The sequence below is a fragment of the Vombatus ursinus genome, unplaced genomic scaffold (assembly GCF_900497805.2).
Source record: "Vombatus ursinus unplaced genomic scaffold, bare-nosed wombat genome assembly UNPS02014308.1, whole genome shotgun sequence".
In the NCBI taxonomy this organism is placed as follows: domain Eukaryota; kingdom Metazoa; phylum Chordata; class Mammalia; order Diprotodontia; family Vombatidae; genus Vombatus; species Vombatus ursinus.
This window is the reverse complement of record NW_020954086.1, coordinates 414,076-479,298: the sequence shown is the minus strand read 5'-3', so window position 1 is coordinate 479,298 and position 65,223 is coordinate 414,076. Positions and strand designations below refer to the sequence as shown.

General features: G+C 49.3%; 1 protein-coding gene and 1 pseudogene across 2 annotated transcripts; both read left to right on the top strand.

The window, feature by feature from the left end:
• Window positions 1-15,012: 15,012 nt before the first annotated feature.
• Window positions 15,013-29,998, top strand: LOC114042220 (annotated as a pseudogene).
• A 9,940-nt stretch (window positions 29,999-39,938) lies between these two features.
• LOC114042216 (zinc finger protein 595-like) lies at window positions 39,939-55,452 on the top strand. 2 transcript variants are annotated; one of them, XM_027860877.1, is made up of 5 exons: window positions 39,939-39,990; window positions 42,302-42,397; window positions 42,907-43,033; window positions 49,788-49,955; window positions 52,114-55,452. In XM_027860877.1, the coding sequence occupies exons 2-5, from the start codon at window positions 42,314-42,316 to the stop codon at window positions 54,756-54,758; spliced, it is 3,024 nt and encodes a 1,007-aa protein (XP_027716678.1). In that variant the 5' UTR covers window positions 39,939-39,990; window positions 42,302-42,313; the 3' UTR covers window positions 54,759-55,452. The 2 variants fall into 2 exon arrangements, with proteins under 2 accessions (XP_027716678.1, XP_027716679.1); XM_027860878.1 differs by lacking the exon at window positions 39,939-39,990 and adding an exon at window positions 42,734-42,739 and having other exon boundaries at window positions 42,309-42,362; window positions 42,887-43,033.
• The last annotated feature ends 9,771 nt before the right edge of the window (window positions 55,453-65,223 follow it).

Below are 65,223 nucleotides of genomic sequence, written 5' to 3'. Positions count from 1 at the left end.
CCAGAGGCCTCTGTCCTGGGGTGGGCCATGTTCGTGACAGGCTCCGTCATGAGTGGGGCTTCCGAGGATGGGGAGGGAGGGAGATGTTCCAGAAGAGCTCCATCCTGCCCTCCTCCAGGACCCCTCCATCCTTCATGCCCTTCTCCTTCCTGTGTCTTCCTCGCTCCTCCCTTCAGTGCCATTCCTCACACGTTCAACAGACTTACATGCAAGTTGCTCTGTTCATGAAACCTGTTTTCCTATTGCGTTAAAGTAGATTTCAGGGATATTTTGCCCTGAGGACTGCTTTAGCTGCATCCTAAAATTTTCTATGTATTTTGTCATTTTATCTTGCCTTTATATCATTATAGTTTCTATGATTTGTTCTTTGACCCATTCATTATTCTAGATGTTATTACTTAGTCTGCATCTCTGTCTCTAACTCTTCCTTATGTTCCCTTGTAGCTATCTTTATTTCTGTATAGTCCATAAAGGATTGTTTAATATTTCTCATGTATTTATAATTTCCCTGTGTACTACTACTTGATCAGTTCTTGTAAAGGTACCATATGATACTGGGAAATAATGTATGTCATTTAATGTACCCATTCACAAGATGCCCAAGATCTGTCAAATAAAAGTTTCCAACAGTCTCTCTGGTTCTTTATTTTCCATTTTACCTCTTAGATTTATCCAGCTCTGAAAAAGATACATGAATATTTCCTAGCATTATCATGTCAGTCAGCAAGCATTATTATCTGTGTATTTTTGCATTCAATTAGCTTCACTTTTGTAAATGTAAATGCTCTATCATTTGGTGCCTCTATGCTTAATAATGACACTGTTTCATTAAACCTTTAAGTATAATGTAGCTGACCTGCTTCTTTTGACAGTGTGAATTTTTATTCTGGCCTAGTTAGTACAATTCCAGCTTCTGGTTTTCTGGAATAGCCTGACCCATGCTAATTTTTGTTCCAGCCTCTCATTTTCATGCTGTATGGGCTTTTATTTTTTAAAAAGATGTTTCTTGTCATACATCATCCCCATTTTTGAAAATGACACCCACTGGATCTCCTCCAAAAACCTTGCAGTATACCATTCTCAGAGGTTTCATTTTAGAATCCTTGTACTTGCACTTCTCACCATAAAGTTCTGAGAGTACAACCCAAGGATTCAAAGGTGATTGAAGATCAGAAAGGGCTTCTGGGTAAGCATTTTGTTTTAAGCATGCGTGCATTGCCTCTCTTCCTTACATATACATGAGTGTGTGTGTGTGTGTGTGAGAGAGAGAGACAGAGACAGAGAGCACGTGTGTGTGTGTGTGTGTGTGTGTGTGTGTGTGTGTAAAATAGAAGTATTTCTTTGTTTTTTTGGTGAGGCAATCGGGGTTAAATGACTTGCCAGGGTCACCCAGCTAGTGAGTATCATGTATGTGAGGCTGGAAAAACAGAAGTATTTCAGATACGTTGCCTGTGGCTTTCTTCAGCCGGGGGTTTTTGTTTCTGCCAAAAGCAGGGCTTCTTTTCTCCACGTTCCTTTCTGGTAACTCACTGCCTGATCCAGTTTTTCCAGCCACTTCCTTAATGAAGCATATGTTGACACAGGATTGATGTACTGTATGTGTGTGGAAGGGTGAGCTACATGGGGGATAATACTTGAACAACTGTGCCAAAAAATAAAGGCAACAAAAGACAAGGAAACTATTTATGAAATAAATTCCCAACCTGAAATTCAATATTTTTTTTTAAAATGAAAAAAAAAAAGATGTTTCTTGTGCGTAACAAATTATGAAGTATTGCCTTTTTCATTTTACTGGATTTAAATAGATTTCAATAGTAGATTTAAATTTACTCAGTTTATGGTTATTATTAGTTTATGTTTTCCTCCATTTCTTTCTTTTGCTTAATTTTGCCCCTTCCTCTTTGAAGTCAGCATTTGGCCCATGAGTCCTTTCCCCCTCCCCAACCTCTCTGCCTGGCCTATTTCAAGTTCCTTGAATTCACTAAATCCCTGAGTCCCCCACCACCCCTTCAACTTCTTAACTTGAATAGTTGGTCCTAAAGTAAGTAAGTGTTTACTTCTCTAATTTGTGCTAAAGTTAGATATTAGATCGTTAAGTGTCTGATTGCCCTTTGTGTTTTACTTCTTTGAGGGAAGCTCTGATTTCCGATCTAACTTCAAAAATCCTTTCTTTACAGGTGCCATTTCTCTTCTGAGTCTTTCAGAGTTTCTTCCTGTTGTTCCATGATCTCAGAGGATTTCACAGAATTTATTGTTTTCCCCTCTTTTTTCTCCTTGATGTTTTTGGCTTGCTTCCCTCCAAGGCACAATGTTTACTATGCCATGGCCTTTTCAGAAATGCTTGTTCATTTCTCCTCCTTTATGAGTCATATTGTTGGACTGTAGTTACTCTGCCTTACTCTTTCTGTCCTTTTGTCTTTTTTTATTATTTTTCCCCAAATGAATGTAAGAAGACCACTGTGGCTTGAAGGGAGGCAGAACAGACACCTTTAGCCTCTTCTCCTCCCACCCTTCCCCAGGGGAGACTTTAATTCCTACCAGGAATAGAAGCAGAAGCCACCACTCTACTTTGCTCAGAGAGAGGAGCACTGGGCTAGAATTGTATCTATCTGCTCCCTTAAGTATTGTTTGTGTAGGGGATACGATCAGGTTCTAATTCTGATTGCTTTGTCATTTTGGGTGGGAGACCCCAAGTTCTGTATCCAAGGTCTGACCCCTTTTCAGGCTAATACAATTCCACAATGAACACACATAGGGAATAGCAAAGAAGTCCATTTATCCAAATCAAAGTCAACCAGAAATCAGAGAAGGTATACCTTGGAGAGTATCTACCAGGCAACAGAGTGAAGGAGCTCTGCTATTAGGAGTGAGATACTCAGCTCAACCAAGCCAGAGGGCCCCGGATCTCACCCAAGGGGAAACTCCGAGAAGTCTCTAGAGTGGTGAACATTCTGGAGGCTACTGGCTCTTCTCAGGGCGACTTTTCCTTCAGCACCTGCAGTGGAGCCGGCCTCTTCCATCTTCTCTCTCGCAGCCGGAAGCCAGGAGCGCCCAGCAAGACCGGACTGGAAGCTTACTGAGGCTCGTTGCCCTGCAGAGTCCCCAAGGGGCCTGGCCTGGAACTGAAGCTCTCCCCTCTCACCAGCTCCGTCCTTCCCTACACACAGGTCAGGGCGTTCATCTCCACCAATAACGAGAGAGTTCCAATGGGCTTTGGGAAGGGATGTACGGGGATTGACCTTCTGTCTGCCCCTGCTGCCCCCTCTTCCCACTGAGGATGCAGGAAAAGCAAAATCACCCATTATAGACAGGTACACTCAAGCGAGCCACAATTCCTTCCCTGGCTGCCTCAGTCTGCACCTGGAACCCCTCTTCCTTCTGTCTGGAAGTGAGCAACAGGTTTCATCAAGAGGCCTCTGGATTGTGGCTGGCCATTGAATTGATCAGCATCTCCAAGTCCTTCCGAGTTGTTTGTCTTTACATGTAGTTGTTATGGGGTTCCTGGATCTGCTCACTTCACTATGCATCAGTTCATGTAAGTCTTTCCAGGTTTTTCTGAACCATCATCGTTTCTTACAGCACAATAATATTCCATCACAATATATACCTCAACTTGTTTAGTCATTTCCCAGTTGATGGGCATCCCCTCAGATTTCAATTCTATGCCACCACAGAAAGATCTTTGTCCATTGGAGGCCTTTTGTCTTTGGGGTATAGACCTAGCGGCAGTATATCTGGGTCAAAGCGTATGCACAGTTCGATAGCATTTTGGGCATGGTTCCAAATTGCTCTCCCCAAGGGCTGGACCAGTTCACAACTCCACTAACAGTGCAATAAATTAGCACCTGCTGTCCCACAACCCCTCCAGCCTTTGTCATTTTCCTTTTCTATAAACGTTGCCAATTTGGTCAGTGTGTAGCAGAACCTTGGAGTTAATTTATTTCAAATTTCTCTAATTATTAGTGCCTTTGATAATTTTCCTCATGACTATTAATCAATAGCTTGGATTTCTTCCTTTGACACGCTCCTGGTGGGTTTGTATGAGGCATTCCTTTGCACCCTCTCTGCTGTCTGGGCCTATTTTCTCCTGCACAGTCCTCCAAAGTTGGGGGTGGAGGAAGAGTCCTCTGTGCCTCAGATCTGAGGATGGACAGTTAGACTGAGCTTCCCGCAGCTCTAGGTACTTTGTCTCTCTGCAAAGAAGACTTTGCCTGGTGTGGGAGCATTTCTGTCTTCTCTTCTTGCTCTGGTTTTAATTTGGCACATTTCTTGGTCCTCTGAGGTTTGGGGATAGGACAATTGTTCTGAGAACACCTGAGCTGGTATCTCATGAGCCTTCCAGCCCTGCTCAAGCCACCTCTGTCCATCATCTCTAAAAGAATAGCAGTAGAGACTCTGTTAGGTGCCCTGTTGGAGTCTAGATGGATGAGACACAGAGCACTTCCCGGATCCTGCAGGTCAGTAACCATGCCCCAAAGGGAAATAAGATGAGCTGGACCTGACTGGGTGTTGAAAGCATGAGATTTATTGATGCTTTTAAAAATATGTCCTAGCCACTGGGAGGCAGAAAGATGTGGGGGATAGAGGGCTGAACTGGGACTTAATAGGTCAGTCAATAGGCATCTATTATGTATGGGGCACTGTGCCGTATGCTGATGATACAAAGACAAGTGTAAGACTGCCAGTGAGGCACTAACATTCTATCAGGAAGACCTGGGTTCCGGTCCTGACGCTGACACATGGTAGTTATATGAGCATGGGCGAGTCATGTAACTTCCCATTGCTTTCTGTCCCTTATTCTCCCTCAGCCCCCATTTCCATCCATTGCCAAAGCTTTTTGTTTCTAACCCCACAGCATCTCCTGAATGTGTCCCCTTCACTCTTCTCTGTGGCCCCGCCCTCATCACCTCACATTTGGACTGCTGCACTAACCTCCTAATTGGTCTCCCTGACTCCCTCCCCACTCCATCCATCTTCCACGTGGCTGCCAAGTGACTTTCCTTAAGCACAGGTCTGATCGTGGCATTACCCTAGTCCAGTGAGATGAAACTCCAGTAGAAACAGGAGCCATGAATAATCTGTACATAAGGATCCCTGCAGGCTGCTCAACTTAGTTTTGAAAGATAGTATTATCTATGCTTTGTTTTATTTTTATTTATCTTGTTCAATATTTCCCAGTTACATTAGCCGCTCACAGTGATGTTGTAGGCCAAATACACCTACAGCTGCATATCTGGGAACTCTGCCTCAGTCAGTAAACCTCAGTGGCCCCCTATTGCCTCTAGGTCACAATATAAACCCTGTTTGGTTATAAAGCCTTCCAACCTGCCCCAGTGCACTGTTCCAGCCTTCCCCACAGCCCCCAGTCCAGCCACGCTGATCTTCTTCCTGTTCCTCACACTCGGTCTCCCACACTCCTGCTTCGGCACTTGCCAGGACCCTAGTGGGGATGCTCTTCCTCCTCACTTCCACTTTCTACCTCTCTTCCTTCAAGGTGTAGCTTGAGTCAGTATTAAGCACCTACTGTGTGCCGGGCAGCTAGGCAGCACCAGGGTTAGAGCTTGGTATTAGGAAGACAAGAGTCCAAATCCTGACTTGAGATTTTACTAGCGGTGGGACCCAAGGTAATTCACTTTTTGTCTCAGTTTCTTCACTGGTGAGATGAGGAGGTTGAACTCAAGGGCCTCTAAAGTTCCTTCTGGCTCCAGAACTATGATCTATGTATTTGTAGCACAGGTTGTTCCATACAGTCAATCAACAGGCATTTATTAAGGGCCTGGGCAGGTGCTGGAGAACAAAGACAAAGAATAAAAGGATCGTTGCCCCCAAGCACCTTCACTTCTCTAGGGAGGCAATGTGGACAGCAAATATAGAAGAAATACTACCAGGGAATTAGGGAGGGAGGGCGCTGGCAGCTGGGGGAAGATTAGGAAATGCTTCACATAGAATGTCCCCCTTGATCTCCTGGAATAGCCTGCCTGCCTCCAGCTCCTCCCCCCTCCAATCCATCCTCCATGTATTCCAGTGGCTTTCCCAAAGCGCAGCTCTGACCGTGTCACCACCCTGCTCAATAAACTCCAGTGACTCCCTATTGCTTCCACGAACAAACACAAAATGCCGTTGGGCGTTCAAAGCCCTTCCTGACCTGGCCCCTCCTACCTTGCTCCAGGACTCAGTATTCTTCACTCACAAACTGGCTGTCCCAAGGACAAAACCCTCCACCTCCTGGCTCTGGGCATTCTCTCTGGCTGTCCAAAGGATTCATGATAAACCATGCTATCAGCCTCCACAGAAGAACTGATATTATCTGATTACAGACTGAAGCATACTATTTTTCTCTTTCTTCCTTTCTTGTTCAAGTCTTCTTGTACAAAATGACTAATCTGGACATGTTTTACATGATTGCACATATATGACCTATATCAGATCGATTACCATCCCAGGGAGGAGGGAACAGAATTTGGAACTCAAAACTTTAAGAAAAACCCCAACTATTAAAAATTGTTTTAACATGTAATCGGGGAAATAAAATATTATTTTAAAAAAAGAAGTAAAAAATATGATCAATTCAACATGTTACGTTCAAAGCTGTCCTGCTTGCCTGAGTTTCCTTCTGGCTGTCTTTTTGTTGCCTTCTTCACGTTAAAAAAAATGCTTTTATGACCTTCTCTTTTTTCCCTTTTTGTTGGCAACCCCATTGATACCCGTGCCTTAATGGGAGACTCTCCTTATTCTCCAGCGATACCTAGCCTGGGTCTAAGCCTTTGTCCTGCACTTCACGTCCCACACCTTCTTCCTCTCCCATTGACAAAATAAGCAGACTTTCTTTCTCTAATGAGGCTGTGGGCCCAGGGCAACTGTGAGAGCCGATGGTTTTGGCCCGTGTCAGGCTTGGGTAAAAGAATAAACCCTGTGTTTGCTTATTCTTTGCATATTATGCAAGTTCCTGATCTGGGTTTCAGTTTGAGCAATGGGTTTGTGGGCTTGCCTCTTCGGGGTCACACAGCTAGCAAAAGTCAGAAATGGGATCCTTCTTACGCTGAATTCTGCTCTGGGGCAAATCTTTATTTTTTTAAATTCTGAGGTTAAACACCAATAAGATGAGCATTTCCATATATGAAATAGAACAGAAAAAAGTGTGGGTCTACAAAACACTTGTGAATTTCTAGCATGTGCCATTTGATTTCCCTTTTAAGTATATGACCAATTGTTCTATTACGACCGTTATGGTCTGGGTGAACTAGCCTTCTTAATGTTCCTCATACATGACACTCATCTCCACCCTCCAGACCTTTGCTCCGGTTGTCCCCCCTCCTTGCCTTCATCTTAGGATCCTAAGTTCTCCTTCAAGGCTCTGCTCAACTGCCTTTCCCAACGCCCCCAGCTGATAGCACCTCCCCACCAAAGTCATCTCGTATCTTCATTCTGTATCCACCAATCTATGGACAAGTTGTCTCCCCAACAGAGGCCTAGACTCAGCTCCTCAAGGGCAGGGACTGTTTGGCTGTTGCCTTTGTATCCTTAGTGCTTGTACAGTGCCTGGTCACAGTAGATCACTAAATGCAGGTTGACTGACTGAGTGAATTCTGGATTTTACTTGGTTTTTAGAAAACAGTGGAGGTGTCCTAGGCACACTGGGGGGACTTGCAGCCAAGTATCTGAGATGAGAAGAACGATGCTCTAGCCTATTTCTGGGCTTGCTGCTGGTGACCCGCTAAAATCTACGGGCACCCACTTGTAAGCAAAAAGAGGCAAAAGACAGTCCCTGCCCTCAAGGAGCTCACAATCTAATGGGAGAGATGACACATAAACAAATATGTACAAAGCAAGCTATAGACAGGATAAATAGGGAATAACTAAAGGAGGGAAGGCACTGGGATTAGGAGGGTGGAGGAAGGCTTCCTATAGGAGGTGGGATTGTAGTTGGGACTTAAAAGGAAGCCAGGGAGGTCAGTAGTCAGAGGGCAGGAGATAGAGCAGTCTAGGCACGAGGGATGATGGCCAGGTAAATGCTCAGAGCTGAGAAATGGAGGGTCTTGTTCCTGGGACAGCCGGGAGACCAGTCACTGTGTTGGGGAGTCAGATGTAAGAAGATGGAAAATCAAGGAGGTGGCAGGCTATGAAGGGCTTTGAGACTCAGGTTAAACGACTTGTCTGAGGTCCCAGGGTCAGTAAGGGTCTGAGGTAAAAAAACAAATCTGGGCCTTTCCAGCTCCAAGCCCACATTGTGTCAACATTCCAAGCATAGGAAACAGTCTGTGCTAAGCCAGAGAAACACGAGGATAGAATGTCACATGGTAAGAAATTCAGAGGGATTAGGTTGGCTGAGATGTTAGACAGATCAACCAATAAACATTTATGAAGCATCTACTGTGTGCCAGGCATTATGCTAAGTGCTAGAGATACAAAGAGGCAAAGGACAGTCCCTGCCCTCAAGGAGTTCGCAATCTAGTGGGAGCGCATGAGGGGTAGCCATCTGTGATCAGGCCAGAAATCTAGGTTGGAGGCATACATCCTCGTTACAAAGAAAAGGCCAGCAACATTGGGCATTTTTTAAGCACTGAAAACTTCTTTAAAAAAAAGAAAAAAAAACTAAAAAAAGATCTGGTAGCTAAATTAGGAAGGGATTCAAATTCTAGAAGAGGGTATATTTTACCCCAGAGACGATAGGGAGCCACTGAAGCTTCTTGGGCAGGGGCATTTCATGGTCAGATTTGTACTTTAGGAATCTCAGTCTGCAGCTTTATGGAAGATAGACTGGAGAGAGGGCCTGGACACAGAGAGATCAGTGCTATGAAAAAGTAAAGATCCCCAGATACCCATCGTTAGATGGGGAGTTCCTTGAGAGCAGGGACTGGTTTGGGCTTTTCTTTGTATCCCTGGCACCTGGCACACAGTAGGTGCTTAATAAATGGGTGTTGACTTGTTGGCATTCTTTAGCACGTCTTCACATGTTGTCACAAGTGACAACATTCCAGGGTAATCCAAATCCTTTATTTGGAAGTTATGTAATAAGCTACATATTGTTTTCTAGGTCCTATTATTACTGTTTCACTGGGGTGGGGGGCGGGGAGAAAGCCTCTAGAAATTACTTTGTATTTAACTCCGTACTGTTGCTTTTCCCAAATTTAAGCTCCGTGAGGACAGGGGCTGTCTTGCTTTGTACTCCTACACCTAACACTAAAGTTTGTGTGATGTTCAGTCATTCAGTTGTGTCCAACTCTGTTACCCCACTGTCCAAGGTATTTTCTTGGCAAAGATACTGGAGTGGTGAGCTATTTCCTTCTCCAGCACATCCCCATTTTATAGATGAGGAACTGAGGCAAATAGGGGTTAAGTGACTTGCCCAGGTTCACACAGCCAATAAATGTCTGAGGCCACATTTGAACCCCAGGCCCTGTGCTCTATCCACTGTGCCACTTAGTTGTATGCAGCTGGTGATTAATAAACATATATCCAATTAAATTGCTTAGCTAGTTTGTTTTGCTGGATTTTTTTTTCTATTTTCTTAAACCTGCACCAGATAGTTTTGCTAATTATTTCTTTCTGATATAGTTTGATGGCTGAGATGTTACACCCCACCCCACCCCCGCTCTCACCTTTTTTTGTTACTTGAGATTTGAGAGCTCCCCCAAATGCGTGACGTGTTCTTGTTGAAGCCATGCTGGCTTTTGACCATGGCTATTTTCTTCTCTAGGTATTCATTAATAATTATGGTAATCAATAACCTATTAAGAGGTTCTAGAATTTTTCTAGGAATCAAAGTCAAGCACACTGGCCTATAGATGCCATTCACTTCCCCTTTTTGGATTCGATTTTTTTTGTTTGTTTTTGTTTTTGCTAGGCAATGGGGTCAAGTGACTTGCCCAGGGTCACACAGCTAGTGTCTAGTGTCTGAGGCCAGATTTGAACTCAGGTCCTCCTGACCCTAGGGTTGGTGCTCTATCTACTGTGCCACCCAGCTGCCCCCACTTCCCCTTTTCGAAAATCTGGGCACATACCCTTCTCCTCTCCCAGATACCCCTCCTATCATCCTAGAGCTGTCAGAGGTGAATAGCAGTGGCTCAGTAATCACATACAATTCCTTTGGGTATGGGGACTTGGACGCTGCCAGGTCTCCCTCAAAGGACGTCCACCATTTTTGTTCAATCTTTTCCAATCTGAAGATCCTTCTCTTTGGCAGAGGAAATGGAAACAAAATAGAAGCTGAGTAGCTCACTTTATCGACTTTGTCCATTATCACTCTTCCAGCCCTCACCCTTTCTTTGATGCTCACAATTTTCCCTATGTAGCTTTTACAAAGTCTTTTTGTTGTTCTCAGCTTTCCTCACAAGCCTTATCTTATTTTGAGCTTTAGGACTTCTGTTGCTGTTCGCTGTTTCAGTCATACCCAACTCTCTGTGACCCCATTTAGGGTTTTCTTGGCAAAGATATTTACGCGGTTTGCCATTTCCTTCTCCTACAACTTCTAGTGTTCTTCTCTTAGGATGGTGCTACGTTGGCTTTTCTTTGCTTGCTTTTCCTTTGTTAATTGTTTTTTAGTCCATTTTCTGCACTTGCCTTCTTTTTTAAACATCTAAGTCAACATTTATTAAGTGTCTGCTGTATACCAGGCACTGTGAAAAGTGCTGGGGATACAAAGAAAGGCAAAAACGAGAAAGGCTGTTCCGCCATCCTGGTTTCCCTCCTTTGAACATTGGGTTGATTGGTGTCCTTCCTATCCTTGGTCTCCCACAATGGAACCTCATACTACAATTGACCCAGGGCAGAGCCTTACAGCAGGTCTGGACACTTTGCCTCCTTCAATGGAGCCTAAGGTAGCATTGCCTTTTGAGCGTGTCTTTTTTCGTGGGCTAAGAGGATTCATAAGTATGATGACTTGGATCCAGGTTAATTTCATTTTCGATTCTTTTCAGCCAGGGACGTGAGACGTGAGAACCTGGAGCCAAGCAAGATCAAGAAGGAGGAGCATGACCTGAGAACTTAGTGGAATGGCTAAGACAGGATGTTCTCCAGGGTTGTGCATCTGAGGAGGGTTCTGTCCCAGAGATCTGGTTATGGAAACAAATGGGAATTTTTGCCAAGGAAAGGCTTTGGTCACAAGGTAGCTTCCAGTCCACTGAGTGTCCTCCAGAAAATACCCTCTACCAAGCAAGGCAGCCATGAATGGAACAACTTCATGAGAAGTGCGAGTAGCAACATCTACAGGACCGAGAGAGCATGGAATTACAACGGATGTGGGAATCTCTCTTATCACCACATCCCCTTTTATCAAAATAAGAGACCACATAAGACAAAAAAGTCCTATGATTGTGAGGAACGTAGCAAGGCCTGAACAAGGCACACAAACCTTATTCTGCATCACAGAGTTCACACTGGAGAAAAACCATACTGAATGCAAAGAATGTGGGAAGGCCTTCAGCTGCAGACCCTCTCTCACACACCATGGGAGAGTTCACACACAAGAGAAGCTTTATAAATGTAAGGAGTGTGGGAAGATTTTAACTGGAGCTCATCTCTTACTCAACATCAGAGAGTTCACACTGGAGAGAAACCTTATAAATATAAGGTATGTGGGAAGGCATTTATCAAGTTGGCTGCCTCCCTTCCACCTTCCCTTCCTGCATCAGGTAAAAGGGAGGAAGTATCCCTGCCTTCTCTTACTTTGACTCCCCAGGTCCCTGAGGGGTGGGGGAAGTGTAGTCCCCCTCCCCATTCCAGGGCAGCTGTAAGCACATGCCAGCTAACACCTACAGGCTGTCTAAACTAGCTTGAGCCTAGGTTTCCACGCCCCAGCTGCCTCTTCTGCTTTGCATTTCTTTGTCTGATCGTAGGTGATTGGACAGGAATCCTGAGATGGCCATCTCCAGCCCTGGAGGCTACTTTGTGAGTTTGAGGGCTCCGGAAAAACTGGGTCTTCAGTGGGACAATCTACATCTCCTACAGCTGGAGAAGACAACCACCAGCTGCAAGATGAGCCCGACCCTGGCCTCGATGTAGCCACAGAGGGAAGTCTTTAGACAAAGGAGAGCTGAGGGGAAACACAAAATCGAAATCACCCACAAACCTTTCACCAATGAACTCGGTATGTGTGGGGGAAGTAGAAACACAGCCACTTGTCAAGAGGTAAATTTGGTCTCATCAATATCACTGTATGCAATGTTCCTAAGCACTCAAATAGAGTTCTAGAAGTGTATTCCTAGTTCTATGACTGAATCCAAACTTCACAGAACAAATCCCCTTAATAAAAGGATTTGTTCTGTAAAACTTGGACTGTCAAAAGGCTGTACCCAAGGACCTAGAAGGCCACATGCGGCCTCAAGGCTGCAGCTTCCCCACCCCTGTACTAGTCAAAAGAAACACAGAACAGCTCAGGAAGAAGAAGGAAGACCAAGCATTACATGTGGAATAGATATACTTATGAAAAAATTCAGGAAGTGAAAAGGGAAAAAGAAAGGAGAACATGTTAGTGAAGAGAGATGAGAAAGAGAAGCAATCTTGGCACGAAGTATCTTACAGACTGACTCCAGAGGGAGAAATGACCTCCTCCATCTGTCCTTGACCTCATCTTCTCTAGCAAATTGCCCCCACTATCATTTCCACGCTTGCTCTCATCTTCTATTTCTCCCAATCTACTGGCTCCTTCCCTGCTGCCTACAAACATGCTCACGAATCCTCCATCTTGAAAAAATTCCTCATGCGATTCAACCATCCCTGCTCCGATCCCACACTTCCCCTCCTGTTCCTGGCTAAACCGACGGAGAGAGCCACCTATAATCCAGGCCTCCGCTTCCCTCTTTTCCCTGTCTTCCATGTAACCCGGCTCCCAAGCTCATCATTCAACTCCCCCAAATCACCATGACCTCTCGTCTTTTCTCAATCCTGATCCTTCCTGACTAGTCCTCAGCATTCGGCACTGTCAATCAAGAAGCATTTATTAAGCATCTGCTGTGTGCCAAGCGCTGTGTCCTGGACAGGGCCTTCATGCTCCATGAGAACCAGTGACATCACGGGGGTGAAGCCTCGACTTCAGTGTGAACTGGGTTCAAGTGAGGCAGAGCATTAAAGGTCATCAGCCTCACTCTCCCCTCCAGAGTCATCAGAATCCAGCGGCAAGCCAAGAGTCAAGACAACTGGTGAAGGCCCAGGATGCAGTGGGGGTCTTGGCCTTTCTAAATTAAAATCTTTCCTAGGCCTCAGTCTGCCTGAGGCAACACCCATTCAGTGTCTAAGGGCTAGGTAAGAATTGAAACTCCCAGTTAGTGAGAGTGCCAGATGCAGATCTAGCAAAGGAAACTGAGGAGGAGGAGCACCAGGAGAAACCGGGGTCACAATAACCTAGAGGGTAGAAGGCATCCAGGAGAAGAGGCGATCCACAGTGTTAACGATGCAAAGAAGCCACACCACTCTGCCCTGGACCCTCTCCTCTTCTGTCTCTACACTGCCTCACTGGGTGATCTTATCAGCTTCCATGGACTCAATCTTCAGCTCAATGTTGAGGCGTCCCAGACCTACCTGTATTCTTCATCTCTCTCCTGACCTGAAGTCTCCCATCCCCAACTGCCTCTCAGACGTCTTGAACTGGATACCCTGTAAATAACTCCAACTCACCCCGTCCAAAACAGAGCTTGTTACTCACCTTCCCTGGCACTGGAGAGGGCACTGCCAATCTCCTAGGCAACCAACCCGGGAGTTGTCCTTGCCTCCTCATTCTCCCCGCTCCCCCCATCCCATATCCAAGCAGTTAAGTCCTGGGATTGCTACCTTGGTGACATCTCTTGAGTACACCTCCTTTTCTCCTGTCTGCCCGCCTCAAGTCTCTCCCGGATCCAATCCAGCCTCCAGTCAGTGGCCAAAGTGATTTTCCTAGATACGTACACATCCCTCCCTACTCAATGAACTGCAGTGGCTGCCTATCGTCTTCTGGATCACATAGAAAATGCTCCGGCATTTAAAGTCTTTCATAACCGGGTTCCTTCCTACTGGCCTACTCTGTCCTCGTAGCCCCGGGACTCTCCATCTCTTGACGCCCCGCACGTTCCTGGCCAGCCTCCACGCCTGGGCTGCTCTCCCTCTTCTCCGTCTCCCGCAGGAAGCCCCTTCCCCACTGATGCTAGTGACTTCTCTCAAGGTGGTCTCCACCCCCCACCCCCCACCCCCCATATGGAGCTCATTGGCAGAGTCTCCTCACTGGAGCTCCTGGGCAGCCCGGCCCACAGGAGCGTCCAGGGGGCACGCCGGCCTCCTCGAGGGCTAGAGCTGGGCAGGGCAGAAAGGGGACGAAGCCGAGGGCAGAGGCGGCCCCGAAACCATTAGTAAAGACGACCCGTCAGCGGCATGTCCACGGGACATGTGTCCAGGACACGCGTGCACGCACACACACACACATACACACCCACTCGGGTGTGTCCTGGAGGAGCACCCCGAGCTCAAGGAAGGATGGAGGTCTGGAGGGGAGAGGGCTGGGGATCCGTGGCCTGAAGGGGGAGGGGCTGGGTGGGGTGCGGGGCCTGGGGGGGAGGGGCTGGGGTACTGCACGTCGGGAGGTCGCGCTGCGTGAATGCCAGCTGCACATGGAGCATCTACACTGGGGGGAACGGTTCCGTGACGGTTCTCGTGGCTATCTGGGCTCTGAAAGCATTAGAAAGGCGGCGCACGGGCTTCGGGGAGGGTCCTAGAGGCCGGGCCCTTCATTGCTCCGTTCCTTCAAGCCCCCAAGAACAACGAGCAGGAGAGCGTCCCCCCTCCTCCCGCTGGGCGGCCAAGGCTGTGCCGCTGTCTCGGGAGGTAGCGAGCTCCCCGTCCCGGCACCCGCATGAGCAGAGCCAGGGACTCCGGGCACGCACAGCTCCACGCCCGGAGGAGGCAGGGCGGCGCACGCGCATTGCGCAGGCCCGGTCCAACGCAGCCCCAGGGCCGTAGCCTCCCGCTGCGCCTGCGCACTGAACGGCCGGCGGAAATTCCCAGAAGTCTCTGCGCTCGCTCCGCCCCTGTCCACAGCCCGCGGGCGGCTCCGGATGCGCAGGCGCAGATGGAGGGGCGAGCGAACGAGGAAGCGCCAGGAGCGGAGGGGGAGCGAGAGGTGAGTGGGAGAGGTGTGTGTGACGTCACGGGTCTGGAGGGAGGGGGGTGGGGGGGTGATCGGGTGTCCACAGAGGGGGCCGAAATCGGGAGGCATTGGGTGTGAGTGTGTGTGTGTGTGTGTGTGTGTGTGTGTGTGTGTGTGAGTCACCGTGGGTTGTGTAAAGGTGTGTGTGTGTGTGTGTGTGAGAGAGACTGGGCGCCTGGGTGGGGGGGGTCCTGTCCCCAGGCTGCGCCTGTCACTGGGGCGGGGGACAGGGGCCTCTGGGAGCACCATGGGCCTGGGTTCAAGTCCTGCCTCTGACTCCACCCCCTCTTGCTGAGTCTGTGACTGGTCATCCAGGGGCCGCAGCCGCGCTGGCAGAGGGAGTTTCCTCCCCTGGGAGTTCCCTGTCCTACAGACCCCCGCCCCTCCCCCAAGACGACCGAGCTGTCCTGGGGTCTTGGGGGAGGGAGGCTTCTGGACTTGGGGCATGTGTCCCCTGACATCCCTGAGGGGTGGGGAAGGTCACTCCCTGTTTCAGCAAATGCTTCCACCCCTCAGCCCGGGCCGCCCAGGGGCGCTGGGTGTCCTCGGGGAGCCCCTGGACCCTGTGCAGCAGAGCTCTTTAACCGCATGTGTGTGTGCGCGTGGTTGTGCACGTGTGTGCACTGGGTGTGAGTGTGCGGTGTGTGCATTGTGCATGTGCACGTGTGTAAGTGTGCATTGTGCGTGTGCATTGTGCGTGCGCACGTGTGTAAGTGTGCATCGTGCACGCGCGCGTGTGTAAGTGTGCATTGTGCTGCACACGTGTGTAAGCGTGCATCGTGCGTGTGCACGTGTGCAAGTGTGCATTGTGCTGCGCACGTGTGTAAGTGTGCATTGTGCTGCGCATGTGTGTAAGCGTGCATCGTGCATGTGCATTGTGCGTGCGCAGACGTGCGTGTGTGGTGGAGCCCTTGGGCAGCCAGGACCCTTTCTGTGAATGCCGCGTGGCCGAGCCCCTGGGCCGGGGTCTCCGCAGCCCCCCGGAGTTCCCATTGGGGAGGTCCCCCCTCGGTCCCACTGAGCCGCCCCTGCTCCCCAGACCAGCCGACTCTCCCCTTCTGCTGGCAGAGGCAGCAGGGGGACCCCGGGAATAGAGAGGACCCCCTTCTCCCACCGGCTGTCAGTCCTCCCCAGGCCGGGCTCCCCCCCCATGCCCCCACCCCCCCCCCAGCTCCACAGTCAGCTGGCTGGCTCCCCCTCCTGCTGTCCCTCCCAGACCCTCCTTGGGGACCAGCCTTTGAAACCTCTCCTGGGAGCATCTCCTCATGGGCCGATGCGGCCCCTCCCAGACCCCTGGAGCCCCCCTGCTCGGGACGCCCGTCCATCTTTCACATTCAGGCTCTCCTTGGCCACGGGCACAGGCCTCCTCCATCCCTTCCCTGGCTCTCCTCTCAGGCCGCATTATCTGTCCTCGGGCTTCCCCTTGCCCACACTGTTCCAAGGCCGCCACCATGGTGCGATGCCGAGGTCTCATGGCCTTTCCTCTGCCCTCCTCCTCCTCGGCAGGTCTTGATGTCAACAGTTAGGTGGTGCGGGGGACAGAGTGCTGGGCCTAGAATTAGGAAGGCACGAGTTCAAATCCAGCCTCAGAGGGTACGAGTCTTCCTGCCTCAGTTTCCTCATCTGTAAAATGGGGATAATGACAGCGCATCTCTTCCAGGGTTGTTGTGAGGTTCAAATGACATAACGTGTGTAGTGCTCAGCGCAGTGCCTGGCGCCCAGCAGACGCTTCCTTCCTGTTGGCCTCCCCTCTTCTACCTCCTCTTGGATGCCTGGCTTTTCTCTCCTGTTCTTCACCCCATGAGCAGCCTCAAATGCCCTCTTAACGGAACTCTTCTTCCAGTGTCCCTCCGCCCTCTTCGGTCTGTCTCCCCCAAGGACGCCAAAATCATCTTCCAGGGACGGAAGGTACTCCCTGCCCAGTAACCTTCAGTGGCTCCTTGTGGTCTCTGGGAGGACACACAGACTCAGAGCCTGGATCCAGCCCCAAGGTTCTGGGCCACGCCTGCTGCTTGTCGTTCTCTGCAACATTCACCTCTTGCCTTATGCCTTTGCCCTGGCCGTCCTCCGAGCCTGCAAGGCTCTCTCTCCTCCCCTCGGCCTCTTGGGATCCTCAGCTCCTTCCAGGCGCAGCCTCAGCATCACCTCCTCCAGGAAGCCCTCCCCCAGCCCAGCAAGCACATCACACTTACAGGGAAAGTGCCTATCTCTACTCATGCTGTGTCCCCCCTTGGCAGGCAGGGACTGTGTCTCTCCTGTCTTTGTGCCCCGGGCACCCTGCCCCTGGTGGGGACTTAATAGAGGGTGCCAAATTGGACTGAATGGGGGTCTCTCTCCTCCACCTGCGTCCTCCAGTTAGTACGTCTGCCCCATGAGTCCCTGATCTGTGTCTCCCGCCTCGGTCTCTCCTGAGGAGCCTGGCACTGAGCGATGCCAGGGCTGCTTCTGTAATGTGTGTGTGTGTACCTGTTAGTATGTATGTGCATGTGTGTGTTCACACATTTTTGTGTGTGTGTGTGTATGTGTGTGTCTGTGTCTGTACATTTGTGTGTGTGTGTTTCTGTGTGTGTATAGGGCCTGGGAGGTGGGTCACTACCCCACAGGCAGCTGGTCCTCGCCAGGCCGGCAGGGGCTGAAAGGCCAGTTCTTTCCCTGACACAGCCTCTTCTCTCCCCCCTCAGGTCTCAGGTCTCATGGCTCTGAATCTCCTTCTTCCCCTTGAGGGAAGCCCGGAGGAGCATGGCGGGTCCCCCGGGGTCCCCTTGGCCCCAGACCAGGTGAGTCAGGGGCTCCTCCTGCTCCAGGACTGTCCTCCAGGCTCCCAGACCGCTCCTTGCTGCTCCCGAGTCCTCAGGGGCTTCTTGGGGTTGGCGGTCAGTCATGAGAATCACCATAGACAAGGCTGGCCAGCCCCTGGGCTGCAGGCCTGCTCAGAGGCCTCCTTCCCTGAGGCCATCTGGTCCAGCCTCAAAGAAGAGGGTCCCAGCAGAGCCTGCACATCACCCCTGCCTCCCCAGCTTGCTGTAGGGTGTAAGGCCCCGCCCCCCCCAGATCCATTTCCTCCCCATCGGGGGCCCTTCTCCCCGGGGCTCCCAGGGCCGTGTCTGGGCTGAGAGGAGCGTAGGTGGACAGCTGGAAGGGTCCTCGGAGGTGGTCTGGTTCAAGCCCCTGGTTTTCAGAGTGAGGAAGCCAAGGCACAAAGCCTTGCCCACAGAGGCCCACCTCCTGTTGCCTCCCCCGGGGTCCAGTGCCCCCTGGGCCAGCAGGCATATGTTTGGTGTTGCAGGAAGCGGTGTCGTTCAGGGACGTGGCCGTGGACTTTACCGAGGAGGAATGGGGGTGCCTGAGCCCTGCTCAGTGGCAGCTGTACAAGGAGGTGATGCTGGAGAACTACAGGAACCTGGTGTCCCTGGGTAAGGTCGCCTCCCCTGGGCCCAGGGCTGAGGAGGTGTCTCTTCTGGTCTGGGGCTCCAGGATGGTGCGGCCTCTGGCCCTCTGGGGGAAGGGAGGCCTGGCTCTTCCCTGGCTGTTGGTGCTGGTGAGGCAGTTGGGGAGATCCTGCTGTGTTCCCAGAGTTGGAAGGGCCCCCAGAGGCCACTGATTCCTGCCCATCCCTGAAGGGAATCCCCATGAAAGCCTGTGGTCCTTCCACCCATCCTCGTGTGGCCTGGTCTCCTGGCGGCCGTCCTCTGGGTGGGCACGCCCCTCTTCTCAATGTCCTTCTTAAGCCACGTCCCCCAAGACTGACCCCAGTCCTCCAGGTGAGGTCTGCTGAGGGCAGTGTGTCCAGGGAGACCGTCCCCTCTCCCTCCTGGAAGCACCCCCCTCTTAATGTAGCCCAAGGTCTCATGAACACTTTTGGCAGCCATGGTGCGCCCCTAACTCCTCTGGAGCTGGCAGGCCCCTCAGACCACCACATCTTCAGAGCAGCCGCCATCTGACCAGGCCTCCCGGCCTGTACTTGCCAGGTTGATGTTCTTGGACCCAAACATAAGACTTGATGTTTGTCCTATTGAATTTCATTCTTGATTGAGCCCAGGGTTCTAGGCTGCTGAGGTCTTTTTAGATCCTGCCTCTGTCGCCTGTTGGATGAGCTGGGTGTCTGTGCCTTTCTCCAGGTCACCGACGCCAGTGTTGCAATACAGAGGACTCCATTGGAGACCTCCTGCCACACTGACCCGGGGCCGCTCACACTGCTCTTTGGGCTCTGAACCCTCAGAAGTGCGTTATCGTGGAGGCCGCACCTCCCCATCTTCCCCACAGCGGTCTGAAATACACGACCAGTGGCTTTGCTGAAGTCTGGGCGACTGTGTCCTCGGCCTCAGCCTCACGTCCTAGGTATTCATCTTGTTCAAGGCGGAGATGAGGGCCGCGTGAGGTGAAGTGCGGCTGGCCCCCCCTTCGCTGGTCCTCGCCAGATGTCGGGCCCCTGGCACTTTAGCGGTCTGTCCCCGGATCTCCCCGGCCCGTCGGCCCATTCTTTGTAGACTCTTCTGTTTGGACAGTCAGGCCGGAGTTGGCCGTTGTCCCCCTTTCCAAGGCCTTTGCCGTATCCCTGGTGACGGCCCAGCTGGGCCACGTGCACCACGTGCCCTGTAGCCTACATGCCTCCCATTCATCAGGGCACCCAGAGGCTCACCTTGGGGGAGAATCACCCATTCATTCTCGCTTGGTTTTCCGTTTCTCTTCAGTGGAGAAAACAGAAGCCAAATGAGAACCCAGCAGTTCTGCTCTGCCCTTGTGGTCAGATTCCATCCTGAGGCAGCCAAGGGGTGGGAGACAGTGAGATGTGACGTCCAGAAGCCCTGGGTGCCTTACTGCTGTCTGCCTCAGTTTCCTCATTGGTAAAATGATGATGCTAATGGCACTTCCCTGCAAGGGTTGTTGTACGGATCAACTGAGAAAATATTTGTAAAGTGCTTAGCAAACCGTATGGGTATTAACTGCTGTGTTTGCATCCAGATTTGTGTCCCTTCTTTCACCCTCTTCCTCCCTGTAGAGTTGTAAAACAATACCTGTTTTTGTCATCCTTAGGTTCCTTTGCCAGCCTCGCTCCTTCTGAGCCTGAGCCCTTCTGACATTGCTCCACAAATGCATGTCCCCCGTCCGCTTCGCTCTGTCGCCTGGCTGCGTGTCACCTGGCCACATGTCCTTTACCCCCATCCCCGCTCCCTTTCGCTCTGTCTCCTGGGTACGTGTCTCCATCTCACATGTCCGTCCCCTTTATTTTGTCGCTGACTGCGTGCCTCCCCCCCGTCCCCCTCTGTCCATTGCCTGGCCGCGTGAGTCAGCTGCTGGGCTCCCGTGCATCCCCATCAGCCTCCTTGCCCCGGATTTTTTTCTTCTCTGTGTCTGGAGGATTTCATTCTTGAGCGCCTCCCATGCTCCTGGGATGATTTCTCCTGTGGAATTTTAGTCCGTGGGCTCTCTCCTGTCTTTCCCTTCAGCCCTTTGACGTCTGCTTCACCAGAACCTAGCACACTCGTCAGATGACGCTGGATTTCCTCTCATTCTCTTTCAGAAAGTCCAGAGGCAGTGGTCATTTCCTCCTAAGGTTCCCCTCATTTCTCTCTCAGTGATCAGCTCCTGTTAGGCGCTAGGTGACCCACTGAATAGAGCACGGGCCTCGAAGACCGGAGTTTGAGTCCTACCTCACAAACTTACCAGCCATGCGACCCTGAGCAAGTCCCTTAACCCCTGCCTCAGTTTCCTCATCTGTAAAACGAGGATAATAATGGCACCTACCTCCCAGGGTTGTTAGGAGGATCAGATGAGATAACGTTTGTAAAGTGCTTTTTGAGCCTGTAGCACCGGAGAAATGCTGGCTTTTGTAATTATTATTATTGTTGTTGTTAGTGAGAATCAGACGTAGAACGGAAATTCACCTTGTCGATCCCTCCTCTTGTCTGTCAGCAAGAATTTCTGAAGAATTTGCTACGTGTGGGCTCTGAGCATAAAAAGGAAGGCAAAAACAAGTGTCTGCCATCGAGGAGATGACGCGCTAGCGTGGAGATGGCAGGCAGATAGCGCAGGGCGCACAAGAGGCAAGGGGCCAGAGCGGTTCAGGTCTGTGCCCAGGCGAGAGATGCAGGCTGGTGTGGCGGCTCCACGGCGGGGGGGGCCTTGGACCGTCACATAGAGGAGCTTCTGTTGGGTCCCAGGAATGGGGCGGAGGCCGTGGCTTCAGGCAGCGGGGGACGACGTGGTCAGAGCAGGCCTGCTGGGTGGAGATTGGATCTGGGGCGTGAGGCGCTGAGGGCCAGCACGGCAGTGCAGAGAACAGGGTGGTGTGTGAGACAGGGAGGGAAGGCCAGAACAGGGAGGCTTCTGAAGGACTGAGCGATCACGTAGGCACGTCTAGAGCTAGAGCCGTTTGCCGCCCTGCTTTGGGAGGAACAGAGACAGGGGAGAGGGAGGGTGGAGGAAGGGAGACGGCGTGAGCCCCAACCAACCTGTAGGGGCTGAGGCTCCAGCACCGCGCTCCCCTGGACCGTGTTCCAGGCTCGTGATCTGTCCCTCAGCGTCTTCATCCGCCCGGGCAGTCTGTGCCACATGCTCCCTCATTGGACATTAACCCCGACCTCTCAGCTTCTCCCCTCTGGTGTCTGGATTTCCTCACGCGCTCTACGAAGCTCTTAAGTCCGCAGCCTGCCCTGTCCCCCTTTCTCCCTCTCCTGTCACTTCTGAGCGAGGGAAACCTCCCCAGAGCCGTCGGCCAGGCCGGGTCTCATCCCTCAGAGCTGAAGCTCTGGGGTCACGAGGCCCCTTCCTGTTAGAACTGCTAGATCCTCTGGCTTATTGACCCGCCTTGGGGCATCGTTGTGTAGACGCTGGAGTTGCTGGGTTTTGTTCCTGCCTCTTTTGGATTTTTTTCCTCCTCGGCACTCCTGGGCAGCCCAGCAGACACTCTGCTCTACATCATAGTTACTGTCTATGTTAATAATCGCAGGTAATAATAACAACATTGTCATAGCCCTCGAAGGTTTGCGAAGCACTTTACTTATGGTAACTCACCTGATCCTCCCCTTACAGGTGAGGCTGGAGGAGGTCTGAGTCGCTGCTAAGTGGCCAAGACAGATTTGAATTCAGGCCCTCCCGTGGCCTGTCCTCCGTGCCCCCTAGCTGGGCTATGTCTGTGGACGATTTGATCGCGCCTTCCAGATTAAATCTGCTCGACACCAGGCCAGACGTAGCCATTCTCCCCAGGCTTCGCTGGGGTCTCCACCACCCTGTTCCTGTAGGCCACGGCCCCAGAGGCCCCGTAGGCAGCAGGGGACTTCCCAAATGATTGTTTTCTTTTTCTCCCATATTTTCAATGGGAAAAGTGCGGAAAATAACGCCGGTATGTGTGTGTGCGTTTGGTCTTCACTGCTCTTGGGGGTCGCCTCTGGCGTTTGCGCCCCTGGGGAGAGTCTGGGGAGGGGCCCGGCACCTCCCTGGGTTGTCGTCCAGGGGACAGAAGGACGCTGCCTCAGTGCCTCGGCAGAGAATCACTAACTGCTCCCCCTCTTCTCTCCCTCCCTGGTCCTGGCCGGATAATCTCTCACCTGTGGATTCATTCTTTGGAGGACCAGCAGCTTCTTCTTCAGAGCATCCGACTAGGGGGCGCAGTGGATAGAGCTCTGGACCTGCATTCAGGAAGACCTGAGTTCAAATTTTGCCTCGGACCCTTATTAGCTGCGTGACCCAGGGCAAGTCACTTAACCTCCACTGCCTCAGTTTCCCCATCTGTAAAATGGGGATAATAATAGCACCTACCTCCCAGGGTTGTTGTGAGGATAAAATGAGATAATATTTGTAAAGTGTTTTGCAAACCCTAAAGCTCTCCGCAAATGCTTGGTATTATCATTATCTCCTCCTGGAAGGGCCTCAGACCTTCTTCTAAGCTCTAGCTGTGCAGCTCTCCTTTCAGCTCTGGGTAACTCTCCTCTGCTCTGCAGCCACTCTCCTGCCTCCTGCGGGGCGTGTCTCCCCTCCTCCACCTCAGATGCCCGTCCCCCATTGAAGCTGCCGTTTTGTGTCCTTTAGTAACGGCCTGGACTTGAGCCACCTTCACCCCGAAGGAGAGGCGTCCAAAGGCCGAGCCCCCTGACCTCGGCTCAGAGGTGTGGGAGCGTATTTGTGGAATGTAGCACCTAACGTCACACGTTGTCCGTGCTTGGTTAGTTTTGCTGAAATGTTTTTTCCTTTTTTTAATGTGGGGGAGTGGACAGATAAGTAAGGAAATGTATTTAGTACAAAAACAAAAGATGTCAATAAAATATATTTTTTAAAAGATGACATTGATGGAGCTTGGTCCCAAAGAAGAGAGATGAGTGCCCCTCCCTTCCTTCTGCTTTTTCAAAAGAAAACTGTGGGGGAAACTGGAAATAAATTTATAAATCAATCAACGAACATGTATTGGGCTGCTACTGTGTGCTGGGCAAGGAGTTGGGCATTGGGAATAGCAAGACAAGCCCTGCCCTCAGGAAATCTATATTTGGGGGGTGGGAGTGGGAAACAGCCATACGTGTGTAAAAGTGGGTATAAATTACATACAAAATAAATACATGATGATGGAGGAGGGGGAAGGCACCAAGGGGAATTGGGAAAGATGGTACTCGGGCTGAGCTTCGACAAGGACGAGGGCTGGGGATGTGAGGGCCAGGCAGACACGGGGGACAATCCATGTAAAGTCAGGGAGGTTGGAGCCGGAGTGGGGAGCAGGGAGAGGCAGCTTTGACCAGACCCTCGAGAGCATGGAGGAAAGTTGTAAGACTGCAGAAGGGGATGGAGAGCCTCTGCTTCGAAGGGGAGGGTTTTTATTTTTGGGGGTACAGGATTTGGGGAAGATCAATGTGGAGTGAAATAGAAGGAGCATCGATGAAGCCAAATGCCACAGAGCCAGGCTGGGCCTACTGAGTGTGCTTGTCTTACCCTTCCTTAGTCCTGAAAGACTGGAATGTATGTTCAGGGCTCTTTCCTGTTCTTTCTGTGATGAAATGATCAAGTTTGTTAAGTTCACAATAGAGGAGAGGCATAAGAAAAGGCAGGGAGTTGAAGCCAAGTGGTGAAGGCTTTTCGATGTCCCACAGAGGTGTTTGTGTTGGCCCCCAGAGGCTGTAGGGAGCCACTGGGCTCTAAGGAGCAGGGGAGTGACTCGGTCAGACCCGGACAGCTTTAGGACTGGCCCTTTGGTGGTGTGTTAGTGTGAAGGGCAGATGGGAGAAAGGAGAGGCTGGAGGTCAACATCAGGTTTACACCAACGGGAAGATACATTCCTAATGGACAAACTACCAGCAGGAGGCTGGAAGGAAGTAACTTACAGATTCGTGCTTTGGGGGAAATCATAGTAAGAAAGCAAACCAGGGATAGAGATGACAGAAGACGAACTGGGCATCTCAGGAGCTAAACTAAGACCGAGTTCAACTTCTTCCTCCATCATTTACCAGCCCTGTGCCCCAGGGCGGGTCACTTGCGGCTTCCTCGCTGGATTGCCCTAAGGATCAAGTAAGTTGTGCAACCATACACTTTGGGAAACTAAAGAGAGCTCTAAAAATGTTAACTGTTATTAAATTAGGCAATTGCGATTCTGTAAAATTATACAGTGTAACCAGGAGAGAACCCTTCTTACCAAACCTCTCTGATAAGAGGCTGCTCGCGCAGACCCATCTCCGTCTCTGGGGCTGCCTCCCCCCGCCCCCTCCCCAGCTCTGCCTCTCAGAAGCCTTCGTGTGCCCGGTGCCCCTCCTGACTTTCCTGGTCCCTTCAGCCGCCGGTGCTGCCCTCCTCCAATTTCCATGTCTTTTCTCATAAGTGTGTGGTAAATATTTACGTAGGTTCATGTTTTCTGGCTTAACTTTCCTACTACCATTTCCTCAAAATGAGGACAGCCTGTAGCTGGCTGGGCTCTGCAAAATCAAGCAGAGACGGCAACGCCAGCCCCGGCGTTCACTGGCCAGCGCTGCTCTGCCTGTCTGCAGATGCAAGCTCGAGACGCCAGCTAAAGCTCCGGGGTTAACCTGGCCCAGATCTTCTCCTCCTGCCCCCCGTTCTTCGGTCTGTAAATCATTGTCTCCCCTCCTTTGTTCTTTGAAATTCCTTCGTACCCACCCTGCTTAGGGAACCCAAAGGTGGGAGGGCTGTGTGCCCTGGGATGCCCGTGCTCCGAGCCTGATAACCAGTCTCTGCATCTCGGCTCCTAATCAGAGGGATCGTTGGACCATTTCTGTCACACCTCGGAGGCGGGGATGTCGTACTTCGCCTTTGTATCTGAAGCCCCATTTCCTTGTGCCCCGAGATCCTCCTTTTACAGAAGAGGAGGAAGGTTGTTCCAGCCCTGTCTCCTGTGTCTTCAGTTTCAGGTGCTTGTCCCTGGCCTCAACTCTCTGTGGCCCAGAGAGGATTCCACCCTGAAGCCAAACCCCTGTGGACAATGAAAACTTAGCTAAACACCTGCCCCCTGCCCCTTTTCCTGTGCCCTCTGGAATTCCTGTTCCACAAGCAACAAACTAGGTTTCATCTTAAAGTCTTCTCTGTTTTTTCTGATTCCTGGCTCTCATAGAGACGTCTGCTCCCTCCAGATGACACCACCTCCGGGCCACCCTTTCCAGCACTGGCTGCACCTTCACGCATTCCCCACCTCGGCCCCTGGGTGAGCCAGTCCAGCCCTACGCCGTCCTCGTGAGTCCCTCGCCCCGTCCTCAGTTGTGCCCCGCTGAGCCCCAGTTGTGGCTCGCTCTCACCATCACCTGCCTTCCCTCCCACAAACGCGTTGCTGAATGAAGCCATAGGAAAAACATCACAGAACTGTTCTAACTGGGGTCACTACAAACCTGTTACACCATCCCCACTGAGCCCTCACTGCTGCCCGGCCATCCTGCCCTGCCTCCCTTATCAGCTCACTCCCCTCTCCACAGCGGCGCTCCCTTCTCAAGCCTCGGTGGCTCCCTTTCCCCCACCTCTCAGCTGACAAGCTGGCCTCGGTCCAGTGAAAGACTTGAGGCCGTTGGCTCAAGGACTTCCCCTTCCTCTTCCTCATCTCTTCTACCACCCAGACGCTCCTTCTTCCCCCTGCCTCCTCCCTTCTGGCATCCTGTCTCACATAAAGAAGTGGGCCTTTTGACCACGGCCAGCCACTCCACACCCAAGAATTCTCTTAATCCAAACTGTCTCCTGCAGCAGAGTGCCCCCTCTGCCGTGCCCACTCTCAATTGTCCTCAGTCTCCCCCGTCTTCTGAAACCTCCTCACCAGATCCTGGGTCCTGTCGTCTCCTATCTCTCCTCCCTAAACTTGTGAAGGCCATCTACAGTAGGCCTGTCACTCTCCTGTCTGAAGTCTGATGTCATTCCACCAAAACTGCTGTCTCCAAGCATAACAATGACCTCTTAATTGCTAAGTCCTGTGGCCTTTTTTCAGACCTCGTCCTTCTTGATCTCTCAGCTCTCTCCTGATTTTCCTCCTACCTCTCTGACCACTGCCAAGAACATCCAGATCCTGCTTGCCCCACAGGGCTGCCTCTTCTCCCTCTAGACTACTTCACTTAATGAGCTCATCAGCTCCTAGCCATTCAATTATTTCTATGCTGATGATTAAGTCCTCTCTGCTTTCCTCCAGACTTGCATCTCCAATTGTGTGTCCCATAGACATCTTAAACTAAATATGTCCAAAAAGGAACTCGTTATCTTTGCTCCTAGACCCTCACCCCTTCCAAACTTATTGTTGTAGAGGGCATCTCCATCCTCCCATTGCCCTAGGTATGATCCTCTACTCCTACCACTACCCCTATCCCAGATCCAATATGGTGCCAAGGGCTGTCAATTTCACCTTTGCAGCATCCCTCCTGTGCCCCTGCCCCCATCCTGATGCAGGCCCTCATCTCCTCACACCCGGACCCCTGCAGTAGCTGCTGGGGGGTCTGCCTGCCTCATGGCTCTCCCTACTCGAGCCCAACCTCTGTTCAGCTGTGGGTTACCTTCCTAGATCATGTCCACCCTCTGCTCAGTAAACTCCATCAAATGCTCTGTCAAAGCCCTTCTTAACCAAGTGCCCCGCTCCCTTTCCAGCCTTTTTATACCTTATTCTCCACCACGTCCTCCCCAGTCCAGTGACCCCAGGCTCCTGACTGTTCCATGAACGAGACCCTCCATCCTCAGACATTTTCTCAGGCTGTCCCCACTGCTTGGAGCACTCCACCTCCTCTTCTCTGACTGTTGACTTCCCATTAAAACCCCATCTTTCACAGGAAGTTTTCCCCACCCCCTGTTACTTCTAGTCTGTTACTGATTTCCTATTTCTCCTAAGCACAGCTTGCTTGTATGTATTTGTTTGTATGCTGTCTTGTATGTATTTGTTTGTATGCTGTCTCCCCCATTAGATTGCAAGCTCCTGGGGGGCCAGGGCTTTCTTTTGCCTCTTTTTGTATCCCTAGCATTTAGCACAGTGCCTGGCACACAATAAGTGCTTAATAAATGTTTGTTGATTGGTTGATCAATTATAGTTTTGGAGAGTTGCATGTATCACTGAGCATTGTAGTGTCCAGGGTCATAAGGCTAGTATGCCTTAGAGATGGGACTTGACTTCAAGACTGGCTCCACATCCACTCCACAACTTCTCACCTCACACTCAGTAGGCACTTAATAGATGCTTGTGGATTAATGATTCTGACAGGTGTAGCCAGCTGCTACCAGTAGGTAAAACCTGCCTGTCTTCCTCCACCATCCTTGGGCAGTCACAGCTGAGCCTCCTTCCACCACCCCCACCACCCCACCCCGCCCCCTACAGAGCTATCTCCTTTCCTCCCATGGGCAGGGCTAAAAGAGGACAAACCAGACCTGGTCTCCTGGCTGGAACAGGGGGAAGAGCCATCAGCCTCAGATCTGCAGGGAGAGGGCCCCAGGAGCCCCTGTCCCTGGGAAGGAGACACTTCTGCCAGGTGTCGAGGAGCCAGTGGATGCCACAGCCCTGCTGGGCCCTCAGGTTTGGCCTTCTCTGGAGTGTGGGATGGTGCAGGTGGGGTCTGGAGGGTCCCCAGGGGCATGTGCTGCTGCTGATTTACCAACCCCCTCCCCAGTCTTCAAGGGTGAGGGTCGGGAAATCCAAAGCCTGAGGCTCATGGAGAGATCGCTCTGGGTCTTCTCAGTGCACACACGGGATAACTCGGTGTGTGCCCTGGAGGGGATGGACCAGTACCCTCTCGTCCTCAGTTTTCTTACTGGTAAAATGAGAGGTGTTTAAAAAGTGGTCTCTAAATACTGTTTTGCCTCTCAGAGGTCCCTCCCACTGCTGGCCTATCAGCATTTCTAAAGCCCAAGGCTCACCAGGTCACACCCCTGCTCAGTGAGCTGCTGTGGCTCCCTGGGGTCTTTAGGATGCCATGACTCCTTTGTGGCATTAAGGCCTTTCCCCAGATCTTACACATCCCTCCTCATCATGCCCTCTTCAGGCCAGCCACACTGGCCTCCTTGCTGCTCCTCTCCCAGGGTCACATCATCATGCCTTTGCACAGGCTGTACCCCATGCCTGGGATGCCCTCCCTCTTCCCCTGTGCCTCCTAGGAACCCTGATACCTCAGCTCATGTGCTACCTCTTACCCAAGGCTCAGCCAGATGCCCCAGCTGCTAGTAGTAAATGCTTTCTATCCCTGAAATTATTTGGATTTGCTTTGTATATTTTTATATATGTACATTTTATCTCCCCAATAGAATGTCAACTTTTTGAGAAAAAAAAGAAAAGAGGAAGAAAAATGAAAACCTTCATTGATCAGAGAAGTCATCAATATGCTGACTTTGGGGCCAACTTTCATCGGAGCGCATGCCAGCATCTGGGATCGTGGGATTATGATGAATGTGGGAATCCCTTTCATAATTACACACTCCTGAATCGGTATCATATAACCGAAGCCTGTGACTTGAGAGGTGGACAGGATTTCCCGAAGAAGTCATTTGTCATTCAAAACCAGAGAAATTGTGCTCACGAGAAATCTTATAAATGTGGGAAGGCTTTCATGAACTACTCAACCATTATAAACTACGAAAGAAATCATGATGGAGGGGAACATAAATGTAGGCAATATGGAAAACCCTTTAGGTGGATGTCGGTTCTTACTGAGCACCAGAAAATTCACACTTGTGAGAAATCCCATGGCTGTAAGGAATTTGAGGAGGTCTTCAGCCAGAATTCAGACTTTATTAGACATGAAAGAATTCATAGTGGAAAGAAACCACATGAGTGTAAGGAGTGTGGAACAGCTTTCAGTTGGCATTCATTCCTCATGGAACATCAGAGAATTCACACTGGTGAGAAACCTTATAAATGTAAGGAATGTGGAAAGGCTTTCAGGCAGAGCTCAAGTCTTACTAAACATCAGAGAAGTCACACTGGTGAGAAGCCTTATGAATGTAACGAATGTGGGAAAGCCTTTAGCCAGAGCTCATCCCTTAATCAACACTTTAGAATTCATACTGGAGAGAAACCTTATAAATGTAAAGAATGTCTGAAGGTCTTCAGACAGAACTCACATCTTACTCGACATCAGCTAATTCACACTAGAAAGAAACCTTATGAGTACAAGGAAATTGGTGAGATTCTTAGCTAGAGTTCAGACATTGTTAAATATGAAATAAATCATGATGGAGAGAAATGTCAAAGTCAAACTGGTGAGAAGCATTATGAATGTAAGGAATGTGGCAAAACCTTCAGCCAGAGCTCAAGCCTTAATAAACACCAGAGAATTCACACTGGAGAGAAGCCATATAAATGCAAGGAATGTGGGAATGCCTTCAGGCAGAACTCACATCTTATTCGGCATCAGAAAATTCACATTAGAAAGAAACCTTATTCAAGTCAAGTCAGCAAGCATATATTAAGTGTGTACTATCTGCCAGGCACTGGGCTAACTGCTGGGAATACAAAGGAAGAAAGAAAGAACAGTCCCTGCCCTCAAGGAGCTCCCAATCTAATGGGGAAGAAAACAGTAATGCAAGGAATGTGGAAAGACATTTAGCCAGAGGTCAAACATTATTAAACATGAAAGAATTCATAGTGGAAAGAAGTCATGTGGGTTTAAGGAGTGTGGGCCAATTGGAACTCATACCTCATTAAACACCAGATAATTCACACTGTTGAGGAATCTTATGAATGTAAGGATTGTGGGAAGACCTCCAATCAGGGCTCCACCCTTATTCATCATCAGATAGTTCATACTAGAGAGAATTCTTATAAATGTAAAGAAGTAGAGAAGGCCTGCCAGAACACAGTTCTTATGAACAACAGAGAGTTCACACTGGAGAGATCTCTTTAGAATGCCAGGAAGTAGCTCTTGATCAGCATCAAAGAATTCATTACTTACAGTCTAATACAATAAACATCTAATAAGTGCCTACTATATCGCAGGCACTGTACTGAGCACTAGGGATACAAAAAGAGGTAAAAGAAAGTCCCTGCCGTCAAGGAGCTTACAATCTAATGGGGGGTGACAACAGGCAAGCAAACATATACAAAGCAAGCTCTATATGGGATAAGTGGGAAATAATTAAAAGAGGGAAGGCACTGGAATTAAGAGAGATTGGGGAGGGCTTCCTGTAGGAGGTGGGATTTTAGTTGGGACTTAAAGGAAGCCAGGGAGGTCAGTAGTCAGGAGGAGAGAGAGCAGTCCAGACCTGGAGCACAGCCAGAGAACATGCTTGGAACCGAGAGATGGAGGATTGTTCAGGGAACATCAAGAAGCCAGTATCCCTAGATCAAAGAGTGTGGTGGGGAGTAAGGCATAAGAAGATTGGACAGGTTATGAAGGAACTCGTACCTCACACCTGGTCCTGGAGGCCATAGGAAACCACTGGGATTCTTTGAGTATGGGGTGGGGTGATGAGACCTGTACTTTAGGAAGATCCCTTTGGTGAACCAATGGAGGGTGGACTGGAGTGGGGAGAGACTTGAGGCAGGCAGACACCCCCCCCCCCAACATCCATTACAGATACTCCAGGTATGAGGTGATGAGGGCCTGCACCAGGAGGGAAAGGGGTAGCAGCATCAGAGAAGGGACATACTCGGATGTTTCAAAGGTAAAAACTATGGGCCTTGGCACCATTTGAGAGGTAGGGCAGAATACAGGATGACTCCTAGTTTGGGAGTCTGAGGGACCAGGAGGAGGTGATCTCTATAATAATGGGGAAGGTAGGAGTGGGGAAAAGATAAAGAATTCTGCTTTGGACGTGTTGAGGTTATGATGTCAAGATGTCAGAAAGGCAGTTGGAGATGTGAGACTGGAGGTCAGCAGAGAGGGAGAGAAAATGTTGATTTGAAAATGATTGGTACAAAAATGGTAATTAAATTCATGGGAGCTGATGAGATCACCTCTCCCAGAGGGAGAAGAGAAGAGAAGAGGGCCCAGGACAGAACCCTGAGGGATATCTGTGGTGAGAGGGTATGACCTGGAGGAGAATCCAGCAAAGGAAGCAGGAGCAGCGGTCAGAATGGGATGAGGAGAACCAGGAGAGATGGTGGTGTCCTGAAAACCTAGAGAGAAGAAAGTGTCAAGGAGGAAAGGGTGATGAGGCTGCAGAGAGGTCTAGGAGAATGTGGATTTGGATTAGGCCATTGGATTTAGAAAATGAAAGCTCATTAATAACTTTGGAGAGAGCAGTTTCAGTGGAATGTTAAGTTTGGAAGCCGGCTTGGGGGCTAAGAAGAGAGTGAGAGGAAAGAAAGTGGAGATGCCAATTGTACACAGCCTTTTCTAGGAGTTTAGCTCCAAAGGGCAGAAGAGACAGGATGATGTTTAGCAGGGGTGGGAGATCAAGCGAGGGCATTTTCAGGATAGGGAAGACATGGGCATGTTTGTAGGCATTTAGGAAATGAGTCAGTAGAGAGGGAGAGACTGAAAATAAGAGAGAGAAGGGATGACAGAAGGGGAAAATTGAGGAGATGGGATGAAATGGGATCAATTGAACAAGGTTAGGAGTAAGACCACTTCATCATAGGAGACGAGTGAAGGGAGAGACGGTGGCAGAACACACCTGAGTGACGGAAGATGAGGAAGAGGGGAGGAAAGGGAGCTCATGGCAAATGGCCCCATTTTCTTCTATGAAATATGAAACAAGGTTTCCAGCTGAGAAAGTGAGGAGGGAGAGCTATGGTAGGTTTGAGATTTGGAAGTTGCACTTTGGAGGGTGGGCGAGTGAACAGATAAGGGAGCTATATAGTAGGATTGCCCAGCAGCAGCGAGGGCCCAGTGAAGGTTGTGTAACATCAGTTCGTAATGGACCCAGTCAGAATGGTTGTGTGATTCTTTCCCACCTTGTCCCGCAGCTGTGTGTAGGAATAAAAAAGAACGAATGATGGGAGTGATCCAAGGCAGAGGCTTGGCTGGATATAATCAAGGGGGCTAGGGACTCAAGAGAGGAGGGCACTGTAGAGTTCCATTGGTTCACCAGGGGGTCAAAATAGGGAGGAAGATGGCATGGGAGTTTCGGGGTCAAGGGACTGGAAATTACTGTGTGAATGGACAGTAGAGTTATATAAGGGAAGGCAGAAGAAGAGGTGAAAAGCAGTCGATTACGGTCAGATGAGAGGGGGTTTCAGAATTCTTGACCATTGAGGTGGTCCATTTGTGGGTGATGGCAAGACCCATCTTTGTGTGTGGCTTGGGTGGGCTGGAGGGGTAGTTCATGGAAGGTGAGTAGGTTGAGAAAATGAGTGATGAGAGTGTTTGAGGGAGATCCTTATGGATGCTGAAGTCACCTAATAGGAGGGCAGGAGTTTGGGAGGAGAAGAAAAATGATAAGCCAGGCGCTGATCTCATTGAAAAATAACCTCGGGTTCTGTAGACAGCTCCCAGGATTTTAATTGGGGGGCAGCTATGAATAGCATGAACCTTAAGGGAGGAGGTTACCGAGTGACGGTGGAAGGGGGAGAGCCTGGAAGTGGCCAAGGGGAGCAAGGATTTTGACTTCCACACCTCGCCCAGTGAGCCAAGGAGAGTGAGTGAAGGGGCAGCCAGGACTGGAGAGGGAGGCCAGGAGGGCCGGCTCATCAGAGGGGAGCCAAGTCTCAGAGCTAGAAGATGGCAGGAGTGGGAGAGGAGAAGACATAAGATGAAGTGAAGCTTGTTGCCTAGGGAGGAGGGCATTTCAGAGGGAACAATGGGAGGGATAGCCCGAGTTAGGTTGAAATTTTGGAGTGGGAGGGTTGAGGAGGATGGGCATGGGGAATCAGGTGAGGGGGTGAGGAGTGGGGTTTGGGCATGATCCACAGGAATTCAGGGTCACTGGGAGGTGTGACCAGGTATGAGAACAGTCGCTAAGGAGTGGAGGGCCCTTGCCCTCCCCCTCAAAGGAGACGGGAGGCCTGGAGGCCAGGGAGGAATGCCTTTCTGTGCCCTGGAAGTTCTCCACCTCGAAGTTGGAAGACTGGGCTGGAGCAGGAGGTGGAAGGTGCCGGGCCTGGCCCCAGCTGCCGAGCATATGGAAGGCTCTGGGCCCGAGCGCAACTGCGTGCTGAGGTCTTATCCTACAAACTTGAGCCCAAGCAGTGAAAAAACATGGACATTCGATAACAGTGAGGATTTTGAAGTGCTCCTACAGTGGGTATAGCAGCTGTGGGACTGGTGTCCAGTGAGATCTCTGGGCCCATGTTCCCCATCGCAGTCCTCCATCTCATTTCTCCTCTTCTCCTCTCTCTAGGTTCTCCTCATTCTCTTCCTACCTACCTGACCAGTCCTTCTCAGTCTGCTTTGCTGTTTCTCTATCTAGCTCACTCTTGCTCAGTGTGGCTGTCCCCAGGGCTCTGTCCTCGGGCTTCCTCTTTTCTCCTTCTTTGCTATTTCGCTGGAGAAAAACCTTAACAGTGTGAGAAGTGGGAAGGCCTTCATGCAGAAGTCAGTCACTATGAGATATCATATTAATAATGGAGAGAAACCTTACGAATATAAGGAATGGGGAGCAGTGTTCAGCCAGCTCTCAGCCCTTGTTAACATAAAGAAGTGATACTCAAGAGAAAATTTGAGTTTAAGTAATTACAGAAAGGGGCAGCTAGTTGGTGCAGTGGATAGAGCACTGGCCCTGGAGTCAGGAGGACTTGAGTTCAAATCCAGCCTCAGACACATAACACTTACTAGCTGTGTGACCCTGGGCAAGTCACTTAACCCCACTGCCAAACCCCCCCCCCCAAAAAAAGAGTTGATCCCAAAATTAACTGAAAAAATTCTTAAATGCAGCATTAACAAATTCAGGGTGTAAAAAGGCTTCACATAAATCATCAGCATTCCTGTATGTTACCAATAAAGCCCAGCAAGATGAGCTAGAAAGAAATTCCTTTCAAAACAGCTACAGGAGCTGTCAGCTATTCGGAGTGTACATGCCAAGGTATATCCAAGATCAGTATGAGTATACAAGATAAAATGCTCTTTGGAGAAATAAAGACATCCAAATAATTAGAGAAACTTGATTGTTCGGGGGTATATTAAGCCAATATAAAAATGGCAATATTACATAAATTAATTTACTTATTTGATGTTGTACCAATTAACTACCAAAGGGCATCTTATGATGCTTGGGAAAATAATCATGAACTTTATATGGAGGAGCAAAAAGTCAAGAATCTCAATAGTGGTACTGAAAAATAAGAGCTGAAGAAGGGGGTCTCTCAGTACCAGATTCCAAACTCTACCACACAGAGGTAATGATTAAAAGAATTTGGCACCAGTCTTTGGTCCCTCACTGAGAGAGGCCATTGACCTCATTTACTAGTTACTGCTAGCCTAACTAGTAAGGTGATCCTGCTCAGAACCTTGTCTTTGAGTCTCCCTTCACTTTCAAATGTAACAGTGTTCAGTGCAAACCAATATTCTCTCACCAGTTCACTGGCCTGTGAGTGCAGAGGTGATGGACAGTGGGAGAGGAATAACCCAGAAGGTGATTGGTGTTGTTTGGATGTAGGAAATTCCCCACTCCAAGGAGCCTTGCTAAATGTAAAAATATGATTATATTTTTTATACTGATATTACTGAATATGATGCTGAATGAGTGTCCAGTGCACTCTACAAGTGCAGATGGAGGAAAGAAGGCTTGCCTTCAAGCAGCCTTCATTCTACCTCAGGTTTCCTTTAGCTCTTTCAAGGATGGAGAGAGTTAGGAGGGAACTGGGCAACGTCAGTAATGTGCTAAAATGGTGGGAAAGCAGTCACGCTTCCTAGAGGATATCCCATGAGCAAGTTCGATAAAAGACTCAAGAGAAAGGCTGCTGAGGACAGTGTTTGGGAAGAATTTTCTGCTCATTCATCTCTATGTTGGTCACAGGAGTAATGAGAACAGTGGGTGCCGAGAATCAGTTTATCGACCAGCCAGGTCTAGAGATGAGGGAGGTGTGGTACCCACACCAACAACTCTTCCAGGGATGGGATAATAATAAAATAAAATAATAATTTTGTACCAGCTATAAAATAGAAAAATTGAAACAGATTAGGTCCAACATCCAGAAGCAAGCAAACCATAGCATAGTCTTAAGCAAGCCCAAAGACCACCCCATCAGGGAAGGACTCACTATTTCTCCAAACTGCTGTCTTTCTTATTCTTTTATTTGTATAGCATTATTGCATTAGCTTCATGATGGCAGGCTTACATGGCCTCTGGATGATAGATGATGCTCTCATACTTTTCCAGTCATGAATGCAGTGAAGCAAAGCTGTGAGTTTGTTCCCATGCTTTTTGGCATGATGTTTTGTGTGATGTTGTCAGACACCTTAAATGAGAATGAAAGCAGCATCAAGGTCAGTTGCTGCACTGATGGAAAAGCCTACAAGCCAAGACTAAAGTGGAGGGAGAGTTGATGCACGACTTTCTGTTCGTAGATGACTGCACATTGGATGCAGCTGCTGAGGCTGAGATACAACAAAGTATGGATCAATTCCCTGCTGCTTGTGCTAATTTTGGCCTAACACCAAGAAAACAGTTTTTCCACCACCCAGCACTACACCATTCATACGTGGAACCATTGATTACAGCAAATGGAGAAATTTTGAATACTGTAAGTTCACTTACCTTGACAGTATACTTTCCAAGGATGTTCACAATCAGAGGTTCCCAAAGTGAGTGATACCACCCCCTGGGGGGTGGAATGATCCAGGGCGGTGTTGAATAAAAATAAGGGGGTGGTGGAAGCATAAGGAAAGAAGAGAAGAAAATTTTGAAAAAACTGTTCATACACGTTTCATCTGTAGTGTAACAGTTAGTCGTAGTGAGTATATTATTTTCCAAATAAACACACAAAAGGCAAGTTATAACTGATAAGTGGTCAAGTCCACCTACAGGTCTTAACAAGCAAGTATTGGCAGGTGAGCTTGTCACGAATTTTTGGGAAGTCTAGCATGCATTGGCAGGAATATGTGCGTGTAATGACTTGTTTACAATATGATACTATACAGTTACATGATGCAATATTGCATCATCAAAATTTCAATGCAGGTAAATCCCCCACAAATTTACAATAATTAAACTTAAAGTGTGTCATTTAAAAATTATTATTTTTGAAATTATGCAAATTTCAAAAAAAACATTAAAGGGTTAAAGAAAGATTTCCAGGGGAGGCACTGAGTAATTTTTTTTTTTTAAAAAAGGGGCAGTAGGCCAAATAAGTTTGGGAACCTCTGACATAAATGATAAGGTTTATATATGCATTGCCAAAGCTAGCTCAGTGTTTGGGAGGCTCCCGTGAAAAGTGAGAGAGACAAGTGGTATTAGACTGCCTACCACACTGAAGGTCTACAGAGCCGTTGTGCTGACCTCATTGTTGTATGCCTGTGAAACCTGGACAGTCTACCAGAATCATGCCAGGAAACCAAATCACTTCTATTTGAGTTGTCTCAGGAAGATTCTGAAGATCACCTGGCCGGATAAATAAGGTTCGAGACACTGAGGTCTTTTCTCCAGCTGAACTGCCAAGCATTCAAGCTATTCTGCAGAGAGTGCAGCTCTGATGGGCTGGTCATGTTATTCAAACGCCAAACAGGCATTTGTCTGAAAGACTATTTTACCAAGATCTCACACGAGGCAAGCACCCACATGGCGGTCAGAAAAAGTGGTACAAGGACACTCTCCATGTTCCTCTGAAGAACTTTGGAATCGATTGGGAGACCTGGGAGACGTGGGCAAAGGACCGCCCAGCACGGTGTGCCCTCCTCAAAGAAGGTGCTGTGCTGTAGCAGCAAAGCCGAATTAATGAGATGCTCAAATCTAGAGGCATCTCCACTCCAAATGTTCACACAGCCTATTTGTGCCCGACCTGCGGTAGGGCCTTCCAAGCTCTTACGGATCTGATCAGCCAATCGGACACACCACACCTGGACTCAGACATAGTGACGTCATTTTGGTCCCCTGAAGACAAAGGACAACCACCGTTTACATTGCTAGTGCTTAGCACAGTGCCTGAAGTAGTAAATGCTAAATAAACACTTCTTGATTTGACTTGATATTTATGTATATAAGTAAATACATACATACTGAGGGTTCATGCTCAAATTTTTTAACTGTTAAATAGCCAGAGGGGACTGTGGTCCCACAAAATAAAAAAAAATGAATGGGTAAAATAGAAATGAATTATTTTATTCTAGAGTTAAAGGGGAAGCTTACTGAGTAGCAGGTCCTAACAGTGCAGCTGATGCGCACACACTAGCATATTTCCCAAGAGCAAATCGGCCACTAACATTCAATCAACTTTAAACAAAATATTTAATGACAATGTAAAGCAAATATGTATTTACATAATATCCAACCCATACTTTTGGATCACACCCTCCCACACAGGGCACGTAGCGTCCATGAGAGACAGCAGACACTCCCGCCAAGTTCCTGCGTGGTAAGGCACAGCGAAGAAGTCAGGGAGACCAACAGCTTCGAATTGGAGACTTTGTTATCATCTTTCTGTCCCAGAAACCGTGCACACAAGTTTTCTGTGGCCGTGGCTTCGGTGCCGACCGTACGTGCCCATCGCTAAGCCGAGGTGACCCATGGCGCGCTAGACCGGTGCCTTCCTGGGCACAGCGTCTCAGCTCCTTTTACGCTACTCGCCTCTGCTATTCCTCCACTCCCCCGGGCTCACTCCTCCACCCCGAGCTCTCGCATCTGTCGTTTTCAGCTTCAGTCTCAGCTGAAGTAAGAAAAGGCAGCGCCCTTCTGCTGACTGAGGGCCAAGGGCCTCCCAGGCCCTGCCGAGAGGGGCCCCGCCGCGATGGAAGGATTCTTCTCCTCCGCACCTCTGGGCATCCAAGGGGCTGGTGAAGCGCGTAGGCTCCTCAGTTACCCCTCCTCTCGGCAGCAGGGGCAGCGGGGAGCCCGACAGAGCAATCCAGCCTCTGCGCAGGTGACCGACGGAGAGAAGGCTCTCCCCTCCCCTCTCATTCTCCCCAGCTTCGGGGGACGCCCCCAGGCTCCTTCTGGGAACTAAGAGGCGGTGAGGGGGGGCGGCGGCCTCCGTGGGCAGTCCTGGCCCATGGAGTGGAAGACGCCTTACTCATCTGATGGTTATCAACCGAATTCTGTTCTCAGCGCTAAGCCATGGGTCCCGTAATCAAGAAGCAGCTCCAGGGTTAGGGTCCACATTTCCCCAAGTTGTTGACTTCAAAGTTCTGCCAGGCTTCAAATGCTAACCCCTCCTCCTATCGCGTCTCACGCGATGCCCCCATCCTGCGGGCACCGGGCTCGTCCTCATCCATTCCCGGGGACGCAGCAGCAGATGCGGGGCCGACCCCCCATCCTGCGGGCACCGGGCTCGTCCTCATCCATTCCCGGGGTCGCAGCAGCAGATGCGGGGCCGACCCCCCATCCTGCGGGCACCGGGCTCGTCCTCATCCATTCCCGGGGTCGCAGCAGCAGATACGGGGCTCACCACGCCACCTGCCCGCTCCCATTCTGTGTAAAGTCCATCCGTATTCTAGATGAAAGCGTGCTTCACCATACCCCCCATAAACCCCTCAAAAGGGGCGGGGGCGGGGGGACAGCTCTTTCTGGGGCCCCCGAGCTGTGGAGCGGCGCACCGCTCGTGCTCAATGACGGGGCCGGCGCGGGGGCCACAGGGGGCGTTCCTGAGAGGCGGGGGAGCGCCCCCCGACCCCCCATTGAGAGAGGCAGAGCCCAAACGGCGGGAGGCGGGGGCCAAAGGGGGCGTTCCTGAGAGGGGAGGGAGCACCCCCCCGACCCCCCATTGAGAGAGGCAGAGCCCAAACGGGGGGAGGCGGGGGCCAAAGGGGGCGTTCCTGAGAGGCGGGGGAGCGCCCTCCCGACCCCCCCCATTGGGAAGGGCAGAGCCCAAAGCCCGGCGGGGGGACGCAGGGATCGCGGGGACCGCGGGGACCCGCCCCCGGCCAGTTGTGCCTCTCCCGCCCCGCCCCTCCGCAGCCCACACGGCCGCCGGCTCTCCTAGGCCACGCCCTCCGTCCCATCCCGACCAATAGCGCGCCTCCAAGGCGGGGCACAGACCAATGCGCGGGGGGGGCTCTTCTCAGGCTCCCCGCTGAGCCGGGCTCCCCGGGTGGGGGCTCCCGACTTGCACAGCTCCATACAAACACACGGGTTCTGAGGCAGTGACACACACGCACCTCTCGGTCACACGCGTGTCCACGGACACTCTCAAAGGGAAATGACACACCGGAGGACGAGGAGGCGAGGGGCGCATGCGCGCCCGAGGCCTCGCCCCCTTCTGCGGCCCGATCCCCCTGGGCCGGGTCATCTAGAGTGGGTCTGCGCTTGCGCGCGGAGCTGTCCGACGGGGTTTCCCAGAGGCCTCCGCGTGCATCTCTGCCTTTGTACCCGGCCGCGGGCCGAGCTCCGGGCGCGCAGGCGCAGATCCACCGGGGCGAGCCAGCGCGAAGCCGCCGCCGCGGGAGCTTCCAGAACTGCGAGAGGGCGCGGAGGTGCGTGACGTCACGGGCCCGCAGGGAGGGGGAGGGGTGTGTGACGTCACGGGCCCCGGGGGCGGGGAGGCAGAGAGGGTGTGAGGGTTTGTCATTGTGTCTGTGTGTCCCCGTGTGTCTTTGTGTGCACGCAAGCATGATGTGACTGGGATGCATCGCGTGTGTGCCCACTGGCGTGGCGTGGGCTCGGTGGTGTGTCCGAGGGTGGGTTGTGTGTCACCGTGGGTTGTGTAGAGGTATGTGTGTGTGAGACTGGGCGCCTGGGGGGGGGGTCCTGTCCCCAGGCTGCGTCTGTCACTGGGGCGGGGGACAGGGGCCCCTGGGAGTACCGCGGACCTGGGTTCAAGTGCTGCCTCTGACCCCACCCCCACCCCCCTCTTGCTGAGCCTGTGACTGGTCATCCAGGGGCCGCAGCTGCGGTGGCAGAGGGAGTTTCCTCCCCTGGGAGTTCCCTGTCCTACAGACCCCCGCCCGCAGCCCCTCCCGGGGGCTTGGGGGAGGGGGGTGTGGGTGTGGAAGGGACAGGGAGCCTTCCTCCAGACTTGCCACTGGTCAGCGTGTCCCCTGACATCCCTGAGGGGTGGGGAAGGTCACTCCCTGTTTCATCAAGTGCTTCCACCCCTCAGCCCGGGCCGCCCCGGGGGCGCTGGGTGTCCTCGGGGAGCCCCTGGACCCTGTGCAGCAGAGCTCCTTAACCGCACGTGTGTGTGCGTCGTGCACGTGTGTGCACGCGTGTATGCATGCATGTGTATGTGTACACTAGTTGTAAGTGTGCACACTAGGTGTGAGCATGTGTGTGCATTATGTGTGCACATGTGTATGCATGTGTATGTGTGCGCACTGTAAGTGTGCGTTCTGTGTATATTGTGTGTATGCATGTGTATTGCACTAGTTGCACGTGTGCACACTAGGTGTAAGTGAGCACGTGTGTGCATTGTGTGTACTCGTGTGTATGCATGTGTATTGTGCGCACTAGGTGTAAGTGTGTGTTGTGTGAGTTGTATGCATGCATGCATATGTGTGCGCACTAGGTATAAGTGTACACGCGTGTGCATGCTTCTGCACGTGTGTACACTAGGTGTGTTGTGTGTGCATGTGTGTATGCATGTATGTGTCTGTGTGCTTACCAGGTGTAAATGTGCATTATATGTGTGCATACATGTGTATGTTTGTGCACACTAGGTGTAAGTGTACATGTGTACGTTGTGTGTGCGCATGTGTATGCATGTGTACGTATTGCGCTAGTATGTAAGTGTACATTGTGTGTGTGCAGACGTACGTGTGTGGCGGAGCCCTTGGGCAGGCAGGACCCCTTCTGTGAATGCCTACAACAAACCACCTCGCGCTGGGCCGGGGTCTCCGCAGCCCACAGTTCCCATTGAGGAGGTCCCCTCCGGGCCCCACTGAGCCGCCCCTGCCCACACTCCCCAGACCAGCCACCTCTCCCCTTCTGCTGGAGGAGGCAGCAAGGGGACCCCCGGGACTAGAGGGGGTCCCCCTCCTCGCCTTGGGGCTCCCAGGGACCCCGCCTCTTCCCCAGGCTGGACACCCCGCTTCCATTTCTCCCTCCCCCCTTCTTGGGTTCCCAGCCCTTCTCCTCCGCTAGGGCCTCCCTTGGCCCACTTCCAAATCCACTCAGTGCCCCCGCCCCCATGTCTCCCCCGCCCCGCCCCCTCGCTGCCAGTTTGCGGTCACATTTCAGGGCTCCCGGCTGCCCGGCGGCAGCCCTCGTGGTCTTTCTTCATTGCCTCTTTGCCCCCACGGGGACACCCCCAAGTCCTCCCCCTGAGGAGAGCCCCTGCCTCCTGGCTCTGTAACACTTTATTATTTTGATTTTTCAAGTAATAAGTTTTTTCAATTAATCAGCTTCTCATCCCCCTCCTCCGCCCCCATGAGCAAAGTAAAAGTAAAAGGCAGATCTTTATTCTGAGCAAAGGGACTGCAAAGGTTCTGTGGGGGAGGGGCCTGCAGCACCCTCATCTTCAGGTGGGGTCCGAGCTCCATGGTCCTTCCTGACCTGGACAGGAAGCACCTGCGTGGGTCACGATGCCTGCCCCGCGGTCACTCTGTTCTGAGGAGCCTGGCATCGGGAATGCCTGGGCTCTGTGATGTGTGCCTGTGTGATTGCACATTTGTGTATGCGTGTGTGTTTGCACATATGTGTATATGTGCATTTGTGTGTGTGTGTGTATGTGTGTGTATAGGGCCTGGGACGTGGGTCATTACCCCACAGGCAGCCGGTCCTCGCCAGGCCAGCAGGGGCTGAAAGGCCAGTTCTTTCCCTGACACAGCCTCCTCTCTCCCCCCTCAGGTGTCAGGTCTCATGGCTCTGAATCTCCTTCTTCCCCTTGAGGGAAGCCCGGAGGAGCATGGCGGGTCCCCCGGGGTCCCCTTGGCCCCAGACCAGGTGAGTCAGGGGCTCCTCCTGCTCCAGGACTGTCCTCCAGGCTCCCAGACTGCTCCTTGCTGCTCCCGAGTCCTCAGGGGCTTCTTGGGGTTGGCGGTCAGTCATGACAATCACCATAGACAAGGCTGGCAAGCCGCCCGGCTGCAGGCCTGCTCAGAGGCCTCCTTCCCTGAGGCCATCTGGTCCAGCCTCCAAGAAGAGGGTCCCAGCAGAGCCTGCACACCACCCCTGCCTCCCCAGCTTGCTATAGGGCGTAGGGCCCCACTCCCTCAGATCGATTTCCTCACCATCGGGGGCCCTTCTCCCTGGGGCTCCCAGGGCGGTGTCTGGGCTGAGAGGAGCGTAGGTGGACAGCTGGAAGGGTCCTCAGAGGTGGTCTGGTTCAAGCCCCTGGTTTTCAGAGTGAGGAAGCCAAGGCACAAAGCCTTGCCCACAGAGGCCCACCTCCTGTTGCCTCCCCCTGGGGTCTAGTGCCCCCCGGGCCAGCAGGCATATGTTTGGTGTTGCAGGAAGCGGTGTCGTTCAGGGACGTGGCCGTGGACTTTACCGAGGAGGAATGGGGGTGCCTGAGCCCTGCTCAGTGGCAGCTGTACAAGGAGGTGATGCTGGAGAACTACAGGAACCTGGTGTCCCTGGGTAAGGTCTCCTCCCCTGGGCCCAGGGCTGGGGGATGTCTCTTCTGGTCTGGGGCTCCAGGATGGTGTGGCCTCTGGCCCTCTGGGGGGAGGGAAACGTGGCTGTTGGTGCTGCCAAGGCAGTTAGGGAGATCCTGCTGTGGTCCCAGAGTTGGAAGGGCCCCCAGAGGTCACTGATTCCTGCCCATCCCTGAAGGGAATCCCCATGAAAGCCTGTGGTCCTTCCACCCATCCTCATGTGGTCTCCTGGCGGCCGTCCTCTGGGTGGACATGCCCCGTCTTCTCAATGTCCTTCTTAAGCCACAGTCCCCAAGACTGACCCCAGTCCTCCAGGTGAGGTCTGCTGAGGGCAGAGTGTGTCCAAGGGGACCGTCCCCTCTCCCTCCTGGAAGCGCCCCCTCTCTTAATGTAGCCCAAGGTCTCATGAACACTTTTGGCAGCCACGGTGCGCCCCTGACTCCTCTGGAGCTGGCAGGCCCCTCAGACCCCCAAATCTTCAAAACAGCTGGGAAACACTTTCCGCAGAAGGTGGTCTTTGAGGTTAGTTTTGAAATACTAATTAAGAAGCAGGGGTCAGAGGAGAGGATGTTCAAGGCATGGGGGATAAATGAGACAGACACAGGGGAGGGAGGGAAGGAGGAAGGAAGGAAGGAGAAGAGAGGAAGAGAGGAATGGAGGGAGGGAGAGAAAGAGAGAATGAGAAAGAGAAAAAGGGGGGGAAGGGAGACCATTGGAAGGTGGGGTGCTGATGAGGAGAAAGAAAGGGAGGGAGAGACAGGCAGACAGACACAGAGTGAGCTCCAGCAGACGTCTATGTAATCCAAGACTCCATCACTTCTCTGTCATCCACTGTGTTCCAGACTCATCTGTTTCTTCCTTCTGTCCAGGTGGTCTATAGTATATTCTACAGTGATCAAAGTGCTTGTTTCTCCATCCATTGAGCTTTGCCCAAGTACTCCGTCGTGTTTCCCTCCTCTGCTTCTTGGATGCCCCTACCTGACTCTACTTTCTAAGTGTGTGACGTGACCCCATCCCACTTTTTCTGTCTCCTGTCACTTTTGAATAAGGGAAACCTCTGCCGAACCGTAGTCCAGGCCACAGTCCCTTCCCACCGAGCCTCAGCTCCAGAGTCACTTTGCCTCCCGTCAGAACCTCTGTGCCTCTCTGGGGGCTTCTTGCTCCAGTTGAGGGGCCAGAGGGGAGATGCTTTGGGTCATGGGTTTTATTCCCTTATGCCTGGATAGCCTTCTCTTTCCCTCATTGTTTTTAGTTGAAGACCCTTTTGACTGGGTCTGCTCGACACCAGGCCAGATGTAGCCATTCTCCCCAGGCTTCGCTGGGGTCTCCACCACCCTGTTCCTGTAGGCCACGGCCCCAGAGACCCCGTAGGCAGCAGGGGACTTCCCAAATGATTGTTTTCTTTTTCTCCCATATTTTCAATGGGAAAAGTACGGAAAATAACGCCGGTGTGTGTGTGTGCGTTTGGTCTTCACTGCTCTTGGGGGCCGCCTCTGGCGTTTGCGCCCCTGGGGAGAGTCTTGGGAGGGGCCCGGCACCTCCCTGGGTTGTTGTCCAGGGGACAGAAGGACGCTGCCTCAGTGCCCCAACAGAGAATCACTAACTGCTCCCCCGCTTCTCTCCCTCCCTGGTCCTGGCCAGATGATCTCTCACCTGTGGATTCATTCTTTGGAGGACCAGCAGCTTCTTCCTCCGAGCTTCTGGAGTCAGAAAGACCTGAGTTCAAATCCAGCCTCAGACACTTCCTAGCTAGGTGACCCTGGGCAAGTCATTAAACCTCATCTGTAAAATGGGGATAGTAACAGCTGCTGCGTCCTAGGGTTATTGTGAGGATGAAATGAGATCAGACTTTAAGGTGCTCTGCAAACTTGGAAGCATTTCCCCAAGTGCTAGTGAGGAGGAGGAGTAGTGAAGACCGTCATCATCCTCATCTCCTTCCAGGAGAGCTCACGCCTCTTTCTAAGCTCTAGTTGTGCAGCTCTCCTTTCAGCTCTGGGTAACTCTCCTCTGCTCTGCAGCCACTCTCCTGCCTCCTGCGGGGCGTGTCTCCCCTCCTCCACCTCAAATGCCCTTCCCCCATTGAAGCTGCCCTTTTGTTTCCTTTAGTAACAGCCTGGACTTGAGTCACCCTCACCCCAGAGGCCCGGCTCCCTGACCTCCACTCAGAGGTGTGGGAGCGCGGTTGTGGAATGTCAGATGTTGTCTGTGGCTTGGTTAGTTTTGCTGAAATGTTTTTTCCTTTTTTTTTTTTTTTTTGAGGCGAGGGAGTGGACAGACGTGTAAGGGAAAGTATTTATACAAAAACAAGATGTCAACAAAATGTGTCTCCTGAAGGGTGACGCTGACTCCCAAAGAACAGAGGTGAGCGCCCTTCCCCGCCGCCCTACTGAGGCGGGCCCTGCGGGCACCTCCGTGTGCAGCCGATGTCAGGTCGTTCTGGGAAGGGCTGGGAGACGGAGGCTGGGAGATGCAGGTGCTAGAAAGCACAAACCTCCTAAATGGGGAAGGAGGCTTTGTGGGGCAGCCTGGAGCCTCTTCAGTTTTGTTATTGTTTAGTTTTCAACATTCACTTTTAGGAGATTTTGAGTTCCCGATTCCGCCCCCCACCTCCCCTCCATCCTCCCTGAAATGGCAAGCAATCTGATGTAGTTCTCCATATAGAATCATATTAAACATACTTCCACATGAGTCATGTTGTAAAAGAAGAATCAGAACAAAAGGGGAAAACGTGAGAAAGAAAAAAATAGCAAATAGTAGGCTTTGATCTGCATTCAGACTCCATAGTTCTTTCTGTGGATGTGGACAGCATCTTCCATCATGAGGCCTCTGGAGATGTCTTAGATCCTTGTATTGCTGAGAAGGGCTAAGTCTATCAACGTTAGTCATCATGCAACGTGGCTGTTACTGTGTACGTTCTCCTGGTTCTGCTTACTTCACTCAGCATCAGTCCATAGAAATCTTTCCAGGTTTTTCTGAAGTCTGCCTGCTTATCATTTCTTATAGCACAATAGTATTCCATCACATTCATATACCACAACTTGTTCAGCCATTCCCCAATTGATGGACATCCCTCAATCTGGAAAGCCCTTTGTAAACCAGTTAACAGATTGTGGTGACAGAAAGACCACCATGGACCAGGCCCTGCCCTCAGGAAACTTGGGTTCCTTTTGGGGGAACAATAGGGACCCATGGCAATAACAATAATGATAATAATAGTGAAAGCTAGCCTCTATAGAGTGCTCTAAGGCTTGAAAGGCACTTTGCAAATGCTGTCTGTCTGATCCTCACAACGCTGGCAAGTAGGTGCCGTTATGGTCCCCATTTTACAGATAAGAAAACTGAGGCAGGCAGAGGTTGTGACTTGCTCAGGATCACACAGCTTACAGTGCCTGAGGCTGGATTTGAACTCGTCTTCCTGACTTCAGGTCCAGTGCTGTATACCTAACAGTTATTTGTGGGCAGGCATCAGAAGCTGGGCTCATCCTTCTTGACTTCTTTGCAGCCTTAGACATTGGAGATCACCCTCTCCTCCTCCTCCTCTAGGTTTCCAGGACCTGCCCCCTTTCTCTCCTCCCCTTTCCCCACTCTCTAAGTCTCTCTCTCTCTCTCTGTGTCCCTTCTCTCTCTCCCTCTGTGTGTCTCTGTCTCCTCCCTCTCTCTCTCCCTCCTCTCCCTCCCTCCCTCCCTCTCTCTCTCTGTTTCTCTCTCCCTCTCCCTCCTCTCTCCCTTTCTCTTTGTCTCTGTGTGTGTGGCTCTCTGTCTCTGTCTCTCTCTCTGTCTCCTCTCTCTCTCTCTCCCTCCTCTCCCTCCTTCCCTCCCTTTCTCTCTCTGTTTCTCTCTCTCTCTCTCTCCTCTCTGCCTTCCTCTCTCTGTCTCTGTGTGTGGCTGTCTGTCTCTGTCTCTCTCTCTGTCTCCTCTCTCTCTCTCCCTCTCTCCCTCCTCTCCCTCCTTCCCTCCCCCTCTCTCTCTCTTCCTTCTCCTCCTCCCCCTCCTCTCTCTCTGACACCCCCCCCTTGGCTGGATCTTGAGCCCGGTCTTGCCTGTTAACCACAGGCGTCCCTCAATGCTCTGTCCTAGACCCTGGAGTCATTTTCACTTGGTGATCTCCTGGGCTCCCTTGAATTCCACGATCATCTCTGTGCAGACGATCGTCCAGCCTTAACCTCTGTCGTGGCCTCCAGTCTCATTTCTGCTGCCTTAGCGGACATCTCCAGCTGGAAGTCTCATAGACATTTAAGCTCAGCTTGTCCAAAATCAAGCTCGCTCCCTTTCCTCCCCAATCCTCTCCTCTTCCCCGCCTCGAGGTCACCCTCAGGGCCTCCCAGTCTGTCCTTTCTACGTCCTCAGAGTCTCTGTACGCGCCTCCCCCTGGCCTCCCATCCAGACTATTGCAATAGTCGGCGGCTCGCTCTCCCTGCGGGAGTCTCCTTCGCCCCCTCTCCCCCACCACCTGATCTTCCAAAGCGCAGGGATGACCGCTCACCCCCATTCGGTGGCTCTAGCACCCCAGCCACCCCCAGGGTCCGATGCATTCAGAGCCCTTCCTGGCCTGGCCACTCCTCCCTTCCCGGTTACGCCTCATGCGCGTCCGCCCCCCAGCCCGGACTCTGCCCCCATGTCCAGAAGTCTCGCTCTTCGCTTCCCTGACTGCCTTCAAGCCTCAGCCGAAGTCCCAGGCTCTGCCAGAAGTAATGATGATGCTGTCCCTCTGCACCATCCCCATGGACTCTTTGTACGGAGCTGTTAGGGTCCCAGGGGTTCCCGAGCAGGGCTTGTTTTTGCCTTCTTTGTACCTCCACAGGGTGACCGACCAACTGATGGACTGCCCAGAATGGGCGGTGCTTCCAAGAGGGGAGGCTGTGGCCGATGGCCGGGCAGACGGGGCAAGGGCCTGCGCGCTGGCCGGGGGTGGGAGCCGCGTCGGGTCGGGTGTAGGAGCCGGGCTCTAGGACAGGGCCAGTGGCTGCTAGATGGAGGGCTGGTGGCTCGGGGAGCACCCGCAGGGAAGGAAGAGGAAGCATGAACCCCTAGGTTTGGAGGTTGGGAAATCATTGGTAACTGGAGAGGGGGTTTGAGTTGGCTGACGAAGTTGGAAGCCAGAGAGAGGCGAGGGAGAGGAGCACAAAAGGGTGGAGAGATTGGGAACATATAGTAATAGAGAGAGAGACACACAGAGACTGACAGAGACAAACAGAGAGAGAGAGAAGAGAGACTGACAGAGACACAGAGAGACAGAAACAGAGACTGAGAGAGGCAGAGAAGAGAGACTGACAGAGACACAGAGAGACAGAAACAGACTGAGAGAGAGAGGCAGAGAAGAGAGACTGACAGACAAAGAGACAGAGAGGCTGGAAGAGAGAGACAGACAAACAGAGAGAGGCTGATGAGACAGAGAAACACAAGACTAACAGAGAGAGACACACACACACACACCACACACACAGAGACTGACGAGAGAGATTCGATTTATATTGAGTAGGAAAACAATTTCTTACTGGATAAAACAGCGTGTAGCAGCAGGCCAGACTGGAAGGGGGTACCTTGTAGATCTGTGCTTTTGGGAAATGTGTAGTCAAAAATAACTACATGAGGGGTAGAGGCAAACACAAAAGAAACCAGGCACTTGGTGGTGCAATGGGCGGAGCACTGGACCTGGAGGGAGACAGGAAGACTTGAGTTCAAATCCAGCCTGAGACTCTCTGCCTGGGTGACCCTGGGCAAGTCTCTTACCCTCTATCTGCCTCAACTTCCTGATCTGTGCAATGGGCCCACCAGTGGCACCTTCCTTCCAGGATTGTTTTGAGGATAAAATGAGTCAATATATACAAAGCACTTTGCAAAACTCAAAAGAGCTATATAAATGTAAACTATTATTAAATGAGGCCATTGTGAGTCTGGAGAAAGCTTCTTGTGAATGACAGTGTCACTAGAAGAGATGTTGCTTGGGGGGCACCCTCCTTACCAAACCTCCCTGATAAGTGGCTGCTCACCCAGACCCCTCTCCATCTCCGAGGGCTGCCTCCCCCAGCCCCTCCCCAGTTCTGCCTCTCAGAAGCCTTCGTTACCTTGTAAGCTCAACGTAGGTAAGCCTCCTCATGTGAAGTCTTTCTTGGTGTGCCTCACCTGCTGTGTGTGTACAGAGGCATGCCCGGGGCACAGCTCAGTGAGAAGTGAAAGGATGACTGACCCGGACCCACCTTAGCTGGAGGCTCTGGAAGTCTCTCTCCTCCCCATTCAGAGGAGGGGCCGAGGGCAGGGATGAGGAGTGAGTTCCAGAGCTGAAAGGAGAGAACTCCAGAGGAAGGCTTAATTGTGGATTAACTGATTCAGACCTTGACTTTAGCCAGTTGCTACAAATAGGTAAAATCGGGCCTCTCAGTGGTGCCATACTACATAGAGCACTGGGCCTGGAGTCAGGAAGACCTGAGTTCAAATGTGCCCTCAGATACAAGCTGTGTGACCCTGGGCGAGTCACTTAACCCTGTTTGCCTCAGTTTCCTCATCTGGAAAATGATCTGGAGAAGGAAATAACAGATCAGTATCTTTGCCAAGAAAACCACCTACGGGGTCATGAAGAGTCAGACATGACTGAGGCAACTAAAAAACTACAACTAATAGGTAAAATCTGCCTCTCTTCCTCCACCATCCTTGGGCAGTCACAGCTGAACCTCCTTCCACCACCCCCACCACCCTACCCCGCCCCCGTACAGAGCTATCTCCTTTCCTCCCATGGGCAGGGCTAAAAGAGGACAAACCAGACCTGGTCTCCTGGCTGGAACAGGGGGAAGAGCCATCAGCCTCAGATCTGCAGGGAGAGGGCCCCAGGAGCCCCTGTCCCTGGGAAGGAGACACTTCTGCCAGGTGTCGAGGAGCCAGTGGATGCCACAGCCCTGCTGGGCCCTCAGGTATGGCCTTCTCTGGAGTGTGGGATGGTGCAGGTGGGGTCTGGAGGGTCCCCAGGGGCATGTGCTGCTGCTGATTTACCAACCCCCTCCCCAGTCTTTGAGGGTGAGGGTTGGGAAATCCAAAGCCTGAGGCTCATGGAGAGATCGCTCTGGGTCTTCTCAGTGCACACACGGGATAACTCGGTGTGTGCCCTGGAGGGGATGGACCAGTACCCTCTCGTCCTCAGTTTTCTTACTGGTAAAATGAGAGGTGTTTAAAAAGTGGTCTCTCAATGCTGTTCTGCCTCTCAGAGGTCCCTCCCACTGCTGGCCTATCAGCATTTCTAAAGCCCAAGGCTCACCAGGTCACACCCCTGCTCAGTGAGCTGCTGTGGCTCCCTGGGGTCTTTAGGATGCCATGACTGCTCTGTGGCATTAAGGCCTTTCCCCAGATCTTACACATCCCTCCTCGTCATGCCCTCTTCAGGCCAGCCACACTGGCCTCCTTGCTGCTCCTCTCCCAGGGTCACATCGCCATGCCTTTGCACAGGCTGTACCCCATGCCTGGGATGCCCTCCCTCTTTCCCTGTGTGTCCTAGGAGTCCTGATTCCTCAGCTCATGGGCCACCTCCTACCCAAGGCTCAGCCAGATGCCCCAGCTGCCTGGGCCTACCCCACCCCCCCCAATTACTTGGTGTATTTGTCCACATGTATGTGTTCTCTTCCCATGGAGTGGAAGCTCTTGGAGGGCAGGGACCATTTCCTTTTTGTGTCCCCGTGCTGACACAGGGCGGGCCCTCAAAACGGGCTTGTCGGTCAGGTGAGTGATTGGGCCATCGATGGTAGCCGGGGTCGTCCCCTCCTTCTGTGACGAGCTGGCCCGGCTGCCCTCACAGTGTCCTTGCCCCCTCCCTTGGGGGCCCCTCCTGCCCGCTGGGCCAGCTCCCTCTGACCAGCCCCCTTACCACGTCTCTCTCCATCACCTCTAAATGAAAAGGGCCCATGCCAGGACTCTCCTCATCAGTCCCATTGTCCATCCCTTCATCCTCATCCCAGGGCAGACTGCTCCTTCTCCATGTGGTCAGGCCCATGGCTCAATGGGAAGGGCACAGAGGTAGGAGTCAGCAGGCCAGGCCTGAGGCCTGGTCCCAGCCCTGGGACTAACCTGTCATGGCCACATTGGTCACCTGTGTTAGCCTCAGCTTCTTCATCCCTAGAAAGAGAGGCTGCCCCCGGGTCAGTGAGGACACAAGAGGAGGGCCTAGAAACTGTTAGGGGCCTCAGAGGTCCACCCCAAAATCCCCCTGGGAGACCCCCAGTGAGGGCCACTCCCTGCTTCCTTCCTCAGTAGCCCGTTCACACTCTGGAGGGCTGAGCTGCTCCAAAGGTTTTCCATGTTTATAGGGAGGCAGGATTTGCCTCTTGCAACGTCCACCCATTGTCCTTATTTCTGTCTTTGGTAGCCAAGAGGACAAACTCTAATCCAGGGTTGGGGAACCTGGGACCTCAAGACCATATGTGGTCCTCTAGGTCCTCAAGTGCGGCCTTTGACTGAATCCAAACTTCACAGAACAAATCCCCTTAAGAAAAGGATTTATTCTGTCCAACTTGGACTCAGTCAAAAGGCTGCACCTGAGGACCTAGAAGGCCACATGTGACCTGAAGGCTGCAGGTTCCCCACCCCTGGAAATCCTTCATCCACGTGGCTGGGCCTCAGATCCTCAAAGACAGCTGCCATGTCTTCTGTCCTTCAGGCTAACTGTCCCTAGATCTTTCAAGCTGTGAATGAAGGAGTGAAAAACATTTATTTCATGCTTAATATGTGCCCAATACTGTGTTAGGTCCTGGGAATACATACTAAAGGGAGACAACCTACCCTCATTTGACCATGTGGCCCTTCACTGTCCTGGTGTCCCTCCTCAGGACCCACTCCTGGTCATCAGTGCCCTTCCTAAAATGGGATTTCTTCAACTGAACCTCAAACTTCCAGTGTGGTCTGACCGTGGTCAAATAAGTGGGACTGTGTCCTCCCTCTGTGTGTCCTGTGCTTGCATTACCTCCAGAGGCTGCCAAGTTTCTGTGGGCTAGGAAGAGTCATCGTTCTAATACGGGGTGGCCTAACTCTCTGAGGTCACCTACAATTTAAACGCAAATTATTTTCATTCTCATTGTCTTTCAGCCTGGGATACTGGAACCGAGAACCAGGAGGAGTCACTTCATAAAGAAGAACAAGGAACATCCAGAACATTAATGGAAAACCCCAGAAGGGACGTTGTTGTTCCCCAGATCTCAGAATTTTGGGAAGGTCCTATTCAGGAGATCACATTATGGAAGCAAATAGGAAACCTTGCAGGAGAGACTCCAAGGAAAGAATTTTGGGAATGGCCTGTTCAGGACATCTCATCATGGAAACAAATGGGAAACGTAACAGAGGAGACTCCAAGGAAAGTATTTTGGGAGAGTCCTGTCCAAGACATCTCATCATGGAAACAAATGGGAAATGTTGCAGGGGAGACTCCAAGCAAAGACTTTTGGGAGTGTCCTGTGGAAGATATCATGTTATGGAAGCAATTGGGAAACCTTGCACAGGAGGGTCCAAGGAAAGAATTGTGGGAGGGTCCTGCCAAAGAGATCACATTGTGGAAGCAAATGGGAAACCCTGCAGGAGAGACTCCAAGGAAAGTCCTTTCCCAAGAAACAGGTTTCTGCGAGCCGACTGTCCTCCCTAAGAAGAATCCCACTGAGCAGGGAAGCCGTGAATGTACTGACTTTGGTAAAAACTTTAATCAGAACGTTCCCATGCACAAAGGATCATGGGATTATAATCAATGTGGGAATCTCTCCCATTACTATACACTCTTTAATCAGTATCAGAGAAACGAACCCTGTGATTTGGAAGGTGGACAGGATTTTAGCAAGAACTCATTTCTTATTCAAAATCAGAGAATCTGTTCAGAAGAGAATCCTTATAAATGTGGAGAATGTGGAAAGGCTTTCACTGACTATTCAGACATTAGCAATCATGGAAGAACTCATGGTAGAGAGAAACATTCTAAGTATAGGCAATGTGGAGCAGCTTTTATGTGGAGCTCAGTTCTTACTGAACACCAGAAAATTAAAATTTGTGATAAACCCTATGACTGTAAGGAGTTGAAGGAGGTCTTCCGCCAGAATTCAGCCATTACTCAATATGAAGGAATTCACAGTGGAAAGAAACCGTCTGAGTATAGTGACTGTGGAACAGCCTTTATCTGGCATTCAAACCTCATGGAACATCAGAGAATTCTCACTAGTGAGAGACCTTATGAATGTAAGGTATGTGGGAAAGCCTTCAGCCAGAACTCATCCCTCACTCAACACTTCAGAATTCATACTGGAGAGAAACCTTATAAATGTAAAGAATGTGGTAAGGCCTTCAGGCAGAACTCACATCTTATTCGACATCAGCTCATTCACACTAGAGAGAAACCTTATGAATGCCAGGAATGTGGAAAGGCCTTCAATCAGAGCTCAGATATCATATATCATGGAAGAAATCATGATGGAGGAATTTATTATAAGTGCAGGCAATGCGGAAAGGCCTTTACATGGAGTGCCATTCTTACTGAACAACAGAAAATTCACACTTTTGAGAAACCCTATAAATATAAGGAGTTTGGAGTGGCCTTCAGCCAAAACTCGGACATTATTAAATATGAAGGAATTCATAGTGGAAAGAAACCATTTGAGTGTAAAGACTGTGGGGCAGCTTTCAGTTGGCACTCAAACCTTCTGGAACATCAGAGAACTCACACAGGTGAGAAACCTTATGAATGTAAGGTATGTGGGAAAGCCTTCAGTCAGAGCTCTTCCCTTACTCAACATTTCAGAATTCATACTGGAGAGAAACCTTATAAATGTAAGGAATGTGGCAAGGCCTTCAGGCAGAACTCACATCTTATTCGACACCAGCTAATTCACACTAGAGAGAAACCTTATGAGTGCAAGGAATGTGGAAAGGCCTTTAGCCAGAGCTCAGACATTATTAAACATGAAAGAATACACAGTGGAAAGAAACCATATGAGTGTAAGGAATGTGGGGCAGCCTTCAGTTGGCGCTCATACCTCATTCAACATCAGAGAACTCACACTGTTGAGAAACCTTATGAATGTAAGGAATGTGGGAAAGCCTTTAGCCAGAGCTCATCCCTTATTCAACATCATAGAATTCATACTGGTGAGAAACCTTATGAATGTAAGGAGTGTGGGAAGGCCTTTAGCCAGAGATCATCCCTTATTCAACATCATCGAATTCATACTGGAGAGAAACCTTACAAATGTAAGGATTGTGGAGCAGTCTTCAGTGGACACTCAGGCCTTATCCAACATGAGAGGATTCACACTGGTGAGAAACCTTATGAATGTAAAGAATGCGGGAAAGCCTTTAGGCAGAGCTCTGCCCTCATACATCATCAGATAATTCATACTGGAGAGAAACCTTACAAATGTAAAGACTGTGGGAAGGCATTTCGCTGGAATGCAGTTTTTACTGAACATCAGAAAATCCACACTGGAGAGATACCTTATGAATGTAAGGAATGTGGCAAGGCCTTCATCCAGAGAGCAGCACTTACCCATCATCAGAGAATTCATACCGGAGAGAAGCCTTACAGATGTAAGCAGTGTGGGAAGGCCTTCATCCAGAGATCATCTCTTACTCATCATCAGAGAATTCATACTGGAGAGAAGCCTTACAAATGTAAGCAGTGTGGGAAGGCTTTTATCCAGAGATCAGACCTCACTCGACATCACATAATTCATACTGGAGAGAAACCTTATGAATGAAGAAATGTGGGACAGCCTCCATCCAGACCTCGGCCCTTATTAAACATCAATAAAATCATATTGGAGAAAAAACACTGAGTGTAAGGAATGAGGGAAAGACTTCAGTTGGGTCTCAGCCCTTAAAGGATGTGAATCAATTCATGGTACATACTGGTATACATGGTCCAGCTGTTTTATGGAAGCATCTTTTTTAGTTCAACTGAAAATATTAAGAAATAATATTTCTCTCAGTCTAAAGTCCTTTCAAGACTTTTCCCTTTAGAAAAGTGGCTAAGGATCAAGGATAGTAACCAAACTTAGACCTCAGACATCCCTGTTGTCTAGTTGTGACCCTTGCCTTCCCCACCCCTGAAGTGACTGATGCTATGACCCACTGAAGGGACGTGACCTCTTTTCCATTTAAAGATTAAGATGGGGAATATAGTCAGGAAACCCTTTCAGTTCTTTAGGGAAGTGGTCAAGGAAGGAATCTGGTAGTTTAGTTGAAGACTAAGTGACTATTCTAGAATGTTGACCCCCCCTCCCAGCAAAAGCCCTGTTTTAATATTGTGACCTTTTCCTTGTTCAAGATTCCTACAAATGTTACCTCAAAATTGTTTTGGGGTAGAGATATGTCCTAGGAGTTATTTCAGTTTGGACATTTTTCTCTCTAGGATAGAAGTACTTGGATTTAGAATGCTGTTTAATAAAATTGTTTCTGGCAGATTTGTGCCTAAAGTACAAAGTATAATGTTGATATTTTCTTTATACCTATACCAGTGGCATCAAACTCAAATAGAAGCAGATCCCCAAAGGCCTCATAGTGATTTAGAAAGCCACAAGTTAACATTCACATTGTATTATATTTTTATTTAAAACATTTCCTGATTTTAATCTAGTTCAGGCAGTTTTGCGGGCCCCACGCTGCCTGAGGGTCTCAGGACAAGAATGTAATACCTCTGTTCTACAGCATGAATATAAAGATTGTAGAAGATCCTTCAGTCAGTTCGAACTTTACTCAACATCAGAGAATTTACAGTGGAGAGAAATTCTCTGAATTCCATGAAAGTGGGAAAGCCTTCAGTGTGAGGAGGACCCTTATCCTGCATCAGAGAATTCCTCCTGGTGGGTGGAATGCACCCTATAAATGTATTGAATGTTAAAGCAGCTTACTACTGAGGGAGAGGTCTCAGTTGACATCACCAAGTTCCTCCTAAACAGAAACTCTGCGAATGCACTGAATATGGAAAGCCAGAGATCAAGCATTAGGGAATGCATATTGGATGGCATTCCTTCAGATCGAAGGGATGGAAGTAAGGAGTAAGTGGTTATGTCTAGCGTCCTTTCACCTCAAAACTTCAACAAATGTGCCCCTTGAAGTAAAAGAAAGAAATTCTCACAAAGAAAACCTTGCATATACTGAAGTAATGAGTAAATGTGAAAAGACTCCTAGTATAATATAAGAAGGTTGTTTCAAGGAAGTGTCACTTTATCCGAAGGTCACAGTGATAACATAGAGGAAGGAGTTCTCTTTGAGGAAGGGAAGGATGGGGGAGAAAGTGACAACCATTTCTGGAAATCAGAGTGCTGCTGGTGAAAAACAGTCATTTATCTGAGCTAAGTTAGGACAGTGGAATGGTCATTATTATTTCAGTAAATCTGGTTTGGCTAGGTAAGTTAGAGGAGGGGAGTGGCTTCGGTCAAGTGAAAACCTTCAGATACCTAGGCACAGTGGATAGGGCGCTGGGTCTGGAGTCTGTCCTCAGGCACTCACTAGCTGTGTGATCCTGGGCATGTCATTTAACCCTGTTTGCCTCTGTTTCTCATCTGTAAAATGAGTTGGAGAAGGGAATGGCAAACCGCTCCAGTATCTTTGCCAAGAAAATCCCAAATGGGGTCACAAAGAGTCTGACCTGATTAAAAATGACTGAACAACAACAAAAAAGGGTTCTGTTTGTTTTTGGAGAGGCAACTGGGATTCAGTGACTTGCCCAGAGTCACACAGCCAGTAAGTGTTATGTGTCTAAAGCCAGATGTGAACTCAGGTCCTCCTGACTCCAGGGCCGGTGCTCTATCCACTGCACCACCTAGCTGCCCCTAGGTTTATTCTTTAAAAAGCAAGGTCCTATGTTCTGGATCTAGGTTAGGATGAGAAGTTGTGGAGGATGCCATTGAAATTTGTGCTGAGTCAGTCTGGGTGACTCCACTTGAAAACCTTGTTTAAAATTTCTCTCCTGCATAAAATGGTGGTCACAGATTGAATCCATGCTGGTCCACCAACTTGTGCTGCCTTGGTCTGTTATTAGACTCCCTTTTAAATTTCTCTTCCTGAGTTTGCCTTACTTAAGCAGGATGAATCCCTAATGAAGATTTTTTTTTTCCTTTTAACAATATGAAGACTGGATTGTTTCAAGCACCAGCTGCAGGTACCAAGTGCTGTTTGTTTTTCCCCAAAAAAGAGGAATGTAACAGGATTTAGTGGAATTAACAATAACTTAATAGTTTAAAAAATATTTTTCCAATTACATGTAAAAACAATTTTAACATTCTTTTTGAAATTAATTTTAGAATTTCTTTGAAGGGCTAATGGGCTCTGATATCTAAAATCTATAGGGAATTGAAAGCAAGCTGCAAGATTAAGTCATCCTCTAAAGACAAGTGATCGAAGGATATGAACAGTTTACCAAAGAAGAATTGCAAACTAACAGTAATCATTTGAAAATTTGAAATGATTAACAGAAATGCAACTGGATTCACCTCACAAATTAGCACAATAGGTAAAAGATGAGAAGAGTAGATATCTGAGGGGTATAATAAGGACGAGCATATCAGTCACTGCTGGATTAGCATTGAACTGGTCCAACAATTCTGGAAAAGAATTTGGAATTTTGTGAGAAAAGTTAAAAAAAAGTTCATGCACTTTGATCCAAAGATTCCATTTCAGTGTTTGTAACCCAAGGAGACCAATGACAACAAAAAATGAAATAAAATAAAAACAAGTAACTAAACCTATATTCATTTCAACAGAAAAATCCATTTTACAGAGGCATTCATCACGGCGTTATTGGTAGCAACATCTTGAGCAAAATATGTGCTTAAGAAGTGCTGAATGGCTGTATAAAGTAGTATATGCGTGTATGAGAATATTATTGTACCATGAGAAATTCGGAGCAACATGGAAAGGCAGCTAGGAGGTGCTATAGTATGCAGAGCTCTGGCCCTGGAGTCAGGAAGACCTTAGTTTAAATCCTGACCTCAGACATTTCCTAGCTGGGTTACCCTGGGCACTTAATAAGTGCTTATTTCCTTCTCCCTTCTCTTCATATTGTAACTGTCCATCATAGAATGGCTAATCTCTGACCTGAGCTCAGAAAATAGAAAAAGGCAGCCAGAAACCCCCTTCTCAGTCTCAGCAGAGTAAGCACAGATCACTTGGCCTCTCTATCAATGGAGATCACAGGTCTGTGCCATATTGTCTTAGAGAGTTGCCTAAAGCGGAGAGGAATTAAGTGAGTTGTCCATGATCATACAACTAGTAAGGGTCCCAGGCAGAATTTGAACCCAGATCTTCCCGACTCTAAATTCAGCACTCAGAGCTATGCCACATTTATTCTTTGTATGAATGTATTGACACCTGAGAAGAATTTAGGGAAACATTGGTAGAATTGTATGAAGTGATTTAAGTGTGGACTGCAGAGCCACAATAATAGTACACAGGACAGTGAAACTCACTGAACAACCAGAAAGCCATTACCAAAGAAAAGGAGCCCGGACATTATATTTCAAGGAACCATTTAAAAAACAACAACAACAAAACCTACCTTGATCTTTAGGAATAAGATGGCAAAGTGGAAATAGAAAGAATCCAATGGTCACCTTCTGAAAGAAACTGCAAAAAGAAAAGTCATGGCAACATTATAGCCAAAATCCAGCTTCTAGATCAAAGGAAAATACTACAAGCTTTCAGAAAGAAAGAATTCAAGTCCTGAGGAGCCACAATCAGGATGACACAAGATTTACCAGGCACCATTTTGAAAGAGTGGAGATCTTGGAACATGACATTCCAGAAGACAAAGCATATGGACTTACTGTCAAAAACAATTTGCCCAACAAAACGTTTGAATATAATCCTATAAGGGGAAAAATGAATTTTCAGTGAGAGGACTTCTGAGCATTCCTGACAAAAAGACCAGAGCTCCAAAGAAGACTTAAAGTGGAAATATGGGAATCAAGAGAAAAATAAACAGATAAACACAAATGAAGCATCATAAAGGCCTACACAAGGACAAAGCTGCTCACATTTTAATATGAGGAGATGATAACATGTCCCTTCTGAACCCCATCATTGTCAAGAGTCATAGAAGGAGTCTAATTAGACAGAGAGCCTGGGAATGGTTCTGTTATGTCTTGATCTTTTCTTTTTCAATGATCTTAAAAGAAAAGGAAAGGAAAGGAAGAGGAAGACACTGGGGCAGGAGAAAGGAAGAAGGTTGGGAAAAATTATCTCACATCACAGTTCACAAGCAGAAATCTAAACAAATGAAAAGATGGAGAGTGGCTGACACTTGAACATTGCTATCATCTGAACTAGTCACAGATGATACAGAAATACATTTCACCTATCAGAGAACTAGAAGGAAAAGGGGAGAAGGAAGAGGAAAAAATAAGAAGGAAGATGGATTAATGGAGGAATTAGTCCTATGCAAAATAATAACAATAATAGCACTTTTATATAGCCCTTTAAGGTTTGCAAAGTCATTTACAAATATCTCATTTTAGCCTCAGAACAACCCAGGGAAATAGGTGCTATTATCATCCCCAGTTTATGGATGAGGGAACTGAGGCAGACAGTGGTCAGGTGACCTACCCAAGTAGTAAGCATCTGATTCCAGATTTGAACTCAGGTCTTCCTAATTAGAGGTCCAGGGCTCTATCCACTGTACCACTTGGCTGCCTCTGCTTTGTATGCAAAAACAAACAAACAAACAAAAACCAACCCTAATGTATTAAAATATTTATAGCTCCTTTCTCAGTAGCAAAGAATTGGAAATTTAGAGGATGTCCATCAATTGAGGAATGATTGAACACATTAGGGCTTATAAATGTAATGGAATACTATCATGCTAGAAGAAATGATGAAAGGAATGGTTTCAGAGAAACCTGGGAAGACTATATAAACTAATGCAGAGTGAAGTAAACAGAACCATAATAATTCATATGACAACAACATTGTAGAGACAAACAACTTTAAAGAATTAAGAATGCTGATCAGTGCAATGACTAATCGTGATGCTGGAGGCCTTGTGATAAAACCTGCTACCCACCTTTCGATGAGTGATGGACTCAGTGCAGAATGAGACATATTTTGGGGGCCAGATGGCCAATGCAGGAATGTTTTGCTTAACTATTCATATTTGTAATAGGGGTTTTGTGTTCTTCTCTTTCTCATTGGTGGTGGGGATAGAAGAGTAGGGGGATTTTTGCTGATTAGAAATAATTTCACTTTAAAAGACCTCATTCTACTGGGGAAACATATACACGAAATCAAAGGCAATGTTGGCAGCCTGGGTATCAGGAAAGGTCCCGTGTAGGTGGCGGCATTTGAGCTGAGTTTTAAAGGAAACTAAGGATTCCAAGAAGTGGAAGTGGAGGTGAGACGTCATCGGTAAGGCAAGGTGACAAGGCTGATTTGACTGGATTGTGGAGTGCACCAAGGGGAAGAATGTCTAACAAGGCTGGGACGGTAAACTCGAGTTCCTTCGAGCCAAGAAGGCTTGACAAGGGGTTGGATGTGTGCTGTGAGGGCGAGGAGTCGAGGATGACTCGAAGGTTGCAAGCCAGGGTGGCCAGAAGGAGGCCGGGGCCCCTGCCAGAAAGACCGCATTTCAGAAGAAAGGTGGGTTGGGAGCGGGGGAGAAAATGAGCTGGATGTGGCCTTCATCGGTGCAAGGGCTTTTTGATCATAAAATGTTATCAAATGAGTGTAACTTGTAATTCAGTACATAAAAGAATGCCATGGAGTAGAGGTGGGAGGGGGAGAAGGAATCTTCAGTGAGGTCCTCTGATAATAGGTGGTGATAAGAGAACACATAAAAGCTTTGATGCAGTCTGAGGACTGGCCTTGTGCATGTCGGATTCCCCAGGCACAGAACCTATTTTGGGGCCCCCAACAAAGGCCTGAAGATCCATGGATTGAGAGTTTTCTCTTAGAGGTTCTGCCTTCCTCCTCTTCGGAAGTCCAATTCCTGAATCCCTGGGAGTGTGGTAGCTGGGACTGGAACACTTTGATCCCACTTTTTTTATTTTCCAAAGAAGAGATTTATTTGAGCACGACTGAGAAACACAAGATTGGGTTTGAAAAAGGGTGGCTTTATTGACAAACATGGATAAAGGAGAAGTCAGGTGTGATGGGTATGTTAGCAGGTCCAAGCACAACCTATCCCTTCTTCTACTCATCTCCCTTCAAAACTGTGCTGCCTTGGATGATTTCAAAAAGACATGGAAAGACTGACATGAACTGATACAGAGCAAAGTGAGCAGAACCAGGAGAACATTGTACACGGTAACAGTACAATGAAAAATTGTGAATGACCTAGCTAGTCTCAGCAATACGATGATCCAAGTCAATCCCAAAGGATTCATGATGAAAAGTGCTATCCACCTGCAGAGGAAGAACCAATGGCATCTGACTACCAATCAAAGCATACTGCTTTTCTTTCTTTTTCCTTTCTTCTTTTCTTCCACAAAATGACTAATATGGAACTATGTTCTACATGATTGCACATGTATAACCTATATCAGATTGCTTACCATCTCAGGGAGGGGGGAAGAGAGAGAAGAAGGAATAGAATTTGGAACTTACAATAAAACAAAAAAAAGATTTTAAAAAAGAGTCACTTACCATAGAGGAAGCAACTTTTCAACAACACAGCTGCCAATGCACTCTTCTCAGAAAATTATTTGTATACATTTTGTATTTAGTTTTCTAAGTTTGTAACTCCCCAGCAGTAGAACACAAACTCCTTGCGAGCAGAGACTGCTTTGTTTTGGTTTTTACATAATGAGCATCTAGTATAATGCCTGCAAAAACAAAAAACAAAAACCAACTTAACAAATGCTTATTGAACAAAAAAAAAAAATGTGCTGCCTTCATCATAGACTTCTGAGTGTACTTGGTCTGGCCCAGCAACATTTCCCATCTTGGTTTCCCTCAAAAGATCATTGTCACTTCCCCTGGCAGCACTTTCTCAACTCTAACGGGAGAGTCGAAATATTGTGGCTCCACTCTCCTTGATCCTGAGAGTTAATGAAAATCTTTCCATTTTTATTATTTTTTGCCCTTTCCACTATTCACCTTCAATGTCCTTGGGATGACTTTGCTCAGCTGGGTCTTTTGCCAAGCTTTCTTTAGCTTTGACGTCCACTGTGTCTGCTTCCACTGCCATTTCATGAGTTCTGCTCGTGGTCATTCACCACCTTTCTCCACAGGATTTTTTTCTTTTATAAAAGGATTTGTCGATGTCTTTTGTTTTTACGTAAACCATTTCCCTTTAACTCCCCTCATTGAACTCTTCTTTGTAACAACAAAAGAGACCCAGCAACTTCATCCTACTGTGCATATTACATTTCACCACCTAAGAGAAAGGTGTGTTTGGGGTTAGAGAACAAGTCATCATTTCTTCAGGACAGACATTGTTCAACACAATTCATCAGATTGGCAGTTTTTTAGTGTTATCATTTACATTATTGTAGTCATACTGCTCAGAATGTAGCCACTTAACTGCTCAATTGACTGCATATATAGTTCTTTGGCTTCTGGCTTTATTCACTCTTCATCACCTCATGTGTCTTTCATGTTTCTCTGAAATCTTTCTATTTGGAATTTTATAGGGAAATGATATTTCATTACATTTATAGACTTGAATTTGTCCAGTCACTCCCCAGTCAACGGACACTCATTTTGTTTCCAGTTTTTCACTATTGCAAAAAGTGCCATTATGATATATTGTTAGGTATAGAACATTTCTTTGTGCCACTGTCCTTCTTGGTCAGTTCTGATAGTAGGATTGCTGAGTCATAAGGTATGAACAGTTTAGTAACTTTTCTCATGATTCCAAACTAATTTCCAGAATAGTTGAACCAATTCACTGTTCCACCAACAGTGTATTAATATGTCTATATTCCCCCAGCCCCTCCAACATTGATTATTGTCATTTTTAATCATCTTTTGTCAATTTGGAGGGCATGAGGTGAAACCTCAGAGTTGTTTAATTTGCATTTCTCTTACTAATATTTGGAACAATATTTCATATGATGATCACTTGCCTTTCATTTGGAAATGTTTGTGGGGTTTTCACCACTTATCTATTAGGATCATATATTTGCCCAGTCATGCACTTGCCTCACTATATTGGACTTTTATGATAACTATTTAATGCAAAGACTTTTTTCCATTCCATTATTTACTCTTTATTCTAGTTGAATTTGCTTTACTCTTGAAAAAGCTTTTTAAATTTTTTATGTAATTGAAAGGGTCTATTTTACTTTTTGCACACACCTCTCACTCCAACTATGGTCATAAAAGGTGCCTCTTTCCATTTAAACAATAATGTAACCTTTTATATTTTGGTCAAGTATCCATTTGGAGCTTAATTTTATATTATTGTAAGATGCTAGTATAAACCTAATTTTCTGCCAAACCACATTTCAATTTTCACAATAGTTCTTGCCAAATACAGAGTCCTTCCCAGTAGATGGTGTTCTTAGGCTTCTCAAACATTGGGCTCCATTGTTTCTGATTCTTGCTTACCCAGTATGTTCCATTCACCTACTTTTCTATTAACCAGCATCAAATCATTTTGACAATTATTGCTTTGTAATATTGTTTTAAAACTGCGACACCTTCATTTCAGCTGGGTCTTTTTCCCCCTGAGATTCTGGACCAGGGAGTCTTAACTTTTTGTGTGTGTTATGAATCTCTTTGGTAGTATGATGAAACCCATGGACCCATTCTGAGAATAATGTTTTCAAATACATAAAATAAAATACACAAGGTTACAAAGGAACTCAATTTTATTGAAACACAATCACAAAATGTTTTTAAAAAGAAACTCACAGATGCTAGGTTAAGAACTCCTGTTTTCATTTTTTAAGGGTCTGATTCCATCAGGTTTGGCAGTTTGGTGCAACATTAAATCTTCAAATTGCTTCAGGTAGTACCATCGTTTTTATTACATCGACAAAGGTGGAGACAGCTGGGTTTTAAGAGAAAGGAAGAAGCCATTTCTTTGGTCCCTTGACCTGCTTAGGGAGAAGAGGTTGGGAAGGAACCAGTACGGTAACAGTGGTAAGAAGACACCTGTGATGTCAGCATGAACAGAAGGCAGATTTCAGCTTAGATGGAGGGTCATCAAAATGCCCTTACTTGAAAAGGGGGAAATGTATGGGTCCCCGTAACAGGTTTCATTTTTGGGTACCTCAGGAGAACTCTTCTTTATGCAAGGGTGGCATGCATCCCATCCCAGGAAAGAGGGTATATAAGCTTCCAAGGACTTGAATATCTACGTGGGAGAGGGGGACACAATTTGAGGTATAGCGTATAAGGCCTTTGGGATAGGCAAGAGATGAGTTAAGGACTAGATGCCCTAACTTAGGAAACCGTGTATCTCTCACCACATCAAAACGTCTCTCTTCTTCTTGAATTGAGAGCTCAGGGAGTGAGGCTTCCTCATCATCAAACAAGCATTACTGTTGTTTGGCCATTCAGTCATGTCTGACTCTTCATGACCCCATGGGGGATTTTCTTGGCAAAGATACTGGAGTGGTTTGCCATCTCCTTCTCTAGTGGATTAGACAGAGAGATTAAGTGACTTGCCCAGGGTTACACTCAGGTCTTCCTGACTCCAGTCCCAGCGTTCTATCCACCGAGCCACCTACCTGCCTAACCATTTATTAAGTACCCACAAGTGTCATTTTGGTTCTCTTCAAGAACAAAGAACAACCAAGCAAGTGTAGGCCATTGTGCTCAGTGCTGGAAATGCGAAGAAAGGCCGAAACAGCCTTGCCTTCAAGGAGTTCACAGAATGAGAGAGACAACAGGCAAGACAGGAGGCAGCCTGTGCCAGGTAAGTGAAAACCACCACCCCCTGATGACCATCTCCCCCAGACTCTGGTGGAGACAGCCCAGGACCCCCTAGGCAATAACAAGGCTCTCATCCCAGTGCTCTCCCCGTGGTGCTGGGAAGCAGCCGCTACGGAGATGTAGCGGAGGCTGACTGCTCCCCCAGGGGCCACACCCCCAGTTACCGAAGCCCAGGATCCCCAAAGTCCTTGGCACTGGCAGATGGCTCCGCGTCAGAGATGGTTGGGATTTTACCACGGAAATGACAACTACAGGAGCTTTTCCTCATTTTCTCTTGTAGCGCCTTCCCTCTTTTAATTACCTCCTATTTTCCATCTGTCGCGTGTTTGTATAGATCAGTTTGCT

What these genes read in the sequence shown, in the direction of transcription:
- LOC114042216 (XM_027860877.1), top strand. Translation starts at nt 42,314, where the DNA reads ATGGCTCTGAATCTCCTTCTTCCCCTTGAGGGAAGCCCGGAGGAGCAT. An exon ending in TCCCCTTGGCCCCAGACCAG is followed by an intron (nt 42,398 to 42,906) that starts GTGAGTCAGGGG and finishes TTGGTGTTGCAG; the next exon opens with GAAGCGGTGTCGTTCAGGGA. An exon ending in CAGGAACCTGGTGTCCCTGG is followed by an intron (nt 43,034 to 49,787) that starts GTAAGGTCTCCT and finishes TCCCATGGGCAG; the next exon opens with GGCTAAAAGAGGACAAACCA.